Here is a 62734-nt window from a genome sequence, read left to right on the forward strand (position 1 = left end):
GATTATAGAGTCTTGTGTCTGTCTACTAACCTCGCGTCACCAGGCTCTCTCTCGCTATCTGTCTTCCGGCGGGCCGGATAAACCCGGAAGTGAAACGAAATGGTTTACGGCAGCTGCCTGCCTTCAACCATTTCGCTCTGCCTAGCAACAGACCATAAACACGGAGAACGCCATGGTCGCTACATCCAGGGGCTTGCTACTCTCGCGAACATCTCTCGTTATATTCTAACAGTTTGTTTGGAAGTTATTTTGTTATTTTGTGGTTATGGCCAAAGTGGCTGCCGCAAACCATTTCATTTCACTTCCTGATCTGCCCCGGCCGCAGACAGACTAATCGTCAAGACAACACTGCCCGATTCACTCGGGGTTCAAGCGAGACTACTCAGCGTTGGTCTCGTCTACTATTAGAGGTAAGATGTGATGCATCGATATTCAATTTAGACTGTTTAATAACAATCGAAAATCTTGCTCGTAGCTGCTTTAATTTACTTATTACAGCCGAATGGTTGTTTTTCAGATGTGATGTAGCTAAAGTGAGCTAAACAAGTCAGATGCACTATAAATGTTTTTCAGGAGATGCTGTGATGATGCTGTGAAGCCACAAGAAAGGTGCAATATTAATGTTTTTTCAGGAGATGGTGCTGTGATGTAGCTAATCAAGAAAGATGCATTATAAATGGTTTTTCAGGAGATGTGTGATGTAGCTAGCTAGGTTTTCCTTTCTTGCTGCACTACAATTACAGTTACAATGCTGTGACGTACAGTAGCTAAACACAAAAGATGCAATATTAATAGTTTTTCATGAGATACTCAGTATTTAATACTGTGCTAGGTTGTAAACCAGAAAGAATGTTTACAGTCCAAACAAGTTCCTTTCGTCTAACGTTAACTATAAAGTTGTTAGTATGAATAGACATAGTTGTACGTGACGTCTCTGATGAAGATTGCAGGAAGCAGCAGTTGAAACTGTCAGGTATTGACAAAAAATACAACTAGTCTATTCATACGAACAACTTTATAGTTAAGAATGTTTACAGTTGTTTTCCTTTCCTGATGCACTATAAATGTTTACAGTGCTGTGGTGTCGCTAGATAAGAGATGTCAGAATTGACCAAATTATATTTCAAATGGCTGACATGGTGTTGTAGAATACTTAGATTTGTTTGAAATATGCGTTTACTTTTGGGGCTTTAACACAGCTTTTGTTGCACAGAAATTAAGCACTTTTAAATTAAAATCAAGCTACTTTTGCAATGTAGCGAAATAAAAGTTTTGAAATTGTGGTGGCGCGTTGTGTCAAGTGTACTGTACATATAATGGGATTAATAGCTTGGGGAACGGTCCGGCCCCCCGGCCCCTTAGGTTTCTGACAATGTGGCCCCCTGAACAATGTCGTTGAATAGCCCTGATCTACTGTGTGTGACCCATGAGAATCAGCTAAAACAAACAGCATAAAATGGGACCTTTAAGGAGAGCGAGCAGAGCAGAAGAAGGGAGGAGGTTTGATCTAGTTTGTGTCCCGGTGGCCCGGATTCAAAGCAGATTTATGGACAAGACTCGGGACAGCCATCCATCGCAGAAACGACCTCGTAACGCCAACTGGCTCCGGTGATAAAGTGCATTTATGGAAAGATGCCCCGCAAGATGAAACTTTGATGTTTGGAAAAAGGAGCGCACTGACATTTTTTACAGTGCTCATTATCCCCCACCGCCCCCACCACACACACACACACACACCCGTACTGTTTGGCATTTCATTTGAATTCTTTCTTTTACACTTTTTTCACTTTACAGTCTGCCAATATCCATGTATATATATCCTGTATATCCATGATTTCCGTGATGCTAATAACGCTAAGTGATGACCTCATGAAGAGAATTGTGTAATATTTGTGTCTTTGAGTTGTGATTGTTTAGTGACAACACTGATGATTTCTGTCTGTTATTATTACTGCATTTAACCCCGAGCTGTAACTGATCATAATTAGGGATGGGTATCGTTTCATATTTTTCCGATACCGGTGCTAAAACGATACTTTTAAAATGATACAGGTGCTAAAACGATACTTTTAAAACGGTATCGGTGCCTAAACGGTGCCTGACACGGCACTTAATTTTTTTTAAGAGGATTTAAGCTTTTTTATTATTTTTTTATAGGCTGTAAAAAAGAGGATTTCAAATGAGAATGTTATGTGTCATGCCCTATAATGTTAGTGAAGGTGCACTACAGCACTGCTGTAGAGGGGCGCGGTATAAACCTGCAGTGTAGGCACGGTGTGGTAAACTCACCCTGTGCTGCTGTAGAGGGGCGCGGTGTAAACCTGCAGTGTAGGCCTGGTGTGGGACACTCACCCTGTGCTGCTGTAGAGGGGTGCGGTGTGAACCTGCAGTGTAGGCACGGTGTGGTAAACTCACCCTGTGCTGCTGTAGAGGGGCGCGGTGTAAACCTGCAGTGTAGGCCTGGTGTGGTACTTGATGATCATGGCTATGGTCAGGTAGGTCGCTGCCAGGGTGCCAAGAACACTGAGAGAGGACATTGATGAAAACGAAGTTTAACAAACTACTGTCATGTTTTAGTTCATTTGCAATATATAGACTATATATAAATATATAGACTGTTTTTACTTGACAACATAAACATTCTAAATTGCCCCTAACTTACTTCCTGTTGCAGTGTTGGGTTTTTATTTTGCCAACACAATAACTGACAGGAAATACAGTAAACTTGCATGCATGCATGTGTGTATGTGTGTGCATGCATGTGTGTGTGGGCGTGCGTGTGTGTGCATGCGTGTGTGTGTGCATGTGTGTGTGTGTGTGTGCGCGTGTGTGCATGCATGTGTGCGTGCGTGCGTGTGTGTGTGCGCGGGCATGTGTGTGTGTGGGCGTGCGTGTGTGTGCATGCATGTGTGTGTGTGGGCGTGCGTGTGTGTGTGGGCGTGCGTGTGTGTGTGTGTGTGTGTGTGTGTGTGTGTGTGTGTGGGCGTGCGTGTGTGTGTGTGTGTGTGTGTGTGTGGGCGTGCATGTGTGTGCATGCATGCATGTGTGTGTGTGGGCGTGCATGTGTGTGCATGCATGTGTGTGTGTGGGCGTGCGTGTGCATGCATGCATGTGTGTGTGTGGGCGTGTGTGTGCATGCATGTGTGTGTGTGCGTGCGAGTGAGTGCATGCATGTGTGTGTGTGGGTGTGCGTGTGTGTGCAGGCATGTGTGTGGGCATGCGTGTGTGTGGGCGTGTATGTGTGTGTGTGCGTGCGTGTGTGTGTGCGTGCATGCGTGTGCTGGCGTGTGTGTGGGCATGCGTGTGTGTGGGCATGCGTGTGTGTGTGTCAGACCTGATGTATTTCTGGATGCTGATCTCTTTGGGGATGGACAGCGGCAGGATGAGGAAGAGACACAGCAGCAGCAGGGCGAAGCGCTGGCCTGTGTGCCAGTGGTGTGGCATGTCCACCTCCGACAGGCCACTCACCAGCTCATACAGGGAGCCACACACTGAGACACACACACACACGTACACACACACACACACACACACACACACACACCAGCCCACACACACACACACACATACACACACACACACACACGCACACGCACACACCAGCCCACACACACACACACACACACACACACACACACACACGCACACGCACACACCAGCCCACACACACACACACACGCACACACACACACGCACACACGTACACACACACGCACACACACACAGGCCAGAACAAGTCTGGTTAAGAGTATGGTGGGTAGGAGTCAAAAAAGACAATGAGATCCACACTGGGGTAGGGATGTAGCGATTTCACTATTACATTAACTGCGGTTTAAAACGTGACAGTTTGTAAGGAACACTGATTGTTTCTGTTCTCACTCTCAAAAAAGGGACATTATGGGACTGTGGAAGTTAAAGGGACATTATGGGACTGTGGAAGTTAACCCTCGTATTGTCCTCAAAATCACATATAATGTAAAATGATTTTTGTGGGGTGGGATTCTCACAGTGTGGTATATGTAAAAGATTAGCACAACATTGAGTTTGATAGATTTTGTGCAGTGCACAGAGTGCAGTGTCAAATTTAAAGAAATATCCCCCATTATAAAGCCCAAGAAATGCTATTTTTGGGCCTCCAGCTATTTATTTTTTATTATTGTTTACAAAAAGCATGCATTTTATTACTTTCCTGGGTTTTTTGTAGGTAAGGCTTCCAATTTTAAGATTTTACTGGTCATTACAAAACTGACGTCATTTTGATGGCATCATGTCCATGTTTGGCATCAGTTCCATGTTTCCATTGGTATATCATTGAAATCACACAAAAAGGTCTACCGTAATTTGATGTAAATGAGCTCTATTGACCATACATTCCAATAGAAAGCTTAGAAATGGTGGCAATGGTCTGGATTCGCCCCCCGAAAGGGCCGATACCCTAGTTTTGAAAAAAAAAAAAAAAAAAATCACAGTTGTGGATTCAATAAGAATCAATAATGATTTTTTCCTCAGACTATAATCATAATATCATTAAAATCTATAATGGTTGCATCCCTACGCTGGTCCCAACTCACATTTCTCCAGCTGGTCGTCCACGATGACCAGAAAGGCCACAGAGATCATGAAGAGGTTGAAGACGAAGCAGATCTCACACAGCTGGCCGATGGCCGGCCCACACACCTGCTTCACCACCGCCTGGTACGTACACCGGCCACTGATGGACGACGAGTAGCCCAGGATGATCAGACCACTGATCAGGAACACGAGGGAGACCTGGGGGAATGTATCACATCAAAGTGATGAAACTGGGTGGTCGGACACCTTGAGGGATGGTGTGTCCTCCGACATAACAAAAAAACAAGAAAACAGTGATTGGCCTCATGGGGGCGCTATGATTTAAGGTCAAAATTACTAACCGACACCGGAAATCTGATTGACATGAAGCGTACTGCACGCAATATTTTTTTTCCCATGATGGCGAAGGCTAGGCGAAGGCATGACCCGCCCCTCATTGCCTCGGATTGGCTGACTGCACTTGGCTGCTCTCGCCTGCTTCCCAGGCGAGTCAGAAGTCATCTCAAACGAGCCTAATATATTTCATTCAGTCAAGCATTATTTGTTCATAACGTGAGCAGCAGGTGCAAAACAATCATTAAATCAACAAGCATGAGATGGCAGATGGCAGCATAGAATCAAAAGGTTATGTGTGAGATCAGTGGCCTACTTGAATGTGTATTTTTTCTTTTCATTCTAAATGTCATCACCTTGATTCTTCTGATTTATATTTCAATTCAAACACGTCTTTTATCTATTTTTTTTTATTTCCCTATAGGCTACATACATGCACTGCCAAGAGTAGCAGCAGCGTTATAAACCACAGGGCCAGACTATATTAAAAACATAAACACACATGGCGTCTTTCATTCAGGCTAGCAAGCAAAACTGCTGTCTGTCTGACCCACTGAGTCTCACCACAGACTGTCGAAAGAGACGCAGGATAGCTAAGCGAATGTGATTGGATGAACATTTGATGCTAGGCCAATCAGAGGCAGAGAGGGGCGAGTCATGCCTTCGCCATCATGAGAATTTTTTTTTGTGTACTGCACACATTCAGCTACTCTGACTAAGTACACCGATTGGCCTAATGGGGGCGCTATAATTAAAGAACAAAATTTTACTAAAACCGTATCTCACACCAGATCAATGTGCAAATGAAAACAACACACATTTCTTCTAATAGTTATATCATCCAATGAGCAGGGAAAATATAAATGATTTGCTGTTTAAATATACATGTGTGAAATGAGTCAAAATAAATAAATTCAATCTCATCTTTTTGTTTGTGTATGGTTTCATTGATTTGTTGCATCCTATATTGGTGAATAAAACAAATTGCTTTGTTGCATTTGTGGCCTTCCGCTGCTCTGCTCAATCAGTGTGACCAACCAGTTTACCACTTATATATATATATATATATATACATACACATCATCGACAATGCAATGTGGTGCTACCAGCCACATAAGGTGCTCATGTTTGTAATAGATCATATGCATGAGGTACCAGCCGGGCAAGCAATCAGTCACCCCTAACCTCAATCACCAGCCTGTCATTCTTAACCTTGTCAAAGTAGGCCAACAACCAGTCCCAGACAGTTGAGAACCTCCCAAGTGAGTTGGTTCTCAGAGACCTGAGTCTCTCCATCTGTCTAACAGAATCCAATCCACGGGATGAACGTGAGTGACCTTTGCTGACTAACATAACTGTTGACACACACAGCTGAAGTGAGAAAAGTCCACTGTGGCCTGGCTTAAATTTCCTCTGGAGTTGACAGTATATATGCTGATGAGCAGCAGAGAGACATGCAATGAGAGGAAGACCACTGACGTGCCCATAGGCCATTAACCACCAGGGGAACACCATCTAGACAGCTAGAGGAAACTACATGTGGAGGAAAGAAGAAGAAGAAGAAGAAAACCTTGGGCAAGTGTCTGACATGATCAACATGCAAGTACAAGCAATTTTGGAAGTGCAAATGAGCTATAAAGAGAAGATCCAAGGTTTAGAAGTCAAGTCAAAGAGCACGGGTGGATGTGATCCAATTAAGCTCCAAAGTTACTGGCCAGCCAAGTATTTAGGATCCTTGCAGTCTAACGAAGGAAAGTGGCCTAATTGGGAGATACAGAGGGGGGGGGGGGGGGGGAGAAACGGTCAAATCAAGTTTTTGACCTTCGCCCCAATTATAGTGTCCAACACTCTGCAGGGAGATCAGATCACAGGAGAACAATCAGAGCGGTTCTAAAGGTTCCCCGGCACAAGCAGAGATGCAGCAGCACCGCTTTTCACTGTTGTTGACATCCATCATGTTTAAATATACTATAATCTGTAAGTACTGACATAATATAGTGACTTATTTTCAGAAATCTAAGATTTAGGATTGGTATTTGGAGGGGTGGGGGTTTATCACTGGACAAGAAAATCTTAATAAAAATCTGTTTTTCTCTGTTTCTATGGAACAGTTTGGACTCATTTATTCCCCGTCAGTTAACACAATAACTGACGGTGAGGAACAATAGAGCTGGTGAGGAACAGCATGCAGGTCCTGTGTGATACTGTAGAGCTGGTGAGGAACAATAGAGCCGGTGAGGAACAGCATGCAGGTCCTGTGTGATACTGTAGAGCTGGTGAGGAACAATAGAGCCGGTGAGGAACAGCATGCAGGTCCTGTGTGATACTGTAGAGCTGGTGAGGAACAATAGAGCCGGTGAGGAACAGCATGCAGGTCCTGTGTGATACTGTAGAGCTGGTGAGGAACAATAGAGCCGGTGAGGAACAGCATGGAGCCAGTGAGGCCTCCTTGTCTGCTGCTGGACCGCTCATTCAAGAAGACGAGTGGAAGCTAGAGAGGCCAGCAGCCACAAGAGGACAAGAAAAGGATGATCTATACGAGCCAAAAAGGTAGAAATATAGAACTGCATGGTTTGGGTATCTGGTAGTAGCCACAGATTTGAGTTTAGTCGTCCGTTCACACTGTTCGCAGGCCAGATAACTAAATCAGTGGCTGCCAAACGGGAGTTCGGAGACCTCTAGGCCATTGGTTCTCAAATGGGGGTCCGTGGCACTTTGCAAGGGGGTCCGCGAAAAGTTTTCAGGAAAATAAAAATACAAACCCTTGTTGTTGTTGCAAAAGCTTCATATTAGTTCAACGGAAATATGTTACGCTTTAAATCTAAAATGGTTCATGGGTTACATTCTAATCTAACAAACCTATCAATTTAAAAGTCAAGCACGTTACCGTGGAAACAATTAAGCGTAGCCCAAAAGCGCAAATCAGAATGAGGGGGTCCCCGGTATATTTTCTATCGTGTAAGGGGTCCTTGGCTGAAAAACATTTGAGAACCTCTGCTCTAGGCCCTAGGGGTCAGCAAAATCAGGAATAGGTGAATTTATGTAATATAGTACTGCATTCGCTTGAAGGCAGCACTAGGACAAATTGGCTGTAGTGACTATTATCTCCCCGCCCTCCATAGACTCATCTAATGGGGCTCTGGTCTGCTCAACGTGGGCTGCAGGGACTACCAGGGGTCCATGAGGGAGGGGTCCCAGCAAATTGATGAAGTGTTTAACTTAGTTAACACAATTACAGAATGTAGAAGAATGAGCATTTTGATCTTAGTTGGGCTGTTATCTCTCTACCTACTATACAGATAGTCTGTTATCTCTCTACCTACTATACAGATAGTCTGTTATCTCTCTACCTACTATACAGATAGTCTGTTATCTCTCTACCTACTATACAGATAGTCTGTTATCTCTCTACCTACAATACAGATAGTCTGTTATCTCTCTACCTACTATACAGATAGTCTGTTATCTCTCTACCTACAATACAGATAGTCTGTTATCTCTCTACCTACAATACAGACAGTCTGTTATGTCTCTACCTACTATACAGATAGTCTGTTATCTCTCTACCTACTATACAGATAGTCTGTTATCTCTCTACCTACAATACAGATAGTCTGTTATCTCTCTACCTACTATACAGATAGTCTGTTATCTCTCTACCTACAATACAGATAGTCTGTTATCTCTCTACCTACTATACAGATAGTCTGTTATCTCTCTACCTACTATACAGATAGTCTGTTATCTCTCTACCTACTATACAGATAGTCTGTTATCTCTCTACCTACTATACAGATAGTCTGTTATCTCTCTACCTACTATACAGATAGTCTGTTATCTCTCTACCTACTATACAGATATTCATGGAATCCTGGACAAAATCATATCCAACAGTCAAAAATATTCTCAGATTTGGGGTCGAGACAAATGGCGTCTGTGGCCCTCATGTGAAAATTCTGTCATCAACTATTCACCTGCATGCCAGTTTGAAACACAGGAAAAGTTTGTCTATATATTATAACACACAGGGAGGTTACTGTGTCTATATATTATAACACACAGGGAGGTTAGTGTGTCTATATATTATAACACACAGGGAGGTTAGTGTGTCTATATATTATAACACACAGGGAGGTTAGTGTGTCTATATATTATAACACACAGGGAGGTTAGTGCGTCTATATATTATAACACACGGGGAGGTCGCCAACAACACAACAGGAGTTGTACTGTAATAAAATCAATGGTGACTGCCTGGTTTTCGCTCGAGTTGTTTACAGAGGACTTGATGTTCAGAAAAAAAGGGGGATTGCAACCTACAGAGCTGTGCGTCGAATACTTCAGCACCACCAAGGCCTGGAAAGCGGAAAGGAGAGAGCGAGAAGCAGAGAGGGACGACAACAGAATGACCCAGAAAAGACACAAAAGGCATTTTGACGTAAAGGTGTGGAAGCGGATGGCACAGACTGCAGAGACAGGTGGAGGTGAGTAGCAGATGTCAATCAAACACCTGTTGCCACACAACGGAGCAAAAGCTGAAGTGGAATAAGAATGTTTGTAGACCATGTTGGCTACAGTGGCAATAAATAAATATAAAACCTGACGTTAAGGTCTAAAATCGGCAGCTGGTTTGCATTAAGGTTTTGTGTAATTTGTGTCTTCCTTGGGTAACGTACTAACGTTACCAGAAAGATCTGTAAAAGTTTAGCCCATGTACAAATCTATTGTATGAAATAGTTGGTTGTTCCTTGGGCTTGGTGTGGTCTAAACACTGACTGTGTTGCCTTGTTGGCATAACTCCACATCATAGTTTTTGATTGGCTGTTGACAGGATCCATTCCAGATTCCCATAATATGATCGTAGTGGCTCCTCACACACTTATATTTTCTTTGCCAACTGCCAATGCAGACTCCCCCAAACTCTGCAGACTCTCCCACCACTCTCAGCTGGAACAGATCACAATCTTCTCCTTATTGAACCTCGCCAATGCACACAATTTGATTGAGGCCTCTGCAGACAAGCTGTGTCTCCCTCTAACAAACATTCCATCAGAAAATATATAAGAAATACACCTTATAAAATATTAGCCTACTAGAGAAATGTAAAGGGGGGGAAGAAAGAAAAAGGTATTTTGACATCACCTTTGAGAACCAGCTAAGTTTGCTGGTTCTCAGATGGGTTTGCTAGAACTACGAAATATCTACAATCTGATTTAATAAAACGATAAATTAATGAATTAAGTAATTAACTGATTGATTAACTAATTCACCAATTTATTGATGTACTTGTGAATTAATTAAAACAGATATGTCCCCACCAGCTCCACGGTGACAGCGTTGCGGATGCCCCCGGCTCTCTCGAAGGCCCAGGGAAAGTTGAGGAGTCCGGCGCCCAGTGCGGACTTGAGCATGATGAAGACGGCCCCCAGGGAGCCGAGCCGCGGCCCGTGCACGGCAGCGTCCAGCGGGGCCCGGGGCTTGGCTGAGGCCGAGGCCAGCAGGCTGATGCTTTCTCTGGCCAGCTCCTCCATGCTTCAGATGCTACAGCACACACACACACACACACACACACACAGCGCTCCTCCGCTCCACACTCACCGGGCCCGGCCACAGGCACACCGCTGTGCCTGGCAGCTGCAAGGTGAGCCGGGAGGGAGGGAGGGAGGGAGGGGAGGGGTCAGCCGGACTGGTGGTGCCTTCAAGTGCCGCTCGGAAACTACACTGAATTATGTGATTTTATGAGGTGGATTTTGGGAGCATAACGAGAGAAACCTTTCTTTTGAACCCCCCCCCCCCCCTCTTTTAGACTAATTAAACTTTAACGTTTTTGTTTTTCATTTGTAGCATGTTGGATGTCAAAAAAGCTACTAGTAGCCTACTGACTTCACACATCATAAATAGGCGGCCTATATGCCTTGTGAATTAAGCATTCAAGCCATCCAAGCCTTTGGTCATAAATGTATTTGTGTGTGTGTGTGTGTGTGTGTGTGTGTGTGTGTGTGTGTGTGTGTGTGTGTGTGTGTGTGTGTGTGTGTGTGTGTGTGTGTTTGTGTGTGTGTGTGTGTAGGAGGTGGGGTTGCAACTGTCACATTCAGGGAGGTCACTAAGGAGAGGCAAACGTGGGGAGCAGGAATGTGAGTGTGAGGGTATACAGAGGGAGGCCACAAGTTGAAATAGAGTTAAGAGGAATGAGGAACAGCAGAGATGTTAGAGGAGAGGAGGTATACATCCGAACAGCAGAGAGGTGGATGGGTAAAGTAGTATGGCCTATGTGTGGCGTCAGGTGTGGAGCACACTCAGGGACAGCAGTGACACAGGCATAGGGAGAGGAGGGGGTCTGGGAGAGGAGGGGGGTCTGGGAGAAAATGGAAAGTGGAGAGTTGGAAGAGGAATTGGAAAGGTATGAGAAGGATGTGAGAGAAGGCGGGGGGGGGGGCAGTGTCCCGACGGCCAGGCTGTCTGTCACATGCAGTCATGTCAGCGAGAAGTCAGGGGGGAGAGAGGGAGAAGTCAGGGGGGAGAGAGGGAGAAGTCAGGGGGGAGAGAGGGAGAAGTCAGGGTGGAGAGAGGGAGAAGTCAGGGGGGAGAGAGGGAGGAGTCAGGGGGGAGAGAGGGAGAAGTCAGGGGGGAGAGAGGGAGAAGTCAGGGGGGAGAGAGGTCAGGGGGGAGAGAGGGAGAAGTCAGGGGGGAGAGAGGTCAGGGGGGAGAGAGGGAGAAGTCAGGGGGGAGAGAGGTCAGGGGGGAGAGAGGGAGAAGTCAGGGGGGAGAGAGGGAGAAGTCAGGGGGGAGAGAGGTCAGGGGGGAGAGAGGGAGGAGTCAGGGGGGAGAGAGGTCAGGGGGGAGAGAGGGAGAAGTCAGGGGGGAGAGAGGGAGAAGTCAGGGGGGAGAGAGGGAGAAGTCAGGGGGGAGAGAGGGAGGAGTCAGGGGGGAGAGAGGGAGAAGTCAGGGGGGAGAGAGGGAGGAGTCAGGGGGGAGAGAGGTCAGGGGGGAGAGAGGGAGAAGTCAGGGGGGAGAGAGGGAGGAGTCAGGGGGGAGAGAGGGAGAAGTCAGGGGGGAGAGAGGGAGGAGTCAGGGGGGAGAGAGGGAGAAGTCAGGGGGGAGAGAGGGAGGAGTCAGGGGGGAGAGAGGGAGAAGTCAGGGGGGAGAGAGGGAGAAGTCAGGGTGGAGAGAGGGAGGAGTCAGGGTGGAGAGAGGGAGGAGTCAGGGGGGAGAGAGGGAGGAGTCAGGGGGGAGAGAGGGAGAAGTCAGGGTGGAGAGAGGGAGGAGTCAGGGGGGAGAGAGGGAGGAGTCAGGGGGGAGAGAGGGAGGAGTCAGGGGGGAGAGAGGGAGGAGTCAGGGTGGAGAGAGGGAGGAGTCGGGGGAGAGAGAGAGGAGTCAGGGGGGAGAGAGGGAGAAGTCAGGGGGGAGAGAGGGAGAAGTCAGGGGGGAGAGAGGGAGGAGTCAGGGGGGAGAGAGGGAGAAGTCAGGGGGGAGAGAGGGAGGAGTCAGGGGGGAGAGAAGGAGGAGTCAGGGGGGAGAGAGGGAGGAGTCAGGGGGGAGAGAGGGAGGAGTCAGGGGGGAGAGAGGTCAGGGGGGAGAGAGGGAGGAGTCAGGGGGGAGAGAGGTCAGGGGGGCGAGAGGGAATTGGAACACAACGAGGGAGCGTATGGGTATTGGCTGGGGGAGCAACCTGACCTTTTCACGCCTTTCTGGGCGGGTGAAACCAATCTGATTGTGATTTTGGACAGCGATGAAAAGATGAAATCCACAAAGGGTTAAAGATCTGGTGGGCGGCTGTGGCTCAGGAGGTCGAGCGGGTCGTCCACTAATCAGAAGGTCGGTGGTTCGATCCCCGGCTCCTCCAGTCCGCATGTCGAAGTGTCCTTGGGCAAGACACTGAACCCCAAATTGCTCCACGATAGCTGTGCCAGCACCCTGCGTGGCAGTTGGTCGCCCTCGGTGTGTGAATGGGTGAATGTAGGCACATCGTAAAGCGCTTTGGATAAAAGCGCTATATAAATGCAGTCCACCATTCACCATCTTGGTGTCTGTGTGAATGTGAGGCAGAGGGTTACACCCCATTTACACTTGGTTTGTAAATGTGACCTCTATCCCCATAAGTTATCTGGATGTTATCTGGATAAGGAAAATTGCATGTTAATGCGAGGTGTAAACGCATTGTGATCAGAACTTCCTGACCACATCTGTACTAGGTAGACTGGCTCACATTGTGTTCAGATCTTCAGACCCTATTTACACCTTTTTCTTTTCTTTTTTGAATGCGACCATTATCCAGATAACTTATCCGGATACAGGTTGCATTTAGGAGCTAGGTGTAAAGATCTTGGTGCCTGTGTGATATAGATTATAGATATAGATTATAGGTATAGATTATAGATATAGATTATATAGATACAGATATAGATTATATAGATTATATATAGTTTATAGGTATATATTATAGATATAGATTATATATAGATACAGATATAGATTATATATAGTTTATAGGTATAGATTATAGACATAGATTATATATAGATACAGATATAGATTATAGATATGGGAGTTAGAAGAACTGCTATCAGGAGTAGAGGGAAGATGAAACTGCTGCTTGTAATTGGGGGTTTCTTTTTTATAAGCTTCTCTCTCTCTCTCTCTCTCTCTCTCTCCCCATCTCTCTCTCCCCCTCTCTCTCTCTCCCCATCTCTCTCTCTCTCTCTCCCCATCTCTCCCCATCTCTCTCTCTCTCTCTCTCTCTCTCCCCCTCTCTCTCTCTCTCTCTCTCTCTCTCTCTCCCTCTCTCTCCCCATCTCTCTCTCTGTCTCTGTCTCTCTCTCTCCTCTGTGGTTAAAGCTTTCATCATTGCTGTTTGATGTCTGCATCAAAAACAAATCTGTCTGCACAAAATTGATTTTGTGGCACAAATCCATTTTGGTAACAACAAGAAAAATCCCCCCCGCGTAAACATCACTTCACTCCGTGCACGCAAAATTGAGTTTGTGACTTTTGGGAATGCTACGCAATTCAATCTTGTGCATGAAATTCACAGGCTAAAAGTGTCTGGCCCACAGGAGAAAGCCAGCTTTCAGGTTTGTCAGGTTGGTTCGTTGGCGTAAATGATTCAGTGCAACCCTTTGTTTACCAACCAAGTTGAAGGGAGTTGTGAGGGGAAAGCAAATTAATTGACCTGCCTTCTTCTTTCAATACGAGCATGTTGCCTGCTGGAGGAATGGAGATGTTGTGTAAGAGTGGGTAAACACATTGTTGTGCTTAAACGCTTAAATGTTGCACCAAAACATCTCAGGGGATAAGAGCAGCACCAGGAGGAATACTATATTACTTATTAATATAATATAATATAATATATAATATATATATATTATAATATATATAATATATAATATAATATAATATTATATTACTTATTATTATACTATATGACTCTTTCAGCCCAGGATGATGTGGGACAGGAGGGAAAGTGCTTGACAAGCCTTTGATATCCACAGACGCCAACGGATAAAGGCTACAGCCTAGGCCGGGTGGTGGTGGGACATAAGAAGAGGGAAGCGTAGGTGAAGGTGAGGGGTGGGTCAGGTCAGAGCCGCCATGGCGTCCGGCAGCAGGGCGTCCCGCCCCGGCATCTGATGTGCATGTGACCCCCGCTCACCACCGGCTTTCCCAAATCTCGTTAGCGCAGCTAGCCGGCTCCGGGGTCATTTCCCAGTTTCCCAAGGTTCCGAGGGAGATTAGCTCTGCAGCGGGGCCGTCATCCGACAGGACGGGTGACAGATTCACAGGCTGATCTGGCCCATTAGGCTGCAGGGATAAAGAGCCAAAGCTCAGACCCCAGCACACCGACGTCCATCACCTCTGATGCAATCAAGCCTGCATCACTGAATTCACTCCATAACCAATACTAAAGCCTCCACTGACATGGAATGAGTCCATATCACCTGTCATCTCGCCATAGTGGAATGCAATTTATCAATGGCCTGCTGAATAAATACTTCTACGGTATATATAGAGTAGTTAACCTGTGTGTTGAAAAGGATTTAGCTCATATCAAAAGTAGTTTAACCTAAACGCTTCTGTATATTTCATCATGTGGTCAATCTTTTGCTATTTTATAGAGCTTGTGATGACTGATGCCAGGCGTTGGGTTTCACTTCTAAATCTCAGATTTAACTTCTAACTTCTAACATAAGACCTTTATGATGCCAACTAATGGACTGATGATTTTGCAATAAATTGTCAGGAAATACTAAGACATTTAATTGCATTATTTTTCATGGATTTGAGGGATTTTATGAAATATACAAAACTATTGGGTTTCACTTTCACTCTGCTTTGATTTGTGTATATACAATTAGAGCAATTTAAATAGGGCGGAGAAAGAGCTGGTGCAGCTTCAGTGGCGGTTTATGAAGATCTTATTGATACATTGATGCCTCGGGTTACTGGTGTCAAGTAAACCCAAATCACAAGTGAATGAAATACACAGGCAAAGATAGCCACCATATCGGTCTGAAGTAAACATGACTATGGTTACAGACATTATATACAACCATCACAAGATCAGTTGAGACACACTTGAGCTGAGTGACTGTTTACTAATTAAGGTATGACAATAAAGAAAAACCATAAAATCGTGTTGGTTTTGATCTTTTAACGGTTTCGTCGGAGAACGCTGTGGGATCAGTCCATTTTTGCTATGAACAGAGGGGGGTGACTGAGGTAGGCAGGCACCAATGTACAAAAGATGTATCGCACTTCAGCAGACATGTCCACCTTCAACATCTGAATCAACTTTGAATTCAAATAATGAATAACAAATAGAATGCCATGATGATGCTTTCTTTTTTAATTGATGACGAGATATATTTGAACAAGTTTGTCAATGCTACTTTATTGACCAAGAGATCATGGAGGAGGATATCAACAGAAAGCCTGGCCAGAGTTCATTATATAAAATATAAAAACAAAGAAAAGACAATAAATTTAGACAGAAAAAAATTATGGACCGAGGACAAAACACACGACGACAGCGAAGACGAGTCCATGGAAGAGTCCAAGTCCGGATAAGGTGATGAATACAGACCTCAAGTTGTAAATGTCTGCGTGTGTGTGTGTCTGTGTGTGTGTGTGTGTGTGTGTGTGTGTGTGGTATGCAAATTGCTTCGTCGTCAAAGTGTGTGTATACAATGTCATTGTGTTGAGTGTGTGTAATGTATTCTCTTGGGGTGCATGTATCCATGACGCGTTAGGGAATGAACAAATTCAATAATAAATACAAACGTCAACAGATGCGTTTCAGTCATAAAGAAACTTCGTTTGGTCAGAGGAATGAAACAAGCTCTTAAGCAGGAGAGAAGGAAGAAGGTGGTGGGCAACACACCTGTCTGGACAGGTGAGTGGTGCTGAACACACCTGTCTGGACTGGGCCAGGTGAGTGACTGTCTAATACTGTTCATTAGTCCACAAACACACACACCCACTGACAGTCTGGAGACAGACAAGAGGCACAGAAAACGTTGCGGAGAGAGTTCATGTCTTGGCAGATTTGGGAAGATGTCGATCCCTCCTCCGTCCTGCGAGCGAGACGTTTGCCCCCCGACAGTTTACATTCCAATTCCGTCCCTACCTCCAACTCCAACTGCTGCTCTATCAAAAGTTGTCTTCTCTAACAACTTCTCAGTTTTTTTGGGGGGGGTGAACCCAGGTTCCAGTCCCAGTCAAACGGTGGGGTTCTTCCCGGTTGTCTGCTGCTGCTGCTGCTGCTGCTGCTGCTGCTGCTGCTGGAGGTAGGTGGGCCGTTTCACACGGGGTTTCCTGCGTTTGGGTTTGCTCTTGGCCTTGGTGAGCTGCACCACGAAGAAGGACAGGACCACCATCGCCCCCAGGAAGGCGAACACCGGAATGGTCTGGCCCACCTCCTGGTTGTATCGACCAGGCATGATCCCTGAGGGGAGAGAGGGGGCAGAGGTGTGAATATAGCCATTTTCACACATGCGCTTTATACCGGGAAATGAGCAGAAAGTGGTCTATGCCTTCTTTCATGTGTGAAAATTGTTTTCCGGCACAAGCGTGCCCCCGCGATCGCTGATCTTTTACTAGCTCCTCGGTAGTGACAGGACTGGTATGCTGGCAGAGCGACTCAAGTGTGAAACGTGTCAAGTCATTTGCCGGTCCTTCTCTCATGGGCGAGGTGTACACACGTTGCTTAACGTTCACTTCCAGCGTGCATCATCTAATCATTTGCGCACATCAAAGCAAACTACTTCCACATTTCGCTTCGTGCATTTGCTTTCTCTACATACATACAAGCGTTGGGCGGCTTGCAAGCCGCTGCCATTCTCGCTGTGTCTGTCCTGTGTCGGGCTGCTGCGAAGTGCGGAGGACTGAAGGACTGGCCTCTCTCGAGCAGAGAGGGGAGGGGGGAAATCGGCTGTGTTTATTACGCTGGCTTGACGCTGCCTGGATACTACTCTGCACTGCAGCCCATGAGCGAATGTGAAGGATACAACATACATGCCCTCTTAAGTCAAACGAGTGTGATTTATTGCGTGACAAGCGAACTTATTTCACCATCGGAGTTTTGCCGACCCCCAAAATAAGGACGATTCCCCATCGAAGTGCACACGTCACTCCCCACCCGCTCTGCAGTGCCCCCCCGACCCCCCTCAAATACAGGTAATTTGACTGCTATATTCACACATGTGAGCCCTTAGGTGTGAAGGGAAATTCCGGGAAATGGCCGATATTGATTTACAGGCAATGTTCCTGTAGGCATGTGTGAAAACGGCTTATGTGTGTGTGTGTGTGTGTGTGTGTGTGTGTGTGAGGTGTGTCCTCGGACACGGTCACACCTTCATCCATACACACACCAGGAATCAATTCTGTTCTATCTCGAGAAAACTGTCAGGTTCTGAAATATGAATATAGACTGAAAATATCCCGTAATAGAAGAAACACAGTGAAGTGTGAAGTTTTGCAGCTATGAGTCATTATATAATGTATATTTTTGCTCTACAGTTCTTAATGGGAAGCTTAACCTTTTCCCCCACATTCTCTCATGATTATAATAAGGAGATACTTTGATAATTAATGGTGTGAAATGAAAGGAGGAAACACTGGCGGGTAAAGTGACAGTAATCTGATTATCATTCCAGTTCATTTTTTTTTTTAGAGCCAGAGTGTATTTATTTGACAGGGAGTGCACAATATAGTAACATAGACCAGGCTTATCACTATTAGACAATTTCCCACTGGACATTTATTTTTGGTAAAAATGTTTTAGAAGGCTTTGAAAATAATATAATCCGCTGTTGTGCTGAATCCCAAACAGCTCTAAGGAAAGAGCAGTGCTGCTAACACCCCCCCCCCCCCCCTCCCAAAAAAAATAATGTCTTACCTCCAGGGATGTCCCACGCTCCGCTCTCCCCAGGAGACAGAGGTCTGACCTGGGGACGATACGGCCTCACGTTGGGCAGAGCCACCTTGTCCAGATCCACCGACAGCAGCTTCTGGTGCTTCCACAGGTTACTAGGAGCAGGAGAAAAAGAGGGAAAGAGAAACAGAGAGAGAGACACACAGAGTGAGAGGGGGGCTATATATGATAGACAGATAATACACTGTAACGGTATACAATAAATAGCTAGCGCTAGCCTCTGGCGTTAGCTAGCTGTTAGCTATGTTAGTTATGTGGGCTAAAAATGCCACTGAATGACCCATTTGATACAACTGTTGTTAACCAGTTCAAGTCACGCTCTTTCCATAAAGCCCAGCAGCTGATATCTGTTGGCCGTATGTTGACAATATAGAACAAAACAACGTATTTTACGGAGATGCGGGGAGACAGTAATGGTGGCATACTGCTTCCGGTATTTCCTCTGTGGGCGCAGACAAAGAGTTTAATGAAGACGAGAGGCAAAGCTGTTCTGCTTCTTCTTCTTTTTTTTACAACAGCACTGCAGTCTGTCATTATGCTGCAGTGGAACAAGCTATTAGTCTTTGGTTCTTATCAATGGAAGTCCTTTGATGCAAATGATGACGTGCGTTTATACAGCGTGCGCACATGTGTTTAACATGATGATGATGTGTAACTGCACAGCGCGCGCTCATGTGTGTTTGACACGGAACACCAACGTTACACAGGGAGAAAGACTGACTGGATGGGGACCTGTAACAATATGAACTGATGGACAGTCATAGTGGTTGTTTTTCCAGACATACCTGGGTGCCGTCTCATTGAGCGGCTGAGGCTTTGCCCAGGACAGGTGAGGGCAGGCCGGCAAGGGGCGGGGCTTAGGGTCTCCCAGGTGAGCCTCCAGAACCTTGGAGTATCGGTACAGATGGTTGCCTGGAAGGAAAGAAGAAGAGAATTCGAGTGAAGTGAAGAGGAAGACAGAATTAGATCGAGAATAAGCTGGAGGTGACTGCGTTGTCTTTCATCACATACACATCAACTGAGCCAAGTAGTGAGTACATGCATACATACCCGTTTGGTCTATGTCATTTATGTAATCTATATTTATATATGAATATTAACAGTAATGACAACTCTAAACTTTATTTATATACTCTTAACAGTGTAAATTCCATACATACCTTCTAGTCTCTGTGGCAGTGGATGCTCGGTGCCTGTAGGGGGCGCCACCCTGCTGTGGGAGTGGCTGAGGCTGGGAGGGGTCATGCTGTATGAAGTATACTGAAGGAGAGCATCAAGCAGCCAGAAACAATCTGGAGGGGAAAATATTCAATTGGTATTTTTCCAAATGATTTGTTTGGTCTAACAAGTGCAAAAAAAAAGGGTTAGGTAGCCTACAGTATATATCTATACAGTATAAGGTTACCTTTCTGCCTACAGTATATATCTATACAGTATAAGGTTACCTTTCTGCCTGTGGCTGTCATCTATACAGTTAGAATCTCCATACAGAACGATACGACCGCCCCCGTCTGACGGCGTCTGGTACAGTCCCAGGATAGGAACCCCTTCCACCACCGCCGTCTCCTGCTTTAACACCTCCAAGCCTGCACACACACACACACACACACACACACACACACACACACACACACACACACACACACACACACACACACACACACACACACACACACACACACACACACACAGTGTTACTGTACATCTGAACAAAAGACACACAGGTTACAAAGTTGTCTGTCCTACGGCCAGTGTTGTAGTTGTAGTCACGATATCTCGAGTCTGAGTCGAGTCTCGAGTCCCCAATTTTCATTTTCGAGTCTGACTCCGAGTCACCAAAGAAATGGAATATTGTCACGGTATTAACATAGCTATCAATATCAATATGCCAAATCATTAGGGCCTATTACAGAAAGAGCCCGAATGCATGAACGCTCCAGTCCAAATCCAAGTCTGAGTCATCAGTGCTCGAGTGCAAGTCGAGTCACGAGTCCGGAAAATGAGTCCAGGACTCGGAACCTCTAGTCCAACTCGATGCGACCACAACACAGCCTACGGCTATAATGCCGCTGGCCAGGACTGCAGGACCCGGCTGGGTTTGAACACTTCAAGGCTGCTGGTACCTTGGTCTTTCAGGTTCTTGGCAATCACTATTCCATCCTCTGGGAAACGAGCAATGCTGCAGCCTGAGGCGTAGTACACTGAGAGAGAGAGAGACACAGAGACACACAGAGAGACACAGAGAGACACAGAGAGACACAGAGAGACACAGAGAGACACAGAGAGAGGTGATGCTGTGCTGATGAGGTAATGATTAGTAGTTGTATTTCAATATTCTACCACAATTTACCCAGGCAAACATTTATTGTGTTAAGTGTGCGTTAGGGTTGTCAAAAGTATCAATAGTATCGATACTGAAAATTTGAATCGGATACAATACTCATTTGCAACAGGTATCGCGATAGTATCGAAAGTATCAATACTACAAAATTTAAATGGATACAATACTCATTTGCAACAGTTTTGATACCATCAGTGCTTTCTTTTAATGAAAAATCATAGTTTTTTCCCTCCCTATCATTGGTGGATATCTGTTGCTTCAACAAGCTAAACATGTTCTGATGGCTAGAGCAGAGGCTAATCTGCTGTCTAAGTTCAAAGTTTGATCAGGTATAGATTATGGAGAAGTGTGCGTCTGTCCGTCCATCTGTCTAACTTTATTTTTATGCCTCTCGATGTGTCGTCATCCCCCCCTTCCCGTGGTATTGAAAATGGTATTGAGTATCGATATTTTCCTGGGTATCGGTATCGAAGTAGAAATTCTAGTATCGTGACATCCCTAGTGCGTTTGTGTGTGTGTGTCTTACTGTCATGATCGGCCATGGTGAAGTCTCCCTCATACAACCCGTCGCTGAAAGCCATTCCCCACACTGAGATCAGGTCGTTCAGAGCTGGCACGTTAGCGCCCCCTGTGTCTGGCATCCACCACTGCCTGCAGGAAACATCCAGAAAATGATTTGCAAAACAATTTAGTGGACAAAGCGTATCTGCCACAGAGGGCAAAAAATTTGCTCGACAAATACAGACAAAATGAGCCGCTACTGCCAATAGATTACATCAACTCAATTACTGTGGACAGAACATCCAGTTTCACCACAACCAGAAGATTGACTTAAAGTAAATTACTTTGACATTTCAGCAACACGTCCATGATCACATACAAATTATATGGAAAAAAAGAAAAGAAAAAAAGAGACAGAGGAGACAAGGAAATCAACATCCCATACAAAACGTATTTCAGATAATTTCACGGTGTTGGCAGATAAGAATCCCCCCCCAAAAAACAATAACAACTTAAATACCAGTTAGAATGGAAATTGAAATTAAAGATCAAATTCACAACAAAAGTCAGCTGAGTATGTCTGGGTTAATTTCTCCACAAAAGGGCCACAAAGATGTGGCTGGAAAGAAGCTAGAACTCAAACGAACCATTACCAAACAATAAACCCTTTTCACGGGGGGCCATTTTGTGTCGAAAAGGCAGGGTAAACACAGGTGCAAGAAACACACTAAGGAGGGTTTCCAAATTCCGATCATGGAAGTTGGAAACCCTCATGTTTACCCTGCCTTTTTGACACCAAATGGCCCAGGTGAAAATGGGTCTATTAACACATTCACTGCCAGCCATTTTTTTTTTTACTGTAGGTAGGTTCTGCCAGAGGGTTTTTTTGAGGATTCTGGCTCATCTTTCAAGACCCGAGGATTCTTTTCTGCTAAGATTTTGTGAACACACAATATCTCAAAAGAACTAATAGAATGTGTGCTTTCTCTGTCTAAAAGAGTTAGTTTGTAGAGTTAGTAGTTATGTAAGCATTAGCAGTTGAATACAGCATGGTTTCAGCGCCAGAAAAATTATTTTGAGATAAACGGCTTTTTGTGAAATTCGATAGAACAGTCACTTTAACCATTCATTTTTGGCATCAGTAAGACGTCAGACATCTAAACAATAGTTTTGAACAGTAATTTCCTCCATAACAGCAGGAAACCCCCCTCTGCTTCCAACTCCTCCCTCCGTGGGCGTTCTTCTTGGCTGCAGCGGCCGTGTCACAAGCTTGTCACCAGTCTCACTGCTTTGCTGCTGCTGTCCTGTGCCTGTCTGCGCGGCCGCTCTTTGAGGAAGTCTGGATGGACTCGCTCGCTTCTTGGAGTTTTGGTTGAGAGCTTTGATGAAGCTTTTGCGATTCTGGTCATATTTATGCTGCGTGTTTCAAAGTGTGTTCCACCCGTAATCTATTATGCAAATGTACAATCCCGCACCGCCAGCAATCAGCGCGAAAACGAAAGCGTTTTCGCCAATCCATTTTCATGAGAATGGCTTCGTCACACTGCTTTTTGCTTGCCTTCCTCTAGTCAGGAAAGCACTGTCGCCACTTAGTGGGTCGGTGGAATGGGTTGTACACGTTGTACACGTCCAATACTTATATAAGAGATGTAAAAGGGTTAGATCAACGTCCCACCGTCAAAAAAAAAAAATTGATTTTTTTTTTACGTATTAATACGTCATTGGCAGTGAACCGTTGGATTTTTTTTGACGGATTAATACGTCATTGGCAGTGAACGTGTTAAGCCAGACATAAATGCTATATTTAACTGTATTTAACAGTAGCTTGTATGGGATATTAATTGCATGAGGAGTTCTGAATGTGAGACCTTATGATGTATTACATCTATTGCAGAACAGGGAGGCATAATTAGAATGTAATACTGCAGAGTGGGGACTGGACAGAGGGTGATGAAGACGAGTGAAAGGTGAGTTAACCACACAAGGCAGTGAGCTCATCTTGCTAATTAAATGGCATAGCTTGATAAAACTCCTAGTGAAAGTGAATGCATTGTGGAGGTAATGATACTTACACTTTACAATAGTTCATAGAACAGTCTTATAATGGAGGCGTTGTACATATAAAACTGAAATGAAGATATAAATGATATGGAATAAAATTAAAAGAATAAAATATATAGAACAAGTTGTCCTGTGGTGCGGTGCAGAATCGCCAGAACTCAGTTTTCACGTTCATGGAAATCTTACTCTCTGTGTCTGTGTACATATGTGTAATAAAAGATACAAAAATAAAATAAGAAATACAACAGTAATAGCATTTCATTTGTCTTTTTGAAGAACTAAAATAAACAGATCTATGGAAAGACTCTGCAAATGTTATGTAATATTATGTAATTGCAATATTCAGCCAAAGAATCATGCAGAGATATTTTGATGATGAGGGATGACTAAGCAGACGACCAGAGTCAGTACATTAAGTTAAGTTAAGTTACCCTTTATTTTTCCCTATGAGGAAATTCATCCTCTACTAGGAACCTTCCTAGAACTAGGAGCAGTGGGCAGCTGCAGTGCAGCGCCCGGGGACTATTTTGCCAGTGCCTTGGTCAGGAGCACTGACAGGAGTATTATCATGTCTTTGATGGTGGGAGGAAACCGGAGCACCTGGAGAGACATGCAAACTCCACACAGAAAGGACCTGGGACGGACCGGGGTTCGAAACCGGGACCTTCTTGCTGTGAGGCAACAGTACTAACCACTGAGCCACCGCGCCGTCCCATACCTGGCAGCAAGTGTTTGCAGCAGAGCTGGACCTTGCAGTGTTGCATTTGTCCTGCTATGGGACAACCAATCAGCAGCGGTACATTATATAAGGGAGGTGAATACCTGGTGTTCTCGTCGTAGAACTTCACCTTCCTCATGACGGAGGTGTTGTACCAGTCGCTGAAGATGATGAGCGACAGGCCGTTGTCGATGTCCCGCCTCAGCTTAGTGATCTCCTCAGGGAAATACTCCTCCTCACTGTCCACCATCAGTAAGGTGCCTGCAGGGGGAGACAAAGACAAAAATATATATATATTTTTTTTTAGATTGATTTCACCTTTATTTATACATGGGGGGCGTTGAGAGCACTATGGGGACCAGTGGGTCCAGAAGCCTGTTCCTGCTATCAAGAGGGTCAAAGGTGAAAGTGTTCTTTCCTGACTCACTGGTCACACGTGGCATGACCAATCTAATGTCCTGTATGTCTATGAACGTGTCTGATATCCTGTTGCACTGAAACTTAAACGTGAAGCCAAAGCTTGTCACATAACACCTTATACATAAACAAAAAATACATTGTTGCGCTTCTTCAAACAGCAAGAGAGCGCTAACTCGCAGGGCGGCTGTAGCTCAGGAGGTAGACTCCACTAATCGCTTTGGATAAAAGAGGTCGGCGGTTCGATTCCCGGCTCCTCCAAGTCTGCATGTCGAAGTGTCCTCGGGCAAGACACTGAACCCCAAATTGCTCCCGTTGGTGTGGCAGCACCCTGCGTGGTAGCCTGCCGCCATCGGTGTGTGAATGGGTGAATGTACCTACTGACTGTAAAGCGCTTTGGATAAAAGCGCTATATAAATGCAGGCCATTTACCATTTAACTCACTTTGATCAGTTTGTTGCTTTTGCCAGTTATCTTGTAAGTGGATAAGTTATCTTATAAGTTATCTTATAAGTTATCTTATAAGTTATCTTATAAGTTATCTTATAAGTGGTTCGTGGCCATGAGAGAGAGAGGTGATAAGCCGTATGCAATCGGCATTCTGAGAGGAAAGGCATTCATTGAGTTGATATGTCTGCAGCTGTAGTAGCGGTTTGGAAGTGGTAATGGAATTCTGGATTATTATAATTATTCTCTCCATCTTTGCTGTGGCGTTTCTGCACAATCAGCAACACAGTAGCAAAATAGACACTTATTTATATGAAAATGTAGCAGATTATCACTGAAACCATATATCCATGCAATGTAGTAAGTGTGTGTCTCTGTGTTCTTACCGTACTGACTGGCGTCAAAGCAGGTTATGGGAGATCCCAGCACCTCAACAAAGTAGCCCATACTCCTGAGGTGCTGGTACATGTCCCTGAAGTTAGTGTGGATGTGGTCCCCGTTCCTGGAACAAAATATGAGTAAGCACAAATCATCTCAACGGGATGATTCAGGTCACACTGCAATGTGTTAATATTTTTAATATATTCAATATTTCTGTTGAATTCAGAAAAGCTAGCTGAAAGAAAACAGGGGTGCATGAAAAACTCCGGCGCCCACCAGTCCAGCGGGTCGTTCTTCATGCGGAGGTTGTCCCGTGGGAAGTAGCCCGGTGGGTAGCGCAGGTTGTGGTACTGGTCCCACAGCACCCTCTTGCTGCGCGGAGGGGTAGGCACTATCTTCACCTTGATGGGCAGCTTGACTGTGGAGGTCAGCTCCCCGCCCACCTCAGACTGCAATGGGGTGAAGGGTGAAGAACGGAGAAATGAATTACACGTGCAAAGTAGAGCTGGGCTCGGGCTGAATTTTCCTTACCGAACCCGACCGAGCCCGTCACATTATTAGCCGAGCCCGGCCCGGCCCGACAGGTGTCAATTGATAATCTGTCCGAGCCCGGCCCGAACCCCCTCCGTGATTTTTTTTTCCCCCTCGGAGCGCAGCGAGCGCATAATTCAATGAGTCTGTCCAGCCTATAAACAGCCCTATATAATCCCAAACCAAAATCAGTCCTCGTAATTCAAAGCAGTCAATGATTAATACGTAATGTACAAAGCAAAGCACCAAACAGTGCCGTGCACTGCCCACACAGTCCCACACATCGCTGAAAGAAGTACTGCACGGTGTCGGCGACACCAGCCTACATGCAGCTGACTCCGGGCAGAGCAGCAGAGTGCATGTCTGGGCGTGTTTCATTCGATGCCTTCAGGTGCTTTCATTAACGTAGTAAATTAGCTCAGGAGCTGATGATAGATATATTTGAAGGCAAAAACAAGTGACTGATTACGTGACCGAGCCCGGCCCGAGCCCGAACGCGACTTCAATGTTTCTGTCCGAACCCGGCCCGTAAGTCGGGCCGGGTTCGGGGTCCGAGTCCGACGGGCCGGGTAGCCCTGCTCTAGTGCAAAGATACTCTCGTAAATATATACACTGGTACGGGGTTTTTGGTGAAAGGGCGTAGGAAATTGCTATTGCGTTTAAGTGACTTACGCCGTTCTCCGCAGGCGACGCCACCGTGACCATCACATGACCCTGAGCGATGCCTTCCCACGACGCCGCTTTCTTGGCCACGGAGATGGAGACGGCCAGGTAGCCGGCCCACGGCCACAGCACCGGCGAATAGGACATGGCCACGTCGATGTGGTCACCGTTCTGGGGCAGGTACGGCTGCCAGATGGGCTGGACGGGAAGGAGAGAGCACTCTTTAGAAGGCTTAGAGCCACATGGGTAGGTTTGACTGTAACCTATAAACTAATTTAAAAAATCAGGGAAAAGAATTTGTCAGCAGAATTCATCAACATTTCATTCTCATTCTCAAGTCACATCAATCTATTACACCCCAAACCCTCATCCGTCTGAACAACCAATCACAATTGATCTCGGGGCTCGTACGTTGCAGGTGCGCGAGATAGGCGCGAGGGAAAACTAGCTTAGCGTGAACATGAAATGGTTAAAGAACGTCAGAAATGCAGATATGAAGAGGAATAGCAAAGATTTGAAGAGGACTCGGACCTTGAGTTTTTCTTTGTGTCCATGGGTTCAGGAAAATGCATCTGTCTGCTTTGTGATAACGACATTTCAAAACGTCCAATTTGCAGCAGTGCTATCATGGCAGCAAGGCTCACTACCGACTTTTCAAAAGGTGGAGAGCTAAGGGCGGAAGAGCTGGCGAGAACAAACTAATACCTTGAGATGCAACAATTATAGATTTTGATGGTACGATTATAGTCTGGGGGGGGGGGGATCACGGTTTCACGATTATTATGCATTAATTTATTTCACAACACTACAGGTAATACATGGCTATCTTGCCCATGTTCTTATGCAATAATTATTTTTACAATACATTCACATTACCTTTACTACATTGGTGGTTAACTGTGTTTCCATACACCTTAAGCGGTGATTACGTTTTGTGGTCTGTGACAACTAGGAAGTGAAGTTGTGTTGTTGAAATAAACAACGGGTGATAATCATTTAAGTCTTCAACAAGGAGTTGTCTCCGAATTTTCGTAGTGCACAACTTCCACAGTACCATACTGTATCTCCCTTTGTTGAGAGTGGGAACAGGAACACTCGGTGTGGCTGAGCTTTTACGGTTCAAAACCGTGACGTTTAACGTAAAGCGGTTAATAGGGAAATCAGTTAATTGCTGCATCATCCCTGATACCACGTCATTGCAAGATTGCGGCACAACTTTACTTGACATGTAAAATCTCGACAATGTAAATGTTGCCTAACATTCGGCCCACTCCCCTCCCTGGTAACAAGCCAAAGCTTTAAAGACTGATTCTGGACTGTGCAAGTACAGTGAATTTGAAAGCATGATTATTATTATTATTATTTGTATTATTATTATTTGCAAATAACAATTTAAGATGAGAAATGTAATGATCAAGTACAAATACACATCTGTAATCCCAGTTACATTTGCGTTTCTGTGTATTTGCGATCAAAGAGTGTATGTACCTTGTCGACAATCCTGCCGGTGACGCCCATGCCGTTGAGGATGGTGACGTTGACGATGGTGGGCATTCCGCCGTAGTAGATTGGCTGGGAGCAGTAAGGCCACATGTACGGACACTCTGTCAGGTCGATGTAGCTGGGAGAAAGACTGGGCGGAGACAAACGCAGGTTATGATTGTGTGTGTGTGTGTGTGTGTGTGTGTGTGTGTGTGTGAGTATAATAATGGTGACTTTATTGATGTAGCACTTTTCGGAAAACAAATTTTACAAATGGGCTTTCGAGGCCACCACCCATTTTTGTATTGAAGATGCTGAAAGCTGATATTTGAAATGTGACGTTTGAGCTGTGTACCTGGCTTGGGGTCTGTAGCTGTTGAGGATCTGGTAGGCTCTGATCAGGTCCAGTTTGCCGTGGCCCTGTTCAAACATGTTGACCCCGGGCAGCCGGCGAGCCGAGGCGATCAGCGCCTGCTTCATCGACGCCGGGTTCACCAACTCCCGGTTCTGAACGGTGCTGGAGGACACAAAGGGACAGGTTTTGGTGAGTGTGTGTATGCGAGTATGGGATTCCACAGGAAGAAGAACGCGTGTGTGTTGAGTGTGTGTCCCCGGGGTGAAAGGGGCGGTGGCTCCCGTTTCAAAAATGTTGAAAGTCCCAGATCTGCGAGGAGAGCGGGATGGGCCTACTCAGCCTTGCCAGCTGTGAGTGTCTTGGGCCAAAAATGTAAGAAAATCAAATCACCAATAATGGCTCAGTGCTACAACTTGACAACATTACTGGAAAATACACTTAGCAAGGCCTGCTATAAGGTTGCATCCTCAACAAAGGATTGAGCCCACTTAGAAAGAAATCCTATTAGCTAGAGCGAAACACTTCCACAAGCAATCTGAACTGTAGTGAAATTAGAAGTGGAGGAAACAATATTCCAATACACCTGCACTGAATAATAGCTACAGCAGGAGCAGTAACCTATGCGCCACCAGCTGGCCTATAGACGTTACTACCACAAGTGTTTTCCACATAATGCAGTTCAACAAGGACCGACAGACAGTCTCTTAGGCCATGTTCAGACTAGGAGGCCAAATCTGATTTGTGAACTTTAGTGACCTTTTAATCATTCTATCCAGATTGGTTTTATGAGTCTGGACGCTCCAAGTCTGATTTGTGTCACATATGGAGGTAGTTTCAAGATTCAAGATTCAAGAGTTTTATTGTCACTCCGTAGTACAAGTATCACGCGTGAAATTCTTGTGCTGTAGACTCCGTCACAACATAGTGCAAAATAACAGGGCATATAGGTGCAGGAAAACAAGAGAAGCAACAAGCAATAACAGTAAAGCAATAAAAACAAGCCAGAAACAGTGACATTCATTGCACATAGGTCCAAATAGCATAGACAAATTTAAACATAATTAAACAATTAAATTAAACACATCATTTTCCAATCTGCTTTCGACTGATGTGACTTCAGTGTGGATGCACTGATCACCCAAATCAGATTTGAGAGTATCTTTTGCAGGGGGCGGGGATTTGAAGAGCAGAGAGCAGACATGCAAACACTGCCAGAAACATTGTATCTTGAACACTTGCCCAAATCAGATTTGTGGCAGTGCGGAGACACTCCCAAATCAGATTTGGGAAACCAATCAAGATAACGATGATTAATGACTTTAGCAGCAAATCAGATTTGCCTGTAATGTGAACATGGCCTTACAGACATTATCACATGCTAATTCTTGCACTTGTGGAAAGCATAAGAAGGTGTGGCAACATTCCTGGAGTGATGGTACTGACCTGGCCAGGAGTGTGACAGCGCCGGCCACCACAGGAGAAGCTACACTGGTGCCGGACAGGGAGCGGCATCCCTCCTTCATCCCCGACCCGCGGACCCCCGAGCCGTACGTCACAATGTCAGGCTTCACCCTGCCGTAGCCCCCCGGCAGCTCCTGCAGAGACAGAGGGGAGGAAAACAAGATGAGATTAAGATAGTCTTTATTGAGAGATCAAATAAGACGAGAGAATCAAATCTCTACAAAGACAGAGAGAGTCATTGAAAAAGAGTTGAAAGGGTGTTGGGCAACGGGACAGCTACACTGGGGATCATGGGGATTCCCATGCTGATTTCTTTTCTGACGAATGTAATTGCTTTGATCTTTAATAATGTCAAATCTAGCCTTGAGCAAGAGAATAAAATGGGGAAGCACACAGGGACAAAAAAACCATCATGCTCAAGTTGATTGAACCTTTTCTCAGTCCCAGCACAGAACATCAACATTTCACAGAGCTCACTCAGGATGTGCTGGTTTTAAACCACTTCAGCACCTGGTGCTGCTGCTTCCTAGTGGGGAGGAGCCACCTCACACACCTGTACAACAGGTGTCTTTCTTGACTGCAAGGACTGTGTAATGTCATGCAAACATGTAAAAAATGACCCTTTCTTGTGCATTTAAATCTACATTTCAATCCAAGTCACCACTCTGTTGCACTCCGGTCAGGGGCCATTTTAAAACAACTAGTCCTGAGCTCCACTACTGTTGAAACAATGGATGTGGCATGACTCCCATGTCTGGCTGATGGGATGTCACTGAAGGGGCAGCAGAGGGCAGGGCAGATTCCAAGATGGACGTCTGCTTTGCTCTAAAACGGATCGATGAGACGGTGTGACGTGTGAGTGAGATGGTAATGTGCGTCTGTGTGTTCTCCTCCTGGCGTAGCGTACCCAGGTGGTCATGCCTCTCGAAGAAAAGCGAGCGATATTGTCCTCAAAGTCGATCCCTCCCACCCCGATCACATCCATCTGGTCTGCTGGGTTGTTCAGGGTACTGAGAGAGAGACAGAGACACACAGACACACACACACACACACACACACACACACACACACACACAGAAAGTGACTTTACAAGACTTAAAGTTTACCCTCAAATTGAAATCTTGTCCATATCAGTCGATAATGTTAAGTGAAGTTATCCTTTATTCATCCCCATGGGGAAATTCATCCTCTGCATTTGACCCATCCTCTACTAGGAACCTTCCTAGAACTAGGAGCAGTGGGCGGCCGCAGTGCAGCGCCCGGGGACCAACTCCAGTTCTTTTTGCCAGTGCCTTGGTCAGGGGCACTGGGAGGAGTCTTAACCCTAACATACATGTCTTGTACTCGACTAGAGAGGAACATTGAAGGAACGTACCCGTACAAAGACTAGAGAGGAACATTGAAGGAACGTACCCGTACAAAGACTAGAGAGGAACATTGAAGGAACGTACCCGTACAAAGGCCCATCGTTGCCGATAGCGGAGACCATGATCACTCTGTTGGCAGTGAGCTCCCACACCTGTCAGTCAAAGATCCAAGTCATGATGAAACTTGAATGATACCAGCGCGGAAATGTGTAGGAGGCGAAACTCATTTGAGTCGTTTTATTTTTTGAGATGGTAGTAAGTCAGAGAAAGAGGAAATAAATAAGGTTGGCACTCTTGAACATTTATGAGCTCTGAACACCAAGTAGAGCACAGTTTCTCAAGCCTAACCGACCTGGGTTAACCTTAATCTCTTCACGACGACACAATAGATAATATTATTATGTTATATAAAGTGCGTATCACCTTGTCAACGAAGGGGTGGTCCATGAAGTCAGGCCCGCCGATGCTGAGGTTGAGAACATCGATCTTCTTCAGGATGGCGTAGTTGAAAGCATCGAGGAACCAGGAGGTGTACGAAACCTGGGAGGTAAGAGCAGAGATATACATCAACTAAGTTGTTGTTGAGCTTGGAAACTCAGAATGGAGAAGTTGTTTGTCTGAATATGTGACTCTGTCTTGTCTTGTTTACGTTTGAACTTTTTGTAACTTGTTCGTTAATTTGTTTGTATTGTTGAACGTGAATGATTTGTGTCTTGTAAGCCCAGATGGGCTGGGCACCATGAATATGGTGTATGACACAGAAATAAAATGTATCTATCCATCTATCCATCTATCTATCCATCTATCCATCTATCCATCTATCCATCTATCTATCCATCTATCGATCACATACAGTGCTTGAATATCTACAACGTAATAGACATACTTTGAGACAGTTTGCGATATGTTACGGACACCATCTCAAAGTGAATCATGTACCCTTTATTTACCCTTATATGAATCTTTTCAACAACTTTTTGGTTGAGTTTTCCATTTAAAAAAAATCAATATACCGGACAAGAGTACAGTAGTTTGGTAGGAGGCATGTACAGTATGTACCTGGTTGTTGGTGAACACTCTGAAGATGTGCAGCTCAGAGTCGGGGGCAAAGCCCTGGCACTCCCTCATACTGGCTATCACTCCTGCTACAAAGGTCCCGTGCCCCAGGCCTGGGAAAAAACAGGACAAGAGAATTTTGAGCAGCACACCTCCATTACTCATTCACCTGAGCACACCTCCATTACTCATTCACCTGAGCACACCTCCATTACTCATTCACCTGAGCACACCTCCATTACTCATTCACCTGAGCACACCTCCATTACTCATTCACCTGAGCACACCTCCATTACTCATTCACCTGAGCACACCTCCATTACTCATTCACTTGAGCTCACCCCCATTACTCATTCACCTGAGCACACCTCCATTACTCATTCACTTGAGCTCACCCCCATTACTCATTCACCTGAGCACACCTCCATTACTCATTCACCTGAGCACACCCCATTACTCATTCACCTGAGCATACCTCCATTACTCATTCACCTGAGCACACCCCCATTACTCATTCACCTGAGCACACCTCCATTACTCATTCACCTGAGCACACCCCATTACTCATTCACCTGAGCACACCTCCATTACTCATTCACCTGAGCACACCTCCATTACTCATTCACCTGAGCACACCTCCATTACTCATTCACCTGAGCACGCCTCCATTACTCATTCACCTGAGCACACCTCCATTATTCATTCACTTTCCCCACCCATATGTTCCAGCCCCTCCGGGGATCTGAATGAGCGACCATCTGGCTCTCCTCTCTGACCTCTGGGCTAATGCCAACCAATGCACAATGTACAAATTATAGCCCCCAATAAATTAGCGGTGGCTGTAATAATCATCACAATTAACATCAACAACATAAGTAGCACACAAGTCATAAATTGAATGAACTGAATTAATGTTTTATTTTTATTTTCGTGTCTAGTCATTTACACGACCCGTCCCTCATGAGGTTATTCAGAAATGTAGAGCAGAGGCACACAAAAATAAAAATACACAAATAAAGACCGAAAAACTTTTTTTTTCATCTATCCTGTGATTTGTCTCCTCCTGAGCCATGCTTTAGAGATATAGAGAAAGCAAACACACCGTCAAAAAGAGCTCCATTCTCCATGCCTATCAAATCTAAGTCAGGAAAATAAAGTTGAATAAGGCTTCTCTCAAATCATGATATAAAGGACAATATAATATCAAATTAATTTCATTCTCCACTTGATTCAACTCACAGTATTCACAAATTCTTTCATCCTCACTCATACCCCTGTATCTTCCAGTGGCAATATAACACGTCTTAAGGAGTGATCACTAGCATCGCTAGTCATCAACAACACCATCATCATCATCCTCCTCATAAGCATATATTCCTCCTCACCATCATCCAGTGTCTTCTCATTTGTCCAGTTGGTCCTTTCCTTCACGTTCTTAAAGTGAGGATGTTTCTCACTGAGGCCTGTATCAAACACTGCTACCTTCACTCCAGACCCTGCACACACAAGAAGAGAGAGCGGTTGAATCAAATCCACTCAATCAATTAAATTCAAAAAACAAGTTGCAGGACGTCTGCTCATTTTCTACAACCAGAAACACACTGGTTTCTTTGTTGTTGTTTTTTTACATCTTAATATGAGGGTGACATCACCAGTCGGCAGCCAATAATAATAATAATGTACTAATGTAATGTAATGTAATGTCAGTGGTATGATATTAAGTAAAGATGTTACATTATGTCCGAGCCTGGCATGGGCTGGGCTGGGAAGATGGGGTCAAAGGTCAAGGTCTTACCGGTGTGTCCCATCTGCCAGAGCACATCGGCCTGCAGGATCTGGGCCACGTGGCGGGGGATGGCCCGGAGCAGACGCCTGCTGGAGTGGCGCCCGGTGGCGTGCCAGAAGCCCGAGGCCAGGGACAGGCTGGTTCGACGGAGAGGGCGGGACGACTGCCATTTTTGCGTCCAGCGGGTGTCGTTGTTGCAAGGCGCAGCAGGTTCGGGTGCTGCGGGGACAGAGAACCCACAACCCAAAGGGTAATGTTAATGTGAGGCAGGTCGCAGATCTTTTACATACAGTACACACAGCTTTCTCAAAGTTAAAGTTAAGACCGTCGATAAATGAAAACTTTGAACTACAGTATGTAGCCTCCCAGTGACTCACCCCCAAAGTAAGACCAAAGAGTAACAACCACGCAATTTGTGATAAGCGGTGACCAGTTGGGAGATTGTGGAAGCCAGCATGCATTAAAAATATGGCAAACCGTTGCTTTACCAACTGAGCTCAACTGAATTTGCCGCTGCACGCACGCGGGCTCATAGGGTCTTTATACAGCAGCTATGTCTCACAATGGCACGCTCAAAAGCCAATATTCAAACTAAAACCTAGCTATGCCTTGAATTTAGATCATTTAATTTAAAACGTGTACACCTTTTGAAGGACCTGCAGAAAACCTGGCTTGTGTGTGTGTGTGTACTATCAGCTCTAGTCGAATCAGTAGTAAAACTCTTCAGTGAAGCACCACTCAGCCTTCTAGCAGGCCATTCCAAGAGAGAGTCCAGTTTTATCACTCTACCCTCTATTACTACTGTCTGCCACTCCAACCGCTCCTGCAGACCAAACCAGTGTTCCACTAACCTAATGATACTTCACCTTTTGGACCGCTCTCTTCAAGTGATTGTCTCTCTTAGTTTCCTCCGTTCCATCTTCTAGCCGTGGTGTGTGAGCTGGACGATGCCAGCCTCATTTGTGCCAATTTACTCTCAATTTGAATCACTTGGACAGAACATGGTCTTAATGAGGTTATTAGCAAACAGCAGCAGAGCCCAGCAGGCTATTTCATGCCTTTGCGAGGGCTTCCTCTTCTCCTCTAATGGAATATTAGCAAGCTGCTCCATGACTTCCCTTCTGGTTCAAACCATCAGCAGCTTCAGGCCTTTCTCATGTAGCTTGACTTTAGCTAGACTTAGATAGACTTTAGCTAGACTTAGATAGACTTTAGCTAGACTTAGATAGACTTTAGCTAGACTTAGAGCAAGATTACCAGGGTTTCCATACATTTTCAGTTAAAGGGACACCACCGATTTTCAATGCCGATTTATTTTACACAGAATCTCACACATATCTGATAAGTGTAAACCGTTTTGCAGACAATCATTTAGTTTGACAGTTGTTGAGAGTTGCTTTGAGTAAAGTTGTGGACCAGTGATGTCATTTATGCACAAATTCAATCACTGGTCCACAACTTTGCTCAAATCAATTCTCAATAACGGTCAAACTAAATGATTGTCTGCAAAACGGTTTACACTTTTCGGATATGTGTGAGATTATGTGCAAAATAAATCATCATTGAAAATTGGTGGAGTGTTCCTTTAAATGCCCACATTTCCCAGACCTAAGACTCAAACACAAACGAGACAGAAACCACTCAAACACAACAGAAACCACTCAAACACAACAGAGACAGAAACCACTCAAACACAACAGAGACAGAAACCACTCAAACACAACAGAGACAGAAACCACTCAAACACAACAGAGACAGAAACCACTCAAACACAACAGAGACAGAAACCACTCAAACACAACAGAGACAGAAACATCTCAAACACAACAGAGACAGAAACCACTCAAACACAACAGAGACAGAAACCACTCAAACACAACAGAGACAGAAACCACTCAAACACAACAGAGGCAGAAACCACTCAAACACAACAGGGACTTGTTCTAATAAGCACTCTCTGCGCGCTGACTTACAGGGGAGGTATTTGAGGGTGCGGAACACTTGTCGCTGTGGCGTCACCCTCTTGATGTAAGGGTGGTCCTCTAAGGTCCGCAGGCCGCTGGGCGACGCCTGGCGGATGTGGACCAGCTCGAAGTCGCTGGGGAAGTCGGAGGCAGGGTTCTCCCTGGGAACGACGTGCCACTCCAAGGCTCTGCCGCCGGCGTTCCGCAGGGCCCTGCTGATGTACAGCAGGCGGGCTTTGGCCGAGAAATACCCCGTGAACGCTACGATGTACTCTGGAAGGAGGGGGGGGGGGAGGATACAGTTTTAGATAACAGATCACACTTAAAAACAAAACCAAAGAGATGGAGATGGGGGGAAAAACACCACCACCACTATGGAGTAGTGCTTTGCATATCATTATTGTTTGTGGTATGGCAATATACCAAATTGAATATGAACAGCCCCTCTGCTGTTCATATTCAATTTGGTATATTGCCATAGGCTAGCTTGGCTTTCTTCTTCCTCTGTATAAGCAGTGAAGGTTAAATGATGCCCTTGTGGTGTTAAATCATTTCAGAAAAGAAAAAAAAACGATAAAATAGCACATAGCCTACATTGTCGATGAATCGCTTAACATATAGTTCGATCGATCAAATTCTTAATGATCGATGAATCGATTGTCGATTAATCATTAACATCCCTATACTGGACCAGCTGCAAGCGGGAGAGGGAGGCCTGGCTAAAGGTCTCATTATGCTTTCCGCATCAGCGAGGAACGCGAGTGTCCGCGCGGAAAAGTGACGTCAAATCAGCAGACACGCCCCTCCGCAAGGCTCCGTGCGGACGGTTTTCGAGCGGCCGTGCGCACGCCGAAATTTGTAACTACGCGGACGCGGACGGGCGGACAAAGTGGAGTTTTCAAGACTCGCGCTCAATTCCGCCTGCAGAAACCCACACAGAGTATACAAGCTCCACACGTTTCCTCGTCGGATTCCGTGTCTCTCATTTCCGTGCGGCCGGCCAAAGCGTCAAGCATAATCCAGGCTTTACTCCAACATAAAGAGCGTTGCAGACAGTAGTCAAGTCTGCTTGAAATAAAAGTCAAGTCAAGTCAAGTTTATTTGTATAGCACATTTCATACACAGAGGCAATTCAAAGTGCTTCACATAAAATGGTTGACAGGAAAATAAAAGAATAAAAGAAGAGAATAAAGTGGACATTTAAAAGCATCACAACAAAACTTTAAAAGAAAAAAAGAGTATAAAAAGTGCATTAAGCAACAGGCGCAGCAGTTGCAAAAAGAGCTAAAATCTTATAGAGGACTCATTGGGTTTGCATAATAGAATAAATCAATTTATCTATATTGAGTCCCCCAACATCATGACTAAACATGACTACACAGTACGCACACATAAAACTCAGGTCTGGGTACGGTGTCCTCTCTTCCTCTATACTGCAGTTTGGATGCCAAGCATACCCTTCATAAAAGCATGAATGAGTCTTTCAAGGTCACAGAAAGATTGAAAAAAAAAGGCATGTCTCAACTGGAAGAAGCTAGATTTGAGCACAGAGTTCATCTGTTTTTCAAGTTTAAAATCACTGTCCATTTTCACACCCAGGTTGGTTTCTGTGGGTCTTACAAGCGGTTCCAGGGTCCAGTCCATGAGGGGGAACCACTGGGACCAGAACTTCGCTTTTACTGTCATTAACATTTGAAAGGTTTAAGGCCATCCATGACAGTTAGACAGTTCAACAAAGGGTTTAGAGAGTTTAGCCATCCGTGCGTTTCAGGGGCAGGTACATGTGCGTGTCGTCCGCCTAACAGTGGAACGAGATGGCGTACTTCCTGAGAGTGGCCCCTAGGGGAAGCAAATGGAGAGCGAAGAGGAATGAAGAAGAAGAAGAAGAAGAACTGGACGGACAAACCCGTCTTTATTTGTCACACGAACACACCCAACACACCCAACACACCCAACACACCCAACACACGCATGTGGCCGGCCAGCCCCACACACCCATGCTGACGCTGGCCAGTCACACACAGTCTCTGCAATTTATCCCATCCAGGCTTGTCCTTCCTCTGGGGGGCAGGACAGGAACAGTGGGCAGGTTTCTTGTGTACAGCGCCCGGGGGACCAACTTCAAATGTTGTCGTCACTGGTCAGATGATGATCTTCTGCATGTCTTTAGGATGGGGGGGTCCATATTGATCATGTTGTATGGAGGAACCCCAGGGGAGCACGGGGAGAACATGCCAACTCAGAACTCAAACACAGAAATGCCGATATGATGGACAATATCGTGCATCCTACTTTGTGGGTTAGGGGGTCCTGTGGGGACTGGAGGGGGGAATATGTTTGTATATATATATATTTTTGAATGTATGTACATGATTTTGTAGATGTATTTGGATTTTGTATTTTTGTTGTTTTGGTTCATTGGAAAATCTATAATAAAAATGTGATCACAAAAAAAAAATACTGTGGCATTACCCGATGATTATGTGTTATGATACATCTCTATATACAACAACACACAGCATTTTGAATACCTGTATCATAATGATCTCTGTCAGGAGATGTGGACAGAGCAGAACAGCCAGTTAGACTACTTCAATCTGGATCCTCCTGCTCGACACAATAACGACAATGTTGCTATTATGATGTGATGTTACGGACACTGATCTGATGCTACTGACACCAGGGTGTGTCTGAGGGAGACACTGTGAAGACGCCCATTGTGCTGGATTGGATTCTGCCCTTGAGCTGCGGCTGTCCAAGAATGAGGGGAAAACCGGAATGAGACAAGAAGGACAAAACCAAAGAAGAAGAAGATCTCCTCTGGAGATGGATTTGAGCGCGTCCTGGTGACTCGGTGGACACCGTGCATTTGCAACATCATCGGTTCAAATTGCTCATGAAAAATAAATGAATGCGAGTAAGTGTGTAGTGTAGTGTGTAGTGTAGAGTAGTGTGTAGACAAATGAAGAAATAAATCTGAGAGAAAAGAATGAAGCATGTCCAGTAAACCTGAGCAACCCGTTATATTATCTGGATGGCTGCCAGCCACATATAGCCTGAGCAAGATAGAAAGATAGAGTAAGATGAGTTGACGCTTATTTTTCTGTCATATTATTCTCCTCTTCTGTATCTCAGGATAGTGTCACCAGTGTCTGTACTAGTACCTCGATTTGAGTCAACATTTTATTCTTAAAGTCGAGCTGAACCCAAAAATTACTTTTCTTTTCTTTTCTTTTAGCTCAAATACCTGGGTATGCAGTGCACCTATTTAATAATGTAGGCCAAAAGAAATCACAAAAATCTAATTTCTTTAGTTTTTCACACTTTTTCCACATCAAAAGTTAATTTTTCAAGATTTCATTCATAACAGTAATCTACATTTTGCTGACGTCACCTAGTACTATCACATTTCTACCCCATTTCAACCAATCATATCACGACATGGCCGCTGTCAATCAAATCTTCATTTCAGGATAATTTTCTCTTCCAAATGAAGGGGAAAATGGCACCTAGTGCCTGTCATCTGGCAGTATTCCTAGCCCATAAACTAACTACCAACTTGACCAATTATGCAAACTAAATCAAACGGTAATGTCTAGGAATGCAAAGAAATTTAACTGGCTCGTTAAAACTCGCATTCCAGGAATATTATTTACATTTATAGCGATAATGGCGCGCGCCTCCGAGAGCGTGCTTGGCTCTTCCCGAGGAGAGCGGAACAACACGCTGAACGCCACTCGATTTGGTGGCGGAACACACCAGGATTGGCCAAAGCCCAATCCAGTCCCCAGAATTGTCAAATAAAATCATCAACATGATACCCGCCTCTCAACCTGTCATCTCAGACAAATTATGTTTTCAGTCTGAAACGGACTCAGACGCACGCAACGAACGGGTTCAGTTCAACTTTAAAGGAGAATTTCGGTATTTTTCAACCGTGAACCCTATTTTCACATTGTTTTATGTTTAACTAACTAATTTGATCACAATTTTTCTAAATTGATCCAGTAGACCAGGATAGCTTCAGATGGCAGCCGCAGCGCACATATGCCCTCGCTTGCATGTACATCCACCTAAAACGAGCTTGTTTTTGTTACTGACGGGCTCTGATTGTTATTTTAGAGAAAGATATTTGATAGCTTCTGTTTGATCCAAGCCTAAAGAGTCTTGCGAGAGTTGCAGGAAGTACGCTGTGGTGACGACTGACGAGCCGGGGAGGAAGTACGCTGTGGTGACGACTGACGAGCCGGGGAGGAGCTTGATTGGTTTGGAGTAGGCTACAGAAAGCCTAGCTTATTGTTATCTGAAACATTTGGTCTATAATGGCTGAATATTTCGCTGACTTTGAGAATATGGATGATCGTGAGGCATTTGAATTTGATGGTTTCTTTGAGTATAGGGATGAACAGCTCCTACAAAGTGAGGAGCGGGCGTGGAGAGAGAGAAGAGCAACATCAGGCAGAGAGAGAGGACGAACTGCTGCAAGGACTGCAAGGTAAATACACGCATGTGGTGACTAAGGCCGATAGCTAGCAGACTTGGGACAGAAATCTCAAGTGCAGTCATGTGACTCTGGGGGATGGACTATATATTAGGCCTGCACGATATGAGGAAAATCTGCGATGGCCGATAACATTGTTCAATATAGCGATGACGATACGACTTGCGATAAATAAACAAATATTAAAGTATGCATTATTAGCTATACAGTTACTATGTCTTTCTGCTTTAATAATGCTAAGATAGACCCCAAACATAGCCTGTGCCTACTGAATAAAGAAATGAAATACACACTGACTAGCTGAAACTACACACAGCGTGTTTGGGCTTTGGCAGAGGGGCGGAGTGCACTGTTGCAAGGGAAAGGTGTACGCTGGATTTACAACACAAGACAAAATGATCACACGCTGAGTGTGAATGCATGACGCATGTAAATAAAATCACTTTTGCTATTCATTGCGTTTCAGGCAGTCTCTGCGATGTGTTTATTGCGATTGTGTTTAATGTTCATATTGCGAGTTCATAAAATACGATTAATTGTGAAACCCTACTCTATATATATATATATATATATATATATATATATATATATATATATATATATATATATATATATATATATGCTACATCATGGTTTTCTCTTCAGTCTACGTCTCTCAACATGCTGTATTGTGAGAGGGACAAAACTGGTAAAGAAAAGGGGAAGGATTTTAGCAAATGAATGGCGAATGAAATCCCTTCCCATGCCAGAACCCAGAAGGGGGCGTGGCTTAGGCACTCTACAGACCTAGCACTACATGTCTTTGCCTCGCCTCTGAAAGCGCCGCACGGCTGCAGGAGCGCAGCGTGTGCAGTCAATAATAATGGGCCATCAACCGCTCAACTCTGAGCGCCCCCTGCTGGTTGACTGCATGCCATGCTCCTGTGTGGAGGCAAGGGAAAGAAATGTAGTGCTAGGTCTGTATGAAGAGAAATGGGATGTACCCAGAGAGAACCTCCCCCTAGTGACAGAGAGGCAACATTACAGTGACTGTGAAGCTTCCTTGGTTTATGTGGTTTATGTAGTTAGATTTCTGGCTCTCTGACCCTGTGATTGAGTTCACAACATGGTTCACCAGGTCTCATGTCTTTTGTCAATGGGTGTTTATTACATCCAGCCACCCTGCCCTAGCAACATAGAGACAACTGACGCACGAGCAGACCAAGACCATTTCATAGTCTAACCCAGGGATACTCAACTTGCTTTGCACATTTGCAAAATGACAGGAGGCCACGGGCCAGTTAATAAACAAACATTAATCATATACATTTTTATGTAGCAGATTGTAGGTATTTGGGGTGTCAGCCGGAGTTTAGTCTGACAATTCTGTGCACACAGGATAGGATAAGTTAAAGTGTAACTAACCCCCAAAACACTTTTTTTCAGCTTTTAACCAATATATATGACTTTGGGGGTGATGTGTGAAGAATTCTGGTCAGAATTTCCACATTTGACACCAAACTGTTGCCATTTTACCATTTGTATCATTTTTCAGCAGCATACCTGGCATAAGCGCCCTCTAAGGGTCGAACGCTGCTTTTTTTTCTTTTCTCAAATGAATGGGATATTTGGTACAACCTGACGTCAGGTTGTCCCCAAAGACTATGGGATTTCAAGATAGTTACTCCCCTACTCCCCCTGTACCCTTTCGGCTCCTCACAACTCAGTGCACTTAGCAGCAGCATCATATCTCTCTCCCACTTTCCCCATGCATCTCTCTCTCTCTCTCTCTCTCTCTCTCTCTCTCTCTCTCTCTCTCTCTCTCTCTCTCTCTCTCTCTCTCTCTCTCTCTCTCTCTCTCTCTCTCTCTCTCTCTCTCTCTCTCTCTCTCTCTCTCTCTCTCTCTCTCTCTCTCTCTGCTTGTAGGGAGCCGATCTCTCTCTCTCCCCCTCTGCCTGTCAGCAGAGCGACTAGCGACTGGGGACTGGGGGTGAGCAGCACAGCACACTCTCTCTCGCCCAGCATCAAAGTGAGAGCCTCACTTTCATCCTTCCGCAAACAAATCTTATCGCAGTATAGCGCACATGTAAAATATAACGCTATACTACGACGTGACAACGTGACAAAGCTGGTCTAAACACATCGGCTACTGTAATATCGTCACTGTGTACAAGCAACGGGGGGGGGGGGGTTGACTCGCTGTGTGTGTGTTTTGCTGTCTGGAGCACTTTCTCCAGTGCTCTCTGTGCACAGTCTGACATTTCCGCGGCTATCAGTCCGACTTGGAAGCACTTTCTCTCGGCCAGTCAAACGGGAGAGTCTGCTCGCTCATGCACCCGCAGCAGCACACAGCAGCAGTGAGAGGCGGGGGCTTTCAACAGTCTGACATTTCAGCAAACAAATCTCGTCGCAGTTTAGCGGGAATGTAAGGTATAACGCTATACTACGACGTGACAACGTGACAAAGCTTCTCTAAACATATCGGCTAATATAATATCATCACTGTGTACAAGCAACGCCAACTTCTCAGGAAATGAAAGTCAGCAGAGCAGAGCAACTGGCTCTGTCTGTGTGTGTGTGCTCCGAGGAGGAGAAGAGCTCTGTCCTGCTCTGCCTGCGCCCTGAGAGGAAAAATCAGAGGTGTTGTAACTTTCAACAAGAATCACGAAAAGCCCCAAAACGCAAATTAAAAACGGATTTCATTGCGCGGTTTATCTCTAGTTAGACGAGGGAATTACGTGGAGAAATCTCGCATTGTGTTACCCCAGAGCGAGAGGTTTGTCCTATTGTGGGTGTGCTGCTGTTAACGAGCCCATGTCACTTTGCTCTGTCTCGTAACGTAATTTGACACCCTGCCATAGAGATACATGCAGAAAAATAATTAAATTTCTAGTTCGCCACTGAATTACCAAATTGATATAACTTTCAACCATTTTCAGATTTTCTGTTTCCATACAGACCAACAGCGTTGGCTAGTTGTTGATATTTATAAAGATATTGCCCCTCTCAAATAAATTATTTTTGAGGCAGTAGGCAAACTGTAATGGCGTCGATTTCCGAAAAAGAATCTTGACTTGAACACAGCCAAAGAGTCCAGTATAGACAAGAGCATATGTCATTTCTTGTTTTTTTCCATAGGTATTTTCAAATCACTGTTCTGATACATATCTAGGGGGTTAGTCCCCCTTTAAGTTAGTTAGTACAGAGCAGGTGGCGATATTGGAGAATTTAGCTGGAGTCAAACTTGACAGTTTTCATTGTGAATTAGAAAATGGCCGGGGGGCCACTTGGCACTCTATCACGGGCCGCATCTGGCCCCCGGGCCACAGGTTGAGTATCACTGGTCTAACCCCTTGGTGCAAAACAAATGCTCACCATGTTCCACGACCCTGGTGGAGAACCCCAGCTTGACGGTGAGCGATGAGCAGTTGGACCCAGACGAGGAGGACGGGAGGGGCTCTGGGATGGGGGCGTGGTCCGATGCCGGCTTGGCTCCTCCCGCCGGCTCCATCCCCACCCCTGGTGCGAAGCCGACCAGCAGCCCCAGCAGCACGGACGCCATCCACAAAGGAAACGCAGGCATTCTGAGTTCTGCAATTCCCACGGGGGCCCTCCGAAACACTGGAGGGCGCTGTTTTTAGATGCCGAAATGACTAGCCAACGCCTGGAGAAAGTGGGTCAGGGGGCGGGAACGGAGGAGTTCAGGTCCAGAGCTCGGAAAATGAGTCCACATTCCGTATGGCCTGAGCAGCTTGATTCATTTCTTTCTGCGTTTCCTCTCCATGGTGGTGGTGGTCCAGGGTGGAGGTCAGTGGTGCTGCCAGAGTACGAGCAGAGCCGCCATGTTGAGAACCAGGAGGGGCAGAGGATGGAGGAGTGGGTGTGGGGGGAGATGATGCTGTCAATCTGGCGTTCCCCTGCAGGCCGTGTTGATTTTAGCTCTGAAAGGAAAAGAGAACAGCCTTGTAACATGGGGAGGGAGGAGAAAGAGCCATTCACATTTCAATGCAAGCTCATAAATACAGAAAGACACAGAAACATACTGCAGCTAGAAGGCACTTCCAAAAGCAGCCTAATTGATTTATACCCAAAGTCATCATTCCTTCCTATTCTAAGTGTCAGTTGATTTCTTGACCCTGCAAACGTGCACGCAGGAGTTGGAATCCAAGTATCTATAATCTGTTATGTCTGAAAAACAATAATTGGCTAGATGGAGAAAATCCCTGGATCACCACAAAAATCTAACCAACTGTTGATTGGACAGAGAGGCCTAATTTAATTCTTACATGCTTACATCTTCGGTATACATACAACATACATACAAACATACATACATACATACATACATACAAAGTAAGAAGAAATTATGTTTTATTTTATTTTCCCTCCAAAACAGCCTACCCTTTGTTTCCACATCCATCTGCTCATGCAGTGTTCACAGAGAGAGAGAGAGAGAGGGAGAGAGAGAGAGAGCGAGAGAGAGAGACGGAGAGAGAGAGAGAGCGAGAGAGAGAGAGAGAGCAATCCAGAGCGAGAGAGAGAGCGAGAGAGAGAGAGCGAGAGAAAGCCAGAGAGAGAGAGAGAGAGAGAGCGAGCTGTACTGTCTTGGTGGTATAGGAATGTGATATTAACCACTCCTTCCTCATTTAGCCAGTAATAAAGAGCGATGCTGCCCTGGGGGCACCTCACCAGGTGGAGCGAGGTAACACTTCACCGTGCCCGGAAGAATCAACACGATTTCATCCGAGAGAAAGACAGCCAAGAATAACTAACCAATGAACCCATTGAAGCGATCCAACACACGTAGCTAAGCTAACACACCGGCTTATATGAGCAACTGTCAAAGTTCCAATAAACGCCGTTTCTCAAATAATAGCCTGTCTCTTATAGTAGCGTGGGAGATCGCTCAGGTTTGACAAACACACGTCAAGTCTTTAATAAACTCAACAAATCTTTATGCTGCAATAAAACGCATCCTACACAGCACAGAGAATGATGCTGTCTATATCGGCCAGGTAGACACGCATGATGGCACAAAGACATACAACACAACACAACACATGTGCAGACGCAACACTGTCTCACCAAAACACTTCAACATAGTTGGGCTATCTAATAGCTGTGTTTCCAGATAAACGCTTTGACGTACTTTCACATGCAACATGGACAGACCCAGAACAGTGCATGTCATGTTATATGAGATTAAAAAAAACTATTGAAGCGCATGGGGAAATTAAATTGTGCTCTCAAGTGCCTCCACCGCTGTCTGGGGCGGCAGTAGCTCAGGAGGTAGAGCTGTCTGGGAAACGGATGGTTCCCGGTTCGAGGCTGGCTCCTCCGTCCAGGCTGTGTGTCAAAGTGTCCCTGAGTTACGGCCGGGACACACATCTTGCGTGTACCTACCTAGTGCGTGTGCGTGGCATGGGGGCAGCTGCTGGTACGCCCGCGGCATCCACACAGGCAGCGTGGCTGCTTCTGTCTGTCTGCCAACTGTCTTCCTATAGAGTTTACCTTTTATTAAATTTGCTATAAACAATACAATGATGATTTTAACTGAAGATCGCTTGGGCTCACTTCGTAATCGAGGCAGTATGATTTGTGTGTGTGTGTGTGTGTCTGTGTGTGTGTGGTGGGGAGGGGAGGAACGAAGCCACGTTGTAGCCTATGTGGTTTTCAGAGGGCAGGAGAACTGCAGCTGTGAGCTCAGCTCATCCTCCCGTCTCAAATCAAAACGAGCCTTGATTGGCTGTGGCTGCCCCTGTAAAATATAATTTTAATGTCTATTTGTGTCTATTTGTGTAGAGACACGCTAGAGACACGCGCGCAGTAAGCAGAAAAAATAGGCGTCGCTTCTATTCTCTAGATGACGCGCGTCTCACGCCTCGCAAGACACGCGCCTGAGATGCGCGTCTGATGCCGGTGGTGTGGCTGCTGTAACCCGTTAACATGGGCGCCGAAATTAAAATCAACAGGTAACGCCACGCAGACGCACAGCAGACGCAAGATGTGTGTCCCGGCCGTAAGCCCCCTGAATCCCTAACTGCTCCTGATGACCAGGCTGCTCCAGCAGGTAGGAGCCTCCCTCCCTGCTGAGCTAGTGTCCAGCCCAGGTTCCATCAGACTGCTCCAGGCAGCAGCCTCCCTCCCTGCAGAGCCTGTTCCTGCCTCACACACCAGATGGCCCTGGATGATGAGCTGTTTGATGTTAAGCTCTTTTTTTACACTGTGTGGTGCACTTTCACTTCATCATATAATCCCGTGGAATGTGCCGTTTTATTAATTTATGAATTTACTTATTTATTGCCATTTTGGCATCCTTCCACGACGCACTGATGTGAACATTTTAGCCAATACAGATAACTGATATTAACATTGCTGTTATGGGCGATCGATGACCAATATTTACTGATGTCGATATGATCTGTATAAAAACAAGTTTATATGATCATCAATTTTGTATATATGCTGAAAGACACATGTTTCTTTTATTTCCACAACATTTGGAAAGGCCCATAAATCATAGATTTACTGCATTGTTTCCTCAGGCTCTCAATATGAATTTTTTTGTCGATACCATTAACTGATATTATTAACATTGCTGTTATGGCCGATAACCTAATATTTACAGATGTCGATATAAAAAAACAAGCTTTATGATAATCATTGATTTTGTAAATAGTGAAAAACACACGTAAAAAGTTACGTCTTTCCTATTTCTAAAACATTTGGAAAAGCCCATAAATCATAGATTCACCGCATTGTTTCCTCTCAAAATGAAAATTCTGGCCGATAACGATAACCGATATTAACATTGCTGTTATTTTGCTCATCGGACTGATACCGATATATATATATAAAAATGACTAACATTGGCTGATCCCGACATGATCGCCGATATATCATGCATCCATACCTTCCAGCCATGTTTTGGGCGACTTTTGGGGGAGGGTTGATTTAATCGACGACTACGAGCCTTCTCGTGTCATAGCCAGCCCACTGAAGGACTGTTGGTTGGTGTGCTGTGACTGAGAGCCAGCTTATGATGATTGACAAGCTTCATGGCTGAACAGAGAACATGGGTGTGCAGCAGCTATGCAGGGTGTGGTGTGTCTACTGCTCCTAGGACCTAGTCTATTCTATTCAGGCTGGCATGCCTCTCTATGGCAATGTTCTCCATGTTCTCCTCACAGTCAAACCCTCCCAGCGAAGGGATGAGAACAAATAAATGCCTCGTCAATTATAATTACGCAGTGTACTAACTGACAGCAGGTTCAATTAATTTCTAGTCTACCAAGATGTATGCCAGAACAAACAACTCCACTTACACGATGCAGCAATATCATATAAATAACAAGCATATTAAGATCTGTTCAGTTCAGTCCCATGGTGTATTTGTGGCAATGACATAAGAGACCTATTCTAATTAACGATCTAATTACTTGAATGTGTTCTCGGCCCCCTGCTCCCTAGTTGATCAGCTGTCTTTATCGTGTTCTATGGAGAATATAGTAACATAGCAACAACTTATTGCATATTAAATACAAACATAGATGCACTGATTATACATGATTTGATTGATTAAAAGATGTGTGTTGGCTTAGGATTAGATAGATCTTTAATTAAGTAGATACAGACGTGTGACACCCAGTCTTATTCTGGCTGACTGATCATTTTAGCTGTTGAAGACCACGGCCCCCTCTGCCATGGCAACAATATTGTGGTAAGCATTTGCTCACCACATGGGAAATTATATATTTACTAAAATGACTGAGGAAAGCTCCAGTCAGTCAGTTTCCTCCTGGGTTGCACTGGGATTGTAAGCATAATGGTGTGTGTGTACACACACACACACACACACACACAAACACACAGAAAAAAGACCTATCAATTAAAGCTGTTTTATCTTCTTTCACACTCGGGAGGGAGTTGCTTACATAGCGTTTACATTAATCATCAGTGAAACAACTCAATCCCCATCCCCACTCTTACTGTGTGTGTGTGTGTGTGTGTGTGTGTGTGTGTGTGTGTGTGTGTGTGTGTCTGTGTGTGTGTGTGTGTGTGTGTGTGTGTGTGAGAGAGTGTGTGTGTGTGTGTCACATGCCCACCCAAGTTCAGCCATAATGATACAGTAGATAAAAACTGTAGATATGGGACAATGAATGAATGATATGGCAATAGACAGTGTGATTAAAAGCCCATGTCTAAGCTAGCTGGCTCTGGGGACAGCGGGAGTGGGAGTGGGAGAGGTGGGCACAAATCACCGGTTCCGGCTCCGGGCAGGATCCTTGCCTGTAAGTCTACAATACAGAGCTAACGACTACTGGTTTCGACCCGGGGCTGTAAAAATAGTCCTACTGGTTAGGGCAGGGCTGTAAAGGACAGGCCGGGACCACTTGTGTCAACATGACACTAAGCCATGAAAATGGCATCAAACCTCAGGGACTGACCCCCGCCCCGTCAGAGGAAAGCCCAGAGAGACAGATCCACAATAGTGTTCTATGGCCCCAGCGGACTGGTACTGCTCCTGTGGGTGTAGCTGAGCGGTCCCTTATAACAGGGTTTGACCCGAGTTTCAATAGCCCCAGTGCTGTTGGTGAGTAACCATCCATCCAACTGTTTTCCACTCTCTGAGACAAAAATGGAAGATAAATACAGTACTCGTTTTAGAGTGGTTAACTAGTAGTTAACCACGCATAAACGTGTGTGCAACTGTGCATTATGTGTCTCCAGTGCCTGCCTATCAAATAATAGATGTAGAGTACACTAGCTCTACACTGGTTGTAGTATAGGACACATACCATTAAGGTAATGTGTGTCCTTATAGTAATACCATATCAGTAACAGTAACTAAACTGGGACTAGTTTTTGTGTTCTATCTGGCGTTCATATTTGATTACAACCATATTTAAAAACCACCTGAGCAAATCGAACAAACCACACACACACACACACACACACACACACACGTTGGCGTAACTTAACTACCGTATGTCGCTACATTGTGGCGAATCTGTAGATTCAACCAGGTTTATAATTAGGCATGCGTCCACCATTGAGAAAACAACTGCTTTGATTCCCAACACAACAACCGTCGCAAACAAACAAATAAATAAATCAAACCTTATAAACAAACATAACTTAATGAGAACGACAATGCCATGCTATCGTAACGTAGACTTAACGCTACACCAAGAAATAATAAAGGCTAAAAGGCTTTATCAGCAGTAGTATGGAAAGCATCAACATACGGTACACATGTTGGAGGCTAATGCAAAATACCGTTTACATGCAGGGGTATTTTTTCGGTCCTGTGTATTTAGAAATAATTAAAACACGAATTAACGTTGAGTTAGCTGTCCTCCATCAACTGAAACGCTGTGTTTTTTGTAAACAAGGCGACGTGCTAACAGATTTTCTGCCCAGCAGTCTATCACATGTACGGCGTTAGCTAGCTAGCTAGCTAGCATGTTGTCCTGTGCAGTGGCTGCTGTTGGTTAGCGTTAATGTGTGTCATACTCACCGAGCTGACTACTTTGCCAAGCTTAATTTCTCTCGTTTTGATCCTGTACCGTCCGTGCCCTGCTGGATTTAATATGACCACTCCGTAGTTTGAGGTCCACCGAACAAAAGCTAGCAGAGCTAACTCACTACACAGCCGCAGACCACTGACGTCTAGTTGCTGCGGGTTGCCAGGTTTGTGTGAGCTATCCTCCTAAACTGGTACGCACGAATACCCCCTTCTCCACCAATTTAGATAAGAAACGCGTTGACGAGACAACTGTTGTTCTTTGCCCCGTGTTGTTTTCAAGGAAATTTATATGACTCCCATACTTACCTTATTGTCGAAAATTACTTTATTCTCGCTTTTCAAAGGCATGAAGCTGAGGCAAATCTGGCAACCCGGCGGGGCATCCGCTACCACTTTAGCCCAGCCTTCCCAAGTGAGCTGCGTTTTTGCCAGCAGAGGGCGCTACATCCTAGCCAATGGCATAAACAGAATAGAAAACCTCACTGGGGCATTGTAACAAACAAACAACAAATAGACATTGTAAGATTGTAGCAAGTCTATTACACCCACTGTATTTTTAGTTGGTCTGCATGATATGGATAGAACCCATATTAATTCCAATTACTCGTGGTATTAATTAATACCAGTATTGTAATACAATACTTAGAATCTAGAAATCCCAAATTATAGCCTCGACGCAAGATGGAAATGAAGGCTGAGTATCGCATCGAGGCTACCCAAATTATCTATAATCTAATTAATCTAATTAACTATTGTTGTCCTGGCTCTGTCTAATGAACATGAGAACTGCTGTCATCTGGGGACCCACCAGAAGCAAGCCTGGTCACCATCTCAGAGGGTGGTGTGCAAATATACAACAGCAAGCAGCTAGTCAGGTTTTGAGTTTGTTTTATTGGCACATTTGCATATGATGACTGGAACAGTTCACCGTTAAAAAAAAAAAAAAAAAAAAAAAGTTAATGGTAGAAGAATCAAAGTGTTATCATTCATTTAGACACACAGATGCACAATAACACACACACAAGACAAACAACTGTATTCAGGTAACAGTGTTGAGTTGGCTACTTCATTTAGGACAACAGCATTTATATAAAATCACACAGATATATAAAAACATTAAACACTTGTACAAATGTGTTTACATTCTGCAAAACGGCTTACGAATACTATTTGGTTATTCATTGGACGTGGTATACAATAAACACTCAACAATGTTGCGGACTAATTTCAACCGCTGGCATTCCTTTGACTCCAAATAATTGCTTTGTGTGATTTTTTTTTTTAGGTCCGATAATTCAAAACAAGTGACAAAATGTGCATCTCACGAAGACGCTATGCTCTAGAACAGCGACTTTTCAAAGTGGGAGACTGTGGGTCTGCCCTCTGGCAAAGTGGGAAAACCTGTCAAATTCCCCCCAAACTACTGTATCTCTGAACTCTTTAACCAAATCACACACATTTAGGCTATTCTATGTGATCTCTTTTTGATAACTAATGTAATAACTAATGTAATAACTAATGACATATTTTCCCCACTTCCATTCACTGAGCCTCCCCTGAAACTGTTTGGAGACCCCCCCCCCTGGGGAGGCCCACCTCCCACTTTGAAAACTCCTGCTCTAGAAGACATCTATTATGAAAAGACTTCAAAAATGTAGGTCACTTCATTCTTGATATTTTGTAGAAAGTACGTTATATTAACGATAGGCAGTAGACACTTGTTCTAAAATGGCCAAAGAGATGTACAGTAGCTAGTGTGTCGACAGAGTGTATTGAAACCAGTTCCAATGTTAGCCTCCCATATAGTCTTGTATGTATAAAACAATTGACTTCAACAATGAAGTGAGACAGACACCAGGACAGATGACAGCAGTGGAACAAAGAAATGGAGATTTTTTTTTTTTTTTTTTACCTAGATACAGCAATCTAAAATGACATGGAGGAAAATGGAAGGTCTGAGAGTTGCGTGGGGCAGAAGAGACGACAGGAGGTTTGAGAGTTGCGTGGGGCAGAAGAGACGACAGGAGGTTTGAGAGTTGCGTGGGGTAGAAGAGACGACAGGAGGTTTGAGAGTTGCGTGGGGTAGAAGAGACGACAGGAGGTTTGAGAGTTGCGTGGGGCAGAAGAGACGACAGGAGGTTTGAGAGTTGCGTGGGGCAGAAGAGACGACAGGAGGTTTGAGAGTTGCGTGGGGCAGAAGAGACGACAGGAGGTTTGAGAGTTGCGTGGGGCAGAAGAGACGACAGGAGGTTTGAGAGTTGCGTGGGGCAGAAGAGACGACAGGAGGTTTGAGAGTTGCGTGGGGCAGAAGAGACGACAGGAGGTTTGAGAGTTGCGTGGGGTAGAAGAGACGACAGGAGGTTTGAGAGTTGCGTGGGGCAGAAGAGACGACAGGAGGTTTGAGAGTTGCGTGGGGCAGAAGAGACGACAGGAGGTTTGAGAGTTGCGTGGGGCAGAAGAGACGACAGGAGGTTTGAGAGTTGCGTGGGGCAGAAGAGACGACAGGAGGTTTGAGAGTTGCGTGGGGCAGAAGAGACGACAGGAGGTTTGAGAGTTGCGTGGGGCAGAAGAGACGACAGGAGGTTTGAGAGTTGCGTGGGGCAGAAGAGACGACAGGAGGTTTGAGAGTTGCGTGGGGCAGAAGAGACGACAGGAGGTTTGAGAGTTGCGTGGGGCAGAAGAGACGACAGGAGGTTTGAGAGTTGCGTGGGGTAGAAGAGACGACAGGGCATCTCAGAAGAAGCAGAACATGGGGCAGAAGAGACGACAGGGCATCTCAGAAGAAGCAGAACGTGGGGCAGAAGAGACGACAGGGCATCTCAGAAGAAGCAGAAGACAAAAGAATATCCCAACATCAAGAAAGGAAAAAACTGAGGTCAGCTGACGTGGCTCGGTTGGATTTCCAGTATCGCTTTTTAACAATGTTCACAACAACAGCACACTTTATAATACCGGGTAGGGGGGGGGGGGATCACAGCAAACCGCTCATATAAAGAAGGCAGAACTGATTGACTCTGCAAGTGTTCTGAAGGGACGAAATACACAAAGAGCAATAAAGATGTCAGATGAACAGGGGGGAGTGATGTCCTACTGGTACACGTGTTCAATACAGTGACCGACCACACTCCACTCCAGTCACCGTCTGATTTTTCAAGATGTCATAAAAAATAACTTCAATTTGACCTCTTACACGGCAAGTGCTTTGCTCCATAGCAGGAAAAACATTTCAGCTTTTTCTAAGTCTCCGGCCTCAACTCGGAGTTGTGCAGTCACCGTCCACCCCGACGCTGATTTTATTATAGCCTATCGCTAGCGTATTGGGGACGCTCACCAAATCTGGGGTGACAGGGTGTCAGGTACAAGCCATTGTTCCTTTTTCTGTAGGTCAAGTCAGGGTTCTTCTCTGCACGAGGCCTTGGAATCCAATCACATTTAAGTGCACTTAACGATGGAAAGCGGACATTTCCAATGTCAAACTACAAAACTCTTTCCGTACGCGTAAGACTGCATAGTCACACGAGCCACACTCTATGTAAATCATCATGATTTCAAAATCATAAGTAGCAAGAGGTCGTTCGATTCAATTCTACATGATCACGTTTTCTTCAGTGATTTCTTCATTTTAGTCACCGTGAGTCTAGTATACACATTTAAAGTTGGGGTAGAGATCCACTGGGGGGTGTTTTGTGCAGCTTAAAACACAAAGTTGTTTGTCGAGCTGAGATTTACTATGCAGACGTAGGAAGCGCAGGGAAATCAGCCCGGCCCCGGGTCCGCGTAATAAAACACAGATCCTCGCATTCCTTACTGCACCTACAAGCGTGCACATTATAGAGAGCCAAAGTGGAACGTCACTTCCTGCTTCAGCACTGTACCAGAGATTTTCACCCGCCATTTATTTTCCCATAGACATTTCGTAAAATGCTTACAATAAGAGTTTTACTGGTTCAAACCAAACGGTACAGATATATTTAGAAACAGGAGAGATCGCATAACATTTCACTCGGACCAAAACGTTAAAAAAAAATGCGGGTTTGAAGATTTTTTTTTTTTTTTTTTAAGTTTTGGTCCGAGTGAAATGTTCTATGGTCTCTCCCGATTATAGCGTTAGCTGAACCGTTTGGTTTGAACCAGTAAAACTCTTTATAAGCATTTTATGAAAAATATCTATGGGAAAATAAATGGCGCATGAAAATCTCTGGTACAGTGCTGAAGCAGGAAGTGACGTTCCACTTTGCCTCTCTATTCCCATTGTAAACAATGAGGAACATGTAAGAGCACGCACATGCATACACAGATACACACAGCATACACACAGCATACACGCACACGCATACACACACACACACACACACACACACACACACACCCAATGGCCACATACCCTCATGAAAAGTAACCAAACTTTATATGCTGCTACACAACAAGGGCTCTCATAGGCAAGTGCATCGTGAGTTCATCTATCAATCTCCACACACAAATCATGGGGGAGGATCTGTAGGGCTTATGATAAAAAAAAAAAAAATTTTTTACATTAAGAATTAAACAATAATGAAACATAACCAGAAACAAACAAAAGAAAAAAGTTTCAAAATCTTTTTGACAGCTTTCGATCTGCGATATCAATGGATGAATAATGGCAAGATTAGATGAGCTTAGAGTTGACTAAATAAAAAATAGGTCTTCATTTGGGGCTTGGCCTTCAATGACGTGTGTGCTTTGTGTCGCAGTGTGTCTCCATGGCGCCACCTCTTAAGATCAAGTCTGCTTTCATGCAAGTCTCCAAGTGTTCCTGTAGCACAAGAATCAATTCACAGCTATTTTTGTTTTTCAAATGAGGAATGAGTCAAGGGAACAGTTCTACGAGAGAGTTCCCTCTTCTAAAGCATCCCCCTTTACTTATTAGAACCTTCAGAATTCTGTTCAACAGATCCATGTGGACGGTCATCATCCAGTGACCCATTTTGAACAGAGACTGCTAATAATCACGTCAATATTATAATAAATAAATATGTGGAGAGACACAGGGATGAGAGGAGAGGAGAGGAGTGGAGTGCACCCTTCCTTCGGGCCAGAGAGGTGAAGGGAGACGGGTGGAGCGACGGAGCCGTTGGGGAAGGTGGCGCGTCCTTTTCTGTGCTCAACCCGGGAATTCATAGTCTCTCGCTCACCCTAACACTTGACATTGTCTTGATGGTGTGTGGACCAGTTCTGACCACAGGACTTTTTTTCTATAGTCAACCATTATTTCTACTGGTCCAGTCACTGTCTTGTCTTTTTCATGGAAATCGTAGGACTTTCAGCCATTTTTGGCCTCCAACACTGGCAGCAAAACTTTGAGCAGTGGTAGTCACGGTAAAAGTTCAAAACACTGTAGTGCCATCACCCCCCAAAATCCCCCTACTCCTAAGGTTGTCCGCCGCCCCCTGCTGTCTCAGCCGTTGTACTGCTGCTGGTAGCGGCGGTTGAGCTCGCGGAGCTCCTTCTCGCGCGCCCGCCGGGCCTTGTTGGACTTGGTGGAGCGGCTGGAGCGCGTGGACTGCGCCGACTTGGTGCTGTGGCAGCGCGACGACGCCCTCTTCAGGAGGTTCTGGGAGATGGAGCGCTGCAGGTTCTTCATGGACGACGAGGCGGCCATGCTGACGATCCACGGGTGCTTGAGCGCCTGGCCGGCCGTCAGCCGCTCGCTGGGGTCCACCATCAGAACCCGCTCCACAAAGTCCTTGGCCAGGTTGGACACACTGGGCCACGGCTGTGGGGAGGAGGAGGAGGAGACAGGCCGTTAGAGCAGGTGGTAACTGACAAACCGCTGACACGGAATGCATGAACAGATACACGAGGAATACATAAGGGAGGGTAACATGAGGTCAGAGAGGGAGGGGAATAGAGACAGGAAATAGGGAAATAAAGTGAAAATCACTTGGCTGTAACAGGTAAGCAGCACTTAGGATTTGATGGTGAGCAAAAAAAGCAGCCATGAGAATAATAACTATATTGGACACAAGAGGGCAGCAGATATCAGGATAGAGATGTGAATGGTTGCGTACGAGCTCAGATGACAAGAAGCTAGTGCTCTATTTTGATCTACAATAATAGACCCTTCTCACGGGGGCCATTTTGTGTCAAAAAGGCAGGGTAAACAAAGGTGCAAGGAAAACACTAATTTCCACTAAACCCTCATTAGTGTTTTGCTTGCACCTGTGTTTATTCTGCCTTTTCGACACAAAATGGCCCCTGTGAAAATGGTCTATAATACTGTATTCATAATAATGAGTCTTCTTGGCCTATTGGCATTCCCATACTCACAATTGGGGCAGGCCAACAAGTGGGTGTGTGATTTACGATGCTGAACATACATGTGGAGGAGGAAGATGGGGACAATAATGGGTAATGATCATCTACAGATGATATAGGTGATGGGGTTACATGTGATGGACAAGCAAGCAAAGCCGCTAACTTCCCCAAAAAAATCTAAGGTGAAATAAAATGTTTCTAACAGTGGCTGCTGTTGACTCTCTTCCTGAAGAAGGAATTCAAAAATGTGGCAGAAGAAAGCTCAGCGGGCCAAAAGTATCTAAGAAGAGAAAAAAGGAGCTTCTGGGATACTTGGAGACACATTTAATTACGTAGTAAAGTTCATGTCTACTTAAACAATGTACATCTTCAAGTTTAACTGTTGCAGTAGACTTTACTTTGTAATTAAATGTGTCTCCAAGTATCCAAGAAGCTCCTTTTTGACTCCTCTTCCTGAGACATGAGACTTTCTTTGGTATGAGTAACTGGTGATGAGTCAAACTCCTTAACCCCCCCCCCCCAACCAACCCCCCCTTACCAACCCCCCCTACCAACCCCCCACCAAGACAGGAGGAACTGGGACTATCACTGCTGCGTGCCTTTCTGTGCGCACACACAGAAAGCGCCAGACCTACACAGTTTGTAGATGTCCTGAATCTGATTTGCAACCAGCTGTGTTTTCAGTAGACCACAAAACACACACACTCAATACACACACACACACACACACACACACACACACACACACACACACACTCACACACACACACACACACACACAGCTCTCTCACACACACACACACACACACACACACACACACACACACACACACTCACACACTCACACACTCACACATACACACACACACACACACACACACACACACACACACACACACTAAATCACCAGTGTAGGCCAAACACACGTGACAAATATATAGCCCTATGTCTCCCCCAGCTACAGCGATGTTAGGGGCTATGAGTAGTTTTTGGACTGTAGCTGTAGATGTAAACATTATTTATCGCAGCTATAAAGACGCGCGTCCCCCAAGAGGAGTGTATCTGAGTGAGCTGCACCTCGGCTCCTCCCTCTCCACTCCGTGGCACGGTCCTGACTCCTCCCTCTCCACTCCGTGGCACGGTCCTGACCTTCTCCAGAAGGGTCAGAGGTCGTCTCTTTTCGGATGATAACACAGTAAGATCTTTTGTATTGCGTTGGAATCAGCCCCGCGGACATTCAATTATGAAAACGGATAGTTCCTGATTGTGCGGATGACAAAACCTCTTCAAAGCACATTGTAACGGCCTGAAAATGCGTGGACAAGGACATCGATTTCTTTAAAAGCCCATTTAAGATATACCCAGTATTCATTCAACAGATGTGCCACACTTTTGTGCAGACCTCAGCTAAAACACAAGACATGCCGCCTAAAAATAGTTTTAATTGTTAAATGTGCCAAGAGTTGGCTTTATTTAACCTGTCAGGAGGAGGACACGCTAGGGATGTTCCAAAAATTGGACGCATCCCCAGAAAAAGGAGGTTTACTAAATCAAGTGCTTCTCGTTAAATATTGCTGTTTGCTGTGGTGCGACTGTATGTGGGGCAAACAGTAACCAAGGAGCCCTTTGTGAAGCTCCAGGAGACATAAACACCCCATCCACACTATGAAGCGAAGGAACAGCCGACTCAGCATTCTTTCAACTAGATACAACGATAGAGCATAAATTATGATGCACGCACGCACGCACGCACGCACACACACACACACACACACACACACACACACACACACACACACACACACACACACACACACACACACACACACACTGAGGAGGAAGGGCATATTTACTGAGAGAGGAGAGGACAAATGAATGGGAGTGTGTGGAGTCATGAACAGAGAGGGTACGAAGATGAGCGCTTACATTATGAGGTGCATGATGTGGGAATGGCTAGGTGTGTGTGTGTGTGTGTGTGTGTGTGTGTGTGTGTGTGTGTGTGTCTGCATTACAACATGTCACCTTCACCACAAGCTGAAAAAATGCAGAGAAATGTCTTCCAAATATGGGTGAAGTCTGCGGCGAGGGTTTGTGCGTGTTCGTGTGACACAAAGAGAGAGAGAAGGGGGAGTGAACGAACGCATATCTAAAGGTCCCTTTCAGACATGCAGGAACTTTCCCAGGAATGTCCTGGGAAAGTTCCCGCATTGGGCTCATCATGTCTGAATGTCCTGGGAGAGAGTTCCTGTATGAATGGTTACAGGGATCGATACCCAGGGAGATTCTGTACCACCAATTTCCAGTGAATATCCCTATTCCCTGCATGGCTCATGTCGGAATGACAGCAGTACCAATGCAAGGACAGTCCTGTCCCGACCCCCCTCCACAGTTAGTTAAGTTATCCTTTATTTATCCTCATGGGGAAATTCATCCTCTGCATTTGACCCATCCTCTACTAGGAACCTTCCTGGAACTAGGAGCAGTGGGCAGCCGCAGTGCAGCGCCCGGGGATCAACTCCAGTTCTTTTGCCAGTGCCTTGGTCAGGAGCACTGACAGGAGTATTAACCCTAACATACATGTCTTTGATGGTGGGAGGAAACCGGAGCACCCGGAGAAAACCCACACGAACACGGGGAGAACATGCAAACTCCACACAGAAAGGACCTGGGACGGACCGGGGTTCGAACCCGGGGGCCTTCTTGCTGTGAGGCAACAGTGCTAACCACTGAGCCACCGCGCCGTCAGTTACCCACCTCAGAGCCCCCTTCCCTTCCCTTGACTCTTGACTGTCCCGTGCCCAATCTATCCTGGGATTGCCATGGCATGTGTGAATAGACGCAAGGGAAAAATGTCACTGAATGTAGCGTGTGTGTGTGTGTGTGTGTGTGTGTGTGTGTGTGTGTGTGTGTGTGAATAGTGAAAATCACTAGTGCTCCCTGAAAGGTGATCCCAGTAATTCACTGGGAAGTGTGTCTGAAAAGGGCGTAACATCTCACCTCTCCGGAGAAGCTGTACTTCCCCTTGAGGATCTGCCGGTAGAGCCTCATGCGGTTGTCATCCTCGAAGGGCATGGTGCCGCTCAGCAGGATGTACGATATCACCCCCAGCGCCCACATGTCCACCGCGTTCGTATAGGGCTTCCTGACCAGGATCTCCGGGGCGATGTACTCGGGCGTGCCGCACGTGGTCTTCATCAGACACTCGTCTCCCTTCTTCCTGCTACTGGCCAGGCCGAAGTCGGTGACGATGATCTTGGAGTCGGCCCCCGGGTGGTAGTAGAGCAGGTTCTCCGGCTTCAGGTCTCGGTGGGTGATGCCCAGGGTGTGGAGGTACTTCACGCCGTCCAACACCATCTGCAGCACCCGCGTGGCGTCGCGCTCCGTGAAGGAGCCGCGAGCGATGATCCGGTCGAACAGCTCCCCGCCGGTGGCCAGCTCCATCACCATGTAGACGCGCTCGGCCGTCTCGAAGACCTCCATCAGCTGGATGACGTTGGTGTGGCGCACCCGTCGCAGGACGCACAGCTCCGACTCGCACACCTCCCGGCCCTCGCGGTAGCGCGTCTCGATCATCTTGATGGCGTACGGCTGCCGCGTGCTCTTGTGCTCCACGCGGACCACGCGGCTGAAACTCCCCCGACCAATCAGAGCTTTGATGTCGTACTTGGCCGTGACGCGAGGGTCAAACTTGGCGCGGTACCTCGCCACCTTCTTCCGCTGAGGGTCCGACAGTTCGGCTTGGTCCTTGGGGGGTTGGGCGGAGGCGGTTGGGGTAGCGGCTTGTGCCTGGGCCTGATAGGGGGAGGCGGAGTCTGCCTTGTCACCTCCCCCTCCACCAGCCACACCCATCTTGCTCCCCGTGCCGTCCCCTCGTATGAAGTGCTTATAGATGTCTGTCTGAGGGGGCTGGGGAGGGTCCACCTGAGCAACGCAAGAACACTGTTAATTACAGATTCAAAATATGCAAGAACAATAAGAACAATAATAGAATGTCGAGAAGAAAACAATAAAGATCCAATTAACCAACATATAAAAAAAACCACTGAGGTCAAGGTTATTCATAGATATAGGATAATTAACATATTTATGAGGCATAATAAAACCTGATGTTTGTCAAGCAGATTACAGAAACATGGCACAATGTCATCCCATGGTAGCAAAACAGCAGAAATAAACCAATCATATTATCAAATTATTACTGCTTCGATTACTGTCCTAATTTGTTTCAGCCAGGTCCTCATAAATAAATTAAGTTGATTATTATCATCACAGCCATAGCGGGAAAGGTATTTCATTGTCACTACTACTACTAGTCGTTTTGGAACATTGATCTAGTACTGACCTTTTTGACCAGGTCCAGCTGAACATCCCCTGGAGGCTCAGGGAGGACCTTACTGTTCCTGCACCCCATCACATCACCTTGGGCCACTGCCCAGCCAGCCACACAGGCCACCAGTGGCCCTGCCTCATCACCGCAACAGCTGACTCAACAGACCCGGGGCACCCGACAGACCCAGGGCACCCAACATCCAGGCCGTACCCAGAGGCAGACAGAAGGTTCATGAATAGAGCCGACTAAAGCCACTCCGGTTCCCGACGAGGCGGCATTAACAGTCGGACGGAGGTCACAAATACAACTCATACACCCTTCCCAAAGTCCAGGCTAAAGGGGTAAAGCAGAGTCAAAGTGCTCGTTAACACATTTTTTTTGCAAAGCACTCTTTGTGTGTCTTGACTTCTCCAGCAAGTAGCTAAGTTATTATTTGATGTGTTCCTGCTACAATGCTGTTTTATAGGCATGTGCCAGGAGAGCTAGCACACACAGCAGCCATGCAGCACTGTCTGCAGGCAGGGGGCACATCTGGCCCCTTGAAGAAGCTAGCGGGGACCCATGTGGGATGGTGTCATGTGTTGAGGGTTTGGGGCGAAGTTGCATGAGTGAAGTTAGTATGGATTGCTCACGGCACTAAAACGATTGATCAGGGGGAGGGGAGGGGAGGTAATGGGGGCCACCGAGGAGATCCGAGTCCTATAAATCAGGAATGTCGCAATGTTATATTCAACAGCCGTGCAATAAAATAATCAACTACATTCTCAACTTTTCCCCCGTGAAGTAAACGGAAGCTTCGATCCATTGGGGGGGGGGGGAACTTCAGCAGTCTCGCTGCCACAGATAAAGCAGCTTCCCGGGAGATTCACAGGTTGGAGAACAGGGGAGGGGAGCTCTGAAATGCAGAACACAAAATGAAATGTGAATCTCGAGCGATTATGGTTAAGCACACTCAATACATGAGCACTATCGGCTGTGTGGAAAAACTGAATGTCGACATGACAGCCAGGACGAGGAGCAGCTGAGTGATAACGAATGAGCTATGGCATAGTTACAACAACAACAAAAAAAGGACAACAAATTCAGCAACTTCACAACAAACGACATACTATTTGCATTAGTAGCTGTTTTAAGTCACGAGATGAGAGGCCATAATGGACATATTGTGAAACGTTACAGCCAGAATAATATGATTGCAGTTGACTATCAAGACTTGTTTTGAAAAGACCCAAGAAAAAAAAATTGAATTTCCTCGTCTTAAAAGTAGCTTGCTACAGTGCGACAAACGGTTACATTATATCACAGTATTCAATGTTTGAAGTCTGTTCACTCGCTACATTTTGGACACAATTGGCTTTGTTTTGTCAGCCATGGCTACAAGCTAATTTGAAACATACCTACTCACAGAAAAAGTAACGTTAGCTTTCAAAATACGATGCATAGTGAAGAACTCATGAACCTTAAATCATTATGTTTACTAATCATTATCTGAGTGACTGTACAGTTGCATGAACACTAGTTTAGCGTTAGTTAACTACTTAACCTAGTTGATCAAAAAAGTGAAAAGTGGCCAGGCCCTTCTCATGTTAATGTCCCCCCCCTTTGCCAAAAACAGACATTTGACCATTCCCCCCCCCCCTGCACCGGTGGGTTTCATTAGGGCAGTTTGCAATCACTTTCGTGGGCCACCCCGACATTATGAGCATTATAAGCGACTTTCAATCTCACCTCATGACTTATCCGAGATAGCCAAGTAGCTAAGCATGCTAACTAGTTAGCTAGCAGCAGATCAGGGCAGGACTCCCAACTTGCCAAATCCAGCCTCCTCACCCCACTCTCTCTCACTCAGCTGTTCTCTCCATTTTCACCTCGTACTTTCCCAACTTTATTCCAGACGATAAACAAGTCAAGTCCATGTTTTCCTTTGCTAACAAACAGTTTGTGTCAACTCCGTAGTCTCATGTTTGCTTTGGAGATGTTATGAAGTGCCGGCGGACTGCACAAAAACAGTCAGAAAGCCAAAGCCGCCCCGTCCGATCTTTTCTGAACGGTGTTTTGCGACCAGTCCCAGGACCACCTTTTCAGTCACCACCACGGTCAAGCCGGACACAACACAACATAAGTATTCCGGTTAAACCTTCAGAATAAAATCCCTATTGACAAACTATCGCAACATAAACAACAACATACCAATAACAAACGTGATTTTTTTTTCTCCTTCGAAAATGGCCTGTAC

At 45.4% G+C, this 62734-nt stretch overlaps 3 protein-coding genes across 3 annotated transcripts in view; all 3 read right to left on the bottom strand.

Annotated features, from left to right (window-relative positions):
• The window catches only part of slc38a8a (solute carrier family 38 member 8a), a gene marked incomplete at both ends in the record, with an annotated part of 19039 nt that extends 8603 nt beyond the window's left edge, over positions 1-10436 (bottom strand). Inside the window, 4 exons of the mRNA XM_083654555.1 lie at positions 2416-2523; positions 3335-3491; positions 4572-4770; positions 10224-10436. Coding sequence (XP_083510681.1) covers positions 2416-2523; positions 3335-3491; positions 4572-4770; positions 10224-10436 — 677 coding nt within the window. The remainder of the gene's footprint in view (positions 1-2415; positions 2524-3334; positions 3492-4571; positions 4771-10223) is intronic.
• A 5304-nt stretch (positions 10437-15740) lies between these two features.
• mbtps1 (membrane-bound transcription factor peptidase, site 1) lies at positions 15741-49996 on the bottom strand. The gene is made up of 23 exons (XM_083654375.1): positions 49866-49996; positions 43721-44286; positions 35875-36138; positions 33911-34120; positions 33501-33611; positions 32119-32228; positions 31483-31599; positions 31144-31211; positions 30600-30702; positions 29675-29826; positions 28232-28393; positions 27883-28027; positions 26404-26592; positions 25477-25649; positions 25206-25321; positions 24060-24216; positions 21202-21326; positions 20458-20535; positions 19780-19920; positions 19495-19626; positions 19120-19246; positions 18299-18429; positions 15741-16846 (listed from the first exon to the last, which is right to left on the bottom strand). The coding sequence occupies exons 2-23, from the start codon at positions 43926-43928 to the stop codon at positions 16620-16622; spliced, it is 3246 nt and encodes a 1081-aa protein (XP_083510501.1). The 5' UTR covers positions 43929-44286; positions 49866-49996; the 3' UTR covers positions 15741-16619.
• Positions 49997-55308: 5312 nt separating this feature from the next.
• On the bottom strand, positions 55309-60579 carry pskh1 (protein serine kinase H1; the record flags this gene model as incomplete). Its single annotated transcript, XM_083654396.1, has 3 exons — positions 55309-55626; positions 59166-60089; positions 60511-60579. The coding sequence occupies 3 exons, from the start codon at positions 60577-60579 to the stop codon at positions 55309-55311; spliced, it is 1311 nt and encodes a 436-aa protein (XP_083510522.1).
• Positions 60580-62734: the final 2155 nt, after the last annotated feature.

This window comes from Poromitra crassiceps (assembly GCF_964638095.1).
Source record: "Poromitra crassiceps genome assembly, chromosome: 18".
Lineage (NCBI taxonomy): Eukaryota > Metazoa > Chordata > Actinopteri > Beryciformes > Melamphaidae > Poromitra > Poromitra crassiceps.

Bases quoted from the DNA above. Each gene is read 5' to 3' on its own strand.
- mbtps1 (XM_083654375.1), bottom strand. From the start codon at position 43,928: ATGCCTGCGTTTCCTTTGTGGATGGCGTCCGTGCTGCTGGGGCTGCTG. The intron at 24,217-25,205 runs GTAAGAACACAG...CTCCCCCTGCAG, and splicing joins CTTTGACGCCAGTCAGTACG to GCACCTTACTGATGGTGGAC. The intron at 18,430-19,119 runs GTATGTCTGGAA...TCCTGCTCCTAG, and splicing joins CTCAATGAGACGGCACCCAG to TAACCTGTGGAAGCACCAGA.